We start from the raw sequence: 65416 nt of genomic DNA on the forward strand, positions 1-65416 counted from the left end.
ACGACGTGACGCAGTCAGCAGGATCAAAAAGATTTTCCTGATGAAAACGGAAATTGCGTTTTAAAACTTTTTCGGGAGTTGAAATAACAAAAAGCTATAGAAGCTGGAATCTTCTGTCATGGTCGACCTTGCGATAACTGCAACCCGAAATTTGTCTCCCTTGTACAATTATGCGTCGGCACTGAGGATAGGCGTATTCTAAAAGAAAAAACCCTTGCTGAAACTAATGAATTGACAACAATTGAATTGTTGAATTGTGGATAATATTATTGCAGTCCTTCATAAGACCGCACAAAATAACCTTCGACAGATACTTCTTAAATTCCAGAAGACAAAAAAAAGAAACGATCGGGCAAAACTATATCACATCAAATGAATTAGCGGAAAACTGTAATTTTAAAGATTGTGAAGAGACAGTATTAGTGACGTAATCATAACCAATATGGCGGATACATAATTTCAACTTCATCTGTTCCACGAAACAACCAACCTCAACGCAGTCCTTCAAACAGCCTTAATCATGGAAAGGGAACATTAAAACCAAATGAAGATGAACAGCGGGGCACATCTCACAATCTACAGCGTTCAAAGTAAGTGGTTTTGACACCGGAATGCGGCAAAATCAAAGCATTCAAATCTTTAACAGACGAACTCAGACTAATCACTTCAGATACTGGCCAGAGTTGCAACAAAACCAAACAAAACTGCATTACATTAGAAAAAAATGCACTAATTCTGAAACAACGGACCGTTTTGCAACAATGTGCCAAAAACAGCAAGGACAAATATCAAAACAGCAGAAATTATCGAAGCTAAAACTAAATCCGAAAAAATTCAATGAACAATGCTGAAAACTACAATAAACTTACAATTCCCATTAGAGTTCACAAGACTACAGATGCCTGGACATACTTAACGGTAAAGAGTATCACAAAATCACATCACAAAAAGGAAAGATAAAACTGAAAACAATCCAATACCGCTTCTACTCAATTCAGGAAGTGTTTTTTCCATTCAAACAAAAGATATACCTAAAACATTCCTAGAAAATTGTGCCGAAGCAAAATGGCTACCTGATGAACTGAGTAATATAAAAAGGTTCTCAAATGAACCGGTGAACATTTTGGATACACAACAATTAAGTGTAATAATAGGTCTCTGAAAAAAGCGCTCTTCATGATCGTCGAGAATTGACAACCACTAATCAAAAGAGACCTCTTCGAAACCTTAGGCATCTGCATCAGGCAAAAACAAACAACAAATAAGTTAGTGAACTTCATCAACACACGCAATCCCATCAAATAGCAGAGTTTAAAAATGTTTCCCGCATCAACAACACTAATTGGTAAGTCCAAAAATCATTTTTGCAAGATCTCAGTTTCAAAGAAATTACCAAGTACGACATCAGAAAAGCAGAAAATTTTAATGAAAATACAAGAAAAAGTCTAAACATAATTAGAGTAAACATTGAAACAAGGCCACACCAAAAACTTTAATTCAAGCTCCGACAAAAACTTCGTTTCACCAATACCAATAACAGTCCAGAAAGATGGTTTCATTAAATTAGATCTTGTTTGAAAACTCCGAACAAATCAGTACACAAAAAAACCAGATGCCTAACATACATAGCGTAACACAACTCATTCATCAAATAGAGTTTTCCCACTAACTCTGTCTATAATTCTCGAAACACAATTTGATCATAAGTTGGCCAATCATGATGCAACTTCATAAGTTACTTCAATCTTTGCAATTTTCATTTAAAATTTCTGTCGAAGCTATGTTTTCGTTATGCGTAACTACTTATAATAATAGATGGAACAAAAGTTCGCCTCGCAAATCGGACTATTAATTTTTATCAAACCTGATTTGCCCCGGCGAATCGATCGAATTTAATCGTTAAACACGAACTGTGTACAACGTGACGCAGTCAGCAGGATCAAAAAGAATTCCCTGACGAAAAACCCTTTTTGGGAAAGAGCGTCCACATAACCTCCAGTTTTTTGGGAAAGGTCTGCATCCACCAACAGAACCAAAATATGAGCACAACATTGACGACCCAACGGAAATTGCGTTTTAAAACTTTTTCGGGAGTTAAAATAACAAAAACCTGTAGAAGCTGGAATCTTCTGTCATGGTCGACCTTGCGATAACTGCAACCCGAAATTTGTCTACCTTCTATATTTATGCATGGTCACTGAGGATAGGCGCATTCTAAAAGAAAGAAACCCTTGCTGAAACTAACGAATTGACAACAATTGAATTGTTGAATTGTGGAAAATATTATAGCAGTCATTCATAGGACCGCACAAAATAACCTTCGACAGATAGTTCTTAAATTCCAGAAGTCAAAAAAGAAGAAACGATCGAGCAAAACTATATCACACCAAATGAATTAGCTGAAAACTGTATTTTTGAAGATTGTGAAGAGACAGTATTAGTGACGTAATCATAACCAATATGGCGGATACAAAAACTCAACATCATCTGTTCCACGAAACAACCAACCTCAACGCAGTCCTTCAAACAGCCTTAATCATGGAAAGGGAACATTAAAACCAAATGAAGATGAACAGCGGGGCACAACTCACAGTCTACAGCGTTCAAAGTAAGTGGTTTTGACACCGAAATGCGGCAAAATCAAAGCATTCAAATCTTTAACAGACGAACTCAGACTAATCACTTCAGATACTGGCCAGAGTTGCAACAAAACCAAACAAAACTGCATTACATTAGAAAAAAATGCAATAATTCTGAAACAACGGACCGTTTTGCAACAATGTGCCAAAAACGGCGAAGACAAATAAAAAAACAGCAGGAATTATCGAAACTAAAACTAAATCCGAAAAAAATCAACGAACAATGCTGAAAACTACAATAAACATACAATTCCAATTAGAGTTCACAAGACTATAGATGCTTGGAAATACTTAACGTTGAAGAGTATCACAAAATCACATCACAAAAAGGAAAGATAAAACAGAAAACAATCCAATACCGCTTCTACTCAATTCAGGAAGTGTTTGTTCCATTATAACAAAAGATATACCTGAAACATTCCTAAAAAATTGTGCCGAAGCAAAATGGCTACCTGATGAACTGAGTAATATAAAAAGGTTCTCAAATGGACCGGTGAACACATTGGATACACAACACTTAAGTGTCATAATAGGTCTCTGAAAAAAGCGCTCTTCACGATCGTCGAGAATTGACAACCACTAATCGAAAGAGACCTCTTCGAAATCTTAGGCATTTGCATCAGGCAAAAACAAACAACAAATAAGATAGTGAACTGCATCAACACACGCAATCCCATCAAATAGCAGAGTTTAAAAAAGTTTCCCGCATCAACAACACTAATTGGTAAGTCCAAAAATCATTTTTGTAAGATCTCAATTTCATAGAAATTACCAAGTACGACATCAGAAAGGCAGAAAATTTTAATAAAAATACAAGAAAAGGTCTAAACATAATTAGAGTAAACATTGGAACACATTGGAACAAGGCCACACCGAAAAAATTAATTCAAGCTCCGATAAAAACTTCGTTTTACCAATTCCAATAACAGTCCAGAAAGATGGTTCCAATAAATTAGCTCTTGTTCAAAAATTCCGAACAAATCAGTACACAAAAAACCAGATGCCTAACATACATAACTTAATACAACTCCTTTTTACAAAATATTAGCTCAACACGGCATTGTAATTCTAACGAACTTAATGGCGATATGACCAGCTCACACCGTTTTAAAACAGGCTTTTGTGGTCTAACTGATATGCCGGCCGAGTTCCAAAAAACTATTGACACAAAAAAAGTTATACGATATAAATCTCAGAATCAACTTATCGAGTTGCCATTTTGCTAAAAATTAAATCGAATGACTTGCATACTTTTAAACGATATGGACACAGAGTGACGCTTCAAACTCCTTCTGGACTTCAAGGACATATATGGATCGCCATTGACTTGTATGCTAAATTTTCTGACGACGCAGAAATCTCAGTAGGGAGGGCTATGAACGGGGCAAAACTTTCTAGGTTTCAACTTGCGGAAAAAAACAGTTCTCTCTCTCTCTCTCTCTCTTCTCTCTTTTGATAAATGCCAGAAGTTCTAGGTGACTGCAAGCAGAGTCGCCTAACTAATAATTAAAACACGCACGTACAAATTTAAGTTAATGAATATCTGCAGTGTCAAAACCTAAAATCCCATTGGTTCGTATATACAGCCAAAAAATAACTTGAATGAAATTTCAACTTGCAAATAGCAGCATATTCTAAGTGAGGTTACCTCTGACACTGTAGAAACTACTTTAAAAATTCGGCTGAACTTCTCGGAGAGCTCGGCTGTTCGCGATAAAATTCCAGTCCCGTAACCTGTACGATACAGAACAGAGTGCATTTATAAACATAGTTATGCAGAAAAAGTTGAAGGGAAATACGGAAAAAAACACACAATTCCCATGCAGTTGTGCTGCAAACATTTTATTTCTAGTCCAAATAAATTTGTTGAAAGGGAAAAAAGAAAACTATGATCACCAGAAAACCAAACAAGACTGAGCTGCTTATCTAAACAAAACCTTGGATACAACATTTCCCAAAATTTGAAGACCAAAACATCTGGACCAAAAAAAACAGACTGCTAAAAATGTATCGGTGAAAAACTTCGATACTTTTCTGTTCATTCTTGGGAAGATATTACTATTTGTCGGTATTGTAAAACAAATTATTTGAGCACTCCACTCCACCTATTACCAACTTTTGCGTTGCAACAATTTCCATCAAATTATTTTATTAGGATCTCCATGGGTGGGGTAGGGCGTGCCATATTAATCTCTGTAAGTTAAACTAGAAGCAAAAAATCATGTTACTGGCCAGTTATCAGTTCCTCTTAAACTAGATAAATAGCTTAAATAGCTGAAACTTTTCTCAAAAGTAATTAGGATTATGACTAAAATTAGTTTCTGAAACTTTCAAGTTTAATTAACATTAGTTTTTAAGTAAAATTTGTACTGTAATTTTTTAAGATCAAGCCAGCTAAATAAGATAATAAGTTTTTGTTTCTGTGCAGTTTCGTTCGAAAGAGTTTATTTTGATGAAATCCCAGTCTATACTTATGGCAACAACGTTCTAACACTTTTTATGACCCTTATTTCATTGGAGTAATACTCACATTTTAACCATGGGTCTGAAAGGTCAGCAAATATTAAACCGAGACATTTTTAATGCTTTTGAAAATAAATCATATCTACTTTCCATTCCTTCTTTCAATTAGTGAGGCAAAATAGTGACTTTATTTGGTAATTTGCTGAAACAAAATACAACCGACCTCTGTCCTCAAAATGGTCTCAAATTAATGTCGAGGGTTTGTCATCAGCAGTAGCTAAATTTAGTGCCTCAGATCACCCCGGGTTGCTCATCATACACAACTCTTAGTAGTCATACTAAGTCATATATGATTCCTATTATTCATACAAGGTCATATATGAGTTGTATGATTTCTTATTAGTCATACAAGGATCATATATTAATTCCTAGAAATCATACAGGGATCATACAAAAAAAATTCAAAGCCTAAAAACTGTATATCTTTCATTTTCTTTTGATGTCGCAAAAAATTTCCTGGAAATCATACAAGGTCATATATGACACATAAAACATTGATTTGTTTCACAAATTCCCTTATAATGTAGTCACAGGACATAATAAATTATTATATCGCATTTGCATTCCACATTTGATTTGGGTGGGCGAAAGAAATAATTTTCCAACTTAAACACATTCAGAAAACGAATTTGAGGTTATCTGCAATACTAGGATCATATATGATTTCTTTGTAGTCATACAAGATTCATATATGATTTCCTAGTAGTCATGTATGATTTCTTAGTAGTCATACAAGGATCGTACTAGGAAATACGTTAAGATTTATGATAGGAAATACGTTATGATTTATGAAATACGTGGCCGATTAGGTTCAGCTGCATAAAATTGCCAGTCAGAGAAGCTTTCAGATCGGTAACAGCCAATAAATCAGTCAAAATTGAGAAAATTTGTTTGAGAGCAATAAAGTAGCAGCCACACAAAAACGAAAGTGGGAAGCCACAAACAATTCAAAGACCTCCAGCAAAAATTTTGCAGACATATCCGTGAAAACAAAATTGGGGCCCTTAATGGAACCAAGAAACTGATAATCAGACAAATCGAAGTTCTGTTTTTAAATCATATTTAATTCCGCTTATCAACAATCTCCGCTTATCAACAATAAAAGTCACTAAAAAAGTCTTTGCCTTCTTGCCGCGTAATAAACCGACAGTAACAAAAACAGGAAAGACTGAATAACAACACCGTTTTAAAACAGGCTTTAGTGGTCTAACTGATATGCCGGCCGAGTTCCAAAAAACTATTGACACAAAGAAGTTATACGATATAAATCTCAGAATCAACTTATCGAGTTGCCATTTTGCTAAAAATTAAATCGAATGACTTGCATACTTTTAAACGATATGGACACAGAGTGACGCTTCGGCCTCCTTCTGGACTTCAAGGACATATGGATCGCCATTGACTTGTGTGCTAAATTTTCTGACGACGCAGAAATCTCAGTAGGGAGGGCTATGAACGGGGAAAAACTCTCTAGGTTTCAACTTGCGGAAAAAAACAGTTCTCTCTCTCTCTCTCTCTCTCTCTCTCTCTTTTGATAAATGCCAGAAGTTCTAGGTGACTGCAAGCAGAGTCGCCTAACAAATAATTAAAACACGCACGTACAGATTTAAGTTAATGAATGTCTGCAGTGTCAAAACCTAAAATCCCATTGGTTCGTATATACAGCCAAAAAGAACTTGAATGAAATTTCAACTTGCAAATAGCAGCATATTCTAAGTGAGGTTACCTCTGACACTGTAGAAACTACTTTAAAATTTCGGCTGAACTTCTTGGAGAGCTAGGCTGTTCGCGATAAAATTCCAGTCCCGTAACCTGTACGATACAGAACAGAGTGCATTTATAAATATAGTTATGCAGAAAAAGTTGAAGGGAAATACGGAAAAAACACACAATTCCCATGCAGTTGTGCTGCAAACATTTTTCTTCTAGTCCAAATAAATTTGTTGAAAGGGAAAAAAGAAAACTATGATCACCAGAATACCGATCAAGACTGAGCTGCTTATCTAAACGAAACCTTGGATACAACATTTCCCAAAGTTTAAAGACCAAAATATCTGGACCAAAAAAAACAGACTGCTAAAAATTTATCGGTGAAAAACTTCGATACTTTTCTGTTCATTCTTGGGAATATATTACTATTTGTCGGTATTGTAAAACAAATTTGAGCACTCCACTCCAACTATTACCAACTTTTGCGTTGCAACAATTTCAATCAAATTATTTTCATAGGATCTCCAAGAATCAAAAAATCATGTTACTGGCCAGTTATCAGTTCCTCTTAATCTAGATAAATAGCTTAAATAGCTGAATTTTTTCTCAAAAGTAATAAGGACCCGGATCTGAGTGTCATAATAATTCAGTACTGAATCATGAAAGTTCCATTCTGATTTTTTCGATTTCAAGAATTCTTGACAGGGCATTTTATAGCCTGATAATTGTAAATTTCAGAAACCGTTTCTGATTTTTTTCTTCTCAGACTGAAAAATAGACTGGGTTTGGTCTGCGCAGAATAAAATTTTAATGAGTCTTGCACTGAGTTTTTCTGGACAGCCTAAAATTCAGACTGATTTTTTTTCTGCACATTAAGATGTTCAACCTATTTCTTGTTAAAAGAAAAAAGTTGTCTGAACTCAAAAAGGTTCAATTTAATAGAACACATTAACTGGAATATTCACTCAAAATTGCAGTTTTTAATAAAATATCAATAAAAAGTTTGAGTTTTTGCCTGTCTTTAACATATTCGAAGCTGCAGACTGAAACCGAAGTCCAGACTCATCACTACAATTCCAGACACTCATCTTCCAGCTCATCTTCCCCAATTCATCTTCGATCTACAGTGAAGCTGTGAATACCGCGAACTACGGCGAACTACTCCGAAGCTTTGAATACCCGGATCGGCTGTGAATTCCGGATCACATCTGTGCTAACCCGAGTTGTGAACAATCGTATGTGCTCACTCACGGAGTTCTGAATCGGCTGTTGCACCTTTTACCTGCGCCAACAGTCGCCAGATCGACCATTACCTGCCGTCACATTCCTCACAGAGATGCGTCTGAAGTTTCAAGTGTCACGAATTTGAACGAATAGTACACAATATGCCCCAATTTGCATCAGATACATTTGAAATAAATGAAACCAGCCAAGAAAGGTACCGATTACGGAAACCATGAAAATACATTGCTGCTTTAATGATTGAAAAACAAATGTGACAAAGTTACAAGTTGATGTGACAAGTTGCAAGTGGTAAACTGTTTACACAGAACATTTATTTGGACCCCCCACCTCATTTCGATATTATTTGGACATATTTTGAACTATTCGTTCAATTTCGTGCCACCTGAAACTTCTGACGCATCTCTGTGAGGAATTTGACGGCAGGCGATGATCGATCTGGTGGCTGTTGGTGCAGATACAAGGTGCAACAGCCGCTTCAGAACCCCGTGAATGAACACATACGATTGTTCACAACTCGGGTAACAAAGTGGGGTGTTCAAGGAGGTGGTGGTGGGGGGTTGTTGTTTGGTGGGGGGCGGGGGAATGTGTTGGGTGGGGGGGGGGGTTGGGTTGGGTTGGGTGGGGGGTTCACTTAAATCTTCATCTATTCCAACCCCCCCCCCCCCCCCCCACCACCACCACATTCACAAATCTGTGTACAGCATCTGTATTTATAATTACTTTTACAACTATGATGTCCGTATTTAAAATATAGGGTCTACTCTGTTCCTCCGCACAACTCTGTCTGCATATAAAACTAAACAACCCCCACCCCCCCCCCCCACCACCACCACCACCACCACCACTATTGCATTACATCTCATTACATCTTCCTTCGTTCTTTCCTACGATTTTACTGTAATTTATGGCCTGATCGTGCGACACGTTTGCCAAAATTTTCAATTTTCGAAAATTTTATTTTTACTATGATTTTACTCTGATCAGAAAAAAACAACAAACTCAGAATGTCCAGTGACGATTCATGAAAAAAATGTTTCTGGGATTTCTCTGCACATAATGCGAGGTAAATTTACCCTTAGGTCACTCTGATTCAGGACTGATTTAACGTTTTACTATTGGATTGTAATGAATCAGTACTGAAATGCTCTGACACGAGGCTCCGGGGATTATGACTAAAATTAGGTTCTAAAATTTTCAAGTTTAATTAACATTAGTTTTTAAGTAAAATTTGTACTGCAATTTTTTAAGATCAAGCCAGCCAAATAAGATAATAAGTTTTTGTTTCTGTGCAGTTTTGTTTGAAAGAGTTTATTTTGATGAAAGCCCAGCCTACACTTGTGGCAAAAACTTTCTAACACTTTTTATGACCCTTATTTCATTGGAGTAATACTCACATTTTAACCATGGGTCTGAAAGGTCAGCAAATATTAAACCGAGACATTTTTAATGCCTTTGAAAATAAATCAAGTCTACTTTCCATTCTTTCTTTCATTTAGTGAGGCAAAATAGTGAGTGACTTTATTTGGCAATTTGCTGAAACAAAATACAACCGACCTCTGTCCTCAAAATGGTCTCAAAATAATGTCGATGGTATGGCATCAACAGTAGGTAGTTTTAGTGCATCAGATCACGTCACCCATCAACTGAAATGAGAGGGGGTTACAAAGCCAAACGGACAAGAAACATACGACTCTTTTAAGTTGAAAAAATTTATCTTCACAAATTGAATTTAATTCTCCTCTGCAGATTCAATGAATTATATATTTCGAACTTTTATTTGCAAATCGGGGCCGATTAAGTTCAGCTACATAAAATTGTCAGTCAGAGAAACTTTCAGATCGGTAACAGCCAATAAATCAGAAAAAAGTGAAAAAAATTGTTTGAGAGCAATAAAGTAGCAGCCACACAAAAACGAAAGTGGGAAGCCACAAACAATTCGAAGACCTCCAGCAAAAATTTTGCAGACATATCCGTAAAAAGAAAATAATTTTGTTCAATCAATGGAGCTTTTTAACAACCTATGTTAGGTGGCCTCACATGAATTTAACTCAGAATTAACAATATAAATGTACACTTTGGGTGATGTCATATTCAGGAGTGAGGTAAGTCAAATACGACCAAAAGTTTATAGCACGATAGACATGAAAACTCATAGATTAATGAAGAAAGTCACGTAAACGATCTCTGCTTATCAACAAAAAAGTCACCAAAAAAGTCTTTGACTTCTTGCCGCGTAATAAACCGACCGTAAAGAAAATAGGGAAGACTGAATTGTAATCAATAGAACTGAATAAACTAAGACCTCGGTATCAACCTCATTACAAGAACAGTGTGCAAAGCACAAACAAAAACATGGGAAAATGAACACTAAATATGCCGACAGATTGGTGAAAAAATAGCCGCCGTTGACACGCTTGATGTAAATCGGGATTGAAACAGAGAACGACAAAAAGAGATAAAAATTGACAGAGTTTGTTTCTAAGTTTGAAAAAGTTTTCTAATTCGGTGTGCAGTTTCAGTCAGATTTTAAGACTATTTCGCTTCTATATTGAAAGCTATTAAGCCCAATACTAATGTCACAATCGCACTAACGATCTTTGATATCCTAATGCACTATGACTTAATGACAGAGTTTTCTCAAATTATCCCGTTTCAATTGCTTTTGCTCTTTTGACATTGACTGCATTCACTACATTGCGTAATCCACTATGTGAAAAAAATTAAAACCTTTTCAGTTGAAACAGTTAGTGTAGTAAGTCAGATGTCAAGCGTGTAAATCGTGACATATGTAAAACGAAAAAGGTGATCGAAAAGTAAAGCGAAATAAAACAATAGCAGGAGAAGTACTGAAATGCAACCCAAAGAATTGAATTAACTCATGACCTCCTAATTAAATCCCCACATTAGAAAACCAAAAACAACTGTTAGTTTTGATATTATTCGGGCGAAGCATGAAGACCTCAAGAACAAAAAAAACAGTCGATGAAAAACCAACTTTTTTGAAATTTTGGTCATAATAAAAAAAAGCTTCTTTGGACTTAAGCAACCAATTATGTTCCATTATTTTTGGTTATCAACCTATCATTAGTTTTCAATAATAATAAAAATCAATGATACGAAAACAAAAAATAACCAACTTTCGCAAATAAACTGGCTCAGAATTTTGAAATCATCTAGTGTAAAAGTCAGAGAAGGCGACAGCTACCGAATTGCTTCCAGTAACTAAAAAAATTAGCAAAGCTCAAAATTCGGTAATAATTCTTGTAATAAAACAAATAGTATCAAAATCAAAGAAAACTTAAACATTCGGCAGAAACGATTAAACCGATGATTAAATTAACTCCTCTAAGCAATTGATGAGACCTGTCCCTAATGACTTTCAACGACGAGACAACAAAAAACAATAAAAACTGGCAAAACTGAAAAACTCCATCAAAACTTTGAAGAAAAATTAATGGCTAAATAATGAAAACTGCTAGCTAAGTAGTATATAGAGGGACCGAGGTACCCGGGGAGGGGGGGGGGGTGAAGACCCACAAGTGCCGAAGCAAAATGGCTACCTGATGAACTGAGTAATATAAAAAGGTTCTCAAATGAACCGGTGAACACATTGGATACACCTCTAGCAACAATGAAGTGTAATAATAGGTCTGTGAAAAAAACGTTCTTCATGATAGTCGAGAATTGACAACAACTAATCGAAAGAGACCTCTTCGAAACCTTAGACATCTGTATCAAGCGATAACAAACAACAAATAAGATAGTGAACTGCATCAACAAACACAATCCCATCAAATAGCAGAGTTTAAAAAAGTTTCCCGCATCAAAAACACGAATTGGTAAGTCCAAAAATCATTTTTGGAAGATCTCAATTTAATAGAAATTACCAATTACGACACCAGAAAGGCAGAAAGTTCTAATAAAAATACAAGAAAAAGTCTAAACATAATTAGAATAAATATTGGAACAAGGTCACACCGAAAAATTTAATTCAAGCTCCGATAAAAACTTTGTTTTACCAATTCCAATAACAGTCCAGAAAGATGCTTCCATTAAATTAGCTCTTGTTCGAAATTTCCGAACAAATCAGTACACAAAAAGACCAGATGCCTAACATACATAGCTTAATACAACTCATTTTACAAAATATTAGCTCAACACGGCATTGTAATTCTAACGAACTTATTGGCGATATGACCAGCTCACACCGTTTTAAAAAAGGCTTTTGTGGTCTAACTGATATGCCGGCCGAGTTCCAAAGCTGTTGACACAAAAAAAAAATTATACGATAAATATCTCAGAGTCAACTTATCGAATTGCCATTTTGCCTAAAATTAAATCTTATGACTTGAATACTTTTAAACGATATGGACTCAGAGTGACGCTTAGACCTCCTTCGGGACTTCAAGGACATATGTGGATCGCCATTGACTTGTATGCTAAATTTTCTGACGTCGCGGAAATCTCAGTAGGAAAGGCTATGAACGGGGCAAAACTTTCTAGGTTTCAACTTGCGGAAAAAACAGTTCTCTAAAAATTAACGTGAGCTTAAGTTAACTTGATTTGGAAGGTGCTTCTTTTCTGTCTGTGCCCCCAGCGTAGTTGGTGCATATTAGTTCCCCCCCCCCCCGAAACACGTGTCACATTTTTACAAAATGATTTACAATGTAAAGACACGTGCTCTGTAACTGGGGGAGCATTGCGTACTGGGGACAGAAAAGGAAAATTCGAATAGTTGTTGAAGTGTAGTTGAGGACTTGTACCACTATGTATGAACCAGCAAAGTGTGCGCGGATTTTGGGGTCTTTCCCATTATATCCCCCATCTTTGGGTCAGATAACTTTTAGCCCCCAAGCAAGGTATTTATACTTTAATGGGGGGGGGGGGCTATAATGAGAAAAAAATCTCACGTGTCCTAGTTTCTCTATCCTTTTCGAAAAACACCATTTAATTTAACCTGATACAACTCTTTCGACTCTCTCACAAGTTTGCCTATCCTACTGTTGAAAAAACTCAATTTTGATATACGACTTCAAGTTCAAGTCGCTACTATTTCAAGTTCTCTTCTTTCTCTCTCTCTCTCTCTCTCTCTCTCTCTCTCTCTCTCTTTCTCTCTCTCTCTCTCTCTTTCTCTCTCTCTCTCTCTCTCTCTCTCTCTCTTCCTCTCCCTCTCCCTCTCCCTCTCCATCTCCCTCTCCCTCTCTCTCTCCCTCTCTCTCTCTCTCTCTCTCTCTCTCTCTAGCGCGGTTTTTGATAAATGCCAGAAGTTCTAGGTGACTGCAAGCAGAGTCGCCTAACTAATAATTAAAACACGCACGTACAAATTTAAGTTAATGAAAGTCTGCAGTGTCAAAACCTAAAATCCCATTGGTTCGTATATACAGCCAAAAAATAACTTGAATGAAATTTCAACTTGCAAATAGCAGCATATTCTAAGTGAGGTTACCTCTGACACTGTAGAAACTACTTTAAAATTTCGGCTGAAATTCTCGGAGAGCTAGGCTGTTCGCGATAAAATTCCAGTCCCGTAACCTGTACGATACAGAACAGAGTGCATTTATAAATATAGTTTATGCAGAAAAAGTTGAAGTGAAATACGGAAAAAAACACACAATTCCCATGCAGTTGTGTTGCAAACATTTTTCTTCTAGTCCAAATAAATTTGTTGAAAGGGAAAAATGAAAACTATGATCACCAGAATACCAAAAAAGACTGTGCTGCTTATCTAAACGAAACCTTGGATACAACATTTCCCAAAATTTAAAGACCAAAATATCTGGACCAAAAAAAAAACAGGCTGTTAAAAATTTATCGGTGAAAAACTTCAATACTTTTCTGTTCATTCTTGGGAAGATATTACTATTTGTCGGTATTGTAAAACAAATTTGAGCGCTCCACTCCACCTAATACCAACTTTTGCGTTGCAACAATTTCAATCAAATTATTTTATTAGGATCTCCATGGATGGGGGTAGGGCGTGCCATATTAATCTCTGTAAGATAAACTAGAAGCAAAAAATCATGTTACTAGCCAGCTATCAGTTCCTCTTAAACTAGATAAATAGCTTGAATAGCTAAAACTTTCCTCAAATGTAATTAGGATTATAACTAAAATTTGTTTCTGAAACTTTGAAGTTTGATTAACATTAGTTTTTAAGTAAAATTTGTACAGCAATGTTTTAAGGTCAAGCCAGCCAAATAAGATAATAAGTTTTTGTTTCTGTGCAGTTTTGTTCGAAAGAGTTTATTTTGATGAAAGCCCAGTCTATACTTGTGGCAAAAACTTTCTAACACTTTTTATGACCCTTATTTCATTGGAGTAAGACTCACATTTTAACCATGGGTCTGAAAGGTCAGCAAATATTAAACCGAGACATTTTTAATGCTTTTGAAAATAAATCAACTCTACTTTCCATTCTTTCTTTCATTTAGTGAGGCAAAATAGTGAGTGACTTTATTTGGTAATTTGCTGAAACAAAATACAACCGACCTCTGTCCTCAAAATGGTCTCAAATTAATGTCGAGGGTTTGTCATCAGCAGTAGCTAAATTTAGTGCATCAGATCACCCCGGGTTGCGTTGCTCATCATACACAATTCTTAGTAGTCATACTAAGTCATATATGATTCCTAGTATTCATACAAGGTCATATATGAGTTGTATGATTTCTTATTAGTCATACAAGGATCATATATTAAATCCTAGAAATCATACAGGGATCATACAAAAAAAAAATTCAAAGCCAAAAAACTATATCTTTCATTTTCTTTTGATGTCAAAAAAATTTCCTGGAAATCATACAAGGTCATATATGACACATAAAACATTGATTGGTTTCACAAATTCCCGTATAATGTAGTCAGAGGACATAATAAATTATTATATCGCATTTGCATTCAACATTTGATTTTTTGTGTGGGCGAAAAAAATAACATTTGAAAATGAGCATTTATAGGTATAAGCTGGCTTCAAAGAATATCAGAACTTTATTTATCTATTTCGACTTACTCATTAATTGCGTGCCAAACTTTGCAAATGATATTGTAAGTTTGGGTATTTTGGCGGATCTCACAGTGATGCCGGGGAATCACATAAGTGAGTGCTTGCCGAATGAAATTTTTAAAAGACATTAATGGTTTAATAATTTATGAAAAGTAGATGTATGATTCTTGGTATTCATACTAGGATCATATATGATTTCTTTGTCATACAAGGTTCATATATGATTTCCTAGTAGTCATGTATGATTTCGTAGTAGTCATACAAGGATCGTACTAGGAAATACGTTATAATTTATGATAGGAAATACGTTATGATTTATGAAATACGTGGCCGATTAGGTTCAGGTGCATAAAATTGCCCGTCAGAGAAGCTTTCAGATCGGTAACAGCCAATAAATCAGTCAAAATTGAGAAAATTTGTTTGAGAGCAATAAAGTAGCAGCCACACAAAAAAGAAAGTGGGAAACCAGAAACAATTCAAAGACCTCCAGCAAAAATTTTGCAGACATATCCGTAAAAACAAAATTGAGGCCCTTACTGGAACCAAGAAACTGATAATCAGACAAATCGAAGTTCTGTTTTTAAATCATATTTAATTCCGCTTATCAACAATCTCCGCTTATCAACAATAAAAGTCACTAAAAAAGTCTTTGACGTCTTGCCGCGTAATAAACCGACAGTAACGAAAACAGGAAAGACTGAATAACAATCAATAGAACTGAATAAACAAAGACCTCGGTATCAACCTCTTTACAAGAAAAGTGTGCAAAGCACAAACAAAAACATGGGAAGATAAACAAAAAACATAGCCGAAAGATTGCTGGAAAAATAGCAGCCGTTGACGCGCTTCATGCACATCGGGTTTGAAACAGAAAACAAAAAAAGAGAAAAAGAGAAAAAAAAATTCTTGTTTCTGTGTTTGAAAAAATTTTCTAATTCGGTGTGCAGTTTCAGTCAGATTTTAAGACTATTTCGCCTCTAAATTGAAAGCTATTAAGCTCGATACTAATGTCACAATCGCCCTAAAATTCTTTGATATCCTAATGCACTATGACTTAATGACAGGGCTTTCTCAGTTTATCCCGTTTCATTTGTTTTTGCTCTTTTGACTTTGACACTGATTTCACTACATTGCGTAGTCCAGTATGTGAAAAAAATTAAAACCTTTTCACTTGAAACAGTTGATGAAGTAAGTCAGATATCAAGCGTGTAAATCGTGACATATGTAAAACAAAAAAGGTGATCAAAATGTAAAGCGAAATAAAACAATAGCAGGGGAAGTACTGAATTACAACCCACAGAAATAAATTAACTCATGACCTCATAATTAAATCCCCACATTAGAAAACCAATAAGAACTGTTAGTTTTGATATTATTCAGGCTAAGCATCAAGACCTCAAGACAAGAAAAACAGTCGACTAAAGCTCAACTTTTTTGAAATTTTGTTCAAAATAAAAAAGGATTCTTTGGACTCAAGCAACCAATTATGTTCCATTATTTTTGATTATCAACCTGTCATTAGTTTTCAGTGAAGCCGTCACTAATAGCAAAAATCAATGATACGAAAATAAAAATAACCAACTTTCTTAAATAAACTTGCTCGAAATTTTGAAATCAACTAGTGTAAAAGTCAGAGAAGGCGATAGCTACCGAATTGCCTCCAGTACTTGAAAAAAAAATCAAAGCTCAAAATTCATAAAAATTCTTGAGAACAAATAGTATCAAAATCAAGGAAAGCTTAAACTTTCAACAGAAACGATAAAACCGATTAAATTAACTCCTCTAAGCAACTGATGAGACCCGTCCTTAATGAGATTCAACGACGAGACAACAAAAAATCAATAAAAACTGGCAAAACTGAAAAACTGCATCAAAACTTTGGAGAAAAAGTAATGGCAAAGTTATGAAAACTGCTAGCTACTAACCCAAACGCGTAGAAAGGTTCTTTTTCTGCTTGATTAACAACCAATCATACCTGTCATTGTCGTTAAGACAACAGAATTCGTTTAAAAAAAGTGGGCACCGGCAAAAATTCACTAATATTTAATGACCACAATTGGTGTTTAAGATAAAAAAATTCAGCTTCTAATTGATGACGTCAAACACTAGCAAATAGGCACAATTAAAACAATAATGTAATATGTTAAAAGCACTCAAGGAGAACATACATTAAAAAAACACGGCAGTCAAATTGACGCACGTGAAAAAAATACCCCATCAAAAGTGAAAAATTTGTTGAAACAAAAATTTCTCACTTCACTGGGGAAAAAATTAAACATAGAACCTGCTCGATTATTTGCTCTCGTTAATGACTAAAATCACTACTCTAAATTGAATTCTCACTGAACTGAAGTAAAAAAAAACCGATAAAAGCGTGAACAGATCTCAAAAAAAAGAACATAGCAAGACAAGTCCTGGAAAACAATCCAAAGAATTGAATGCATAAACTAAAACTACTGTATCAGACCAGCGGGTCAATTGAACAATGCTGGCCAAAAAAAAACAATTTCAAAAATGAGAAACTAAAACAGCAGGCAGCCTAATCAAAAATATAATCATTGCTAAAACTGTAGAAGCTTTTACACTCAAGAATAAATTTTGTGAATTTGAAAATTTAAAAGCTGAGAATAATTTTCTTTTCTTTGGAATCTGTCCAGTTACCCATCTGAAAAACCTAAAGGATTTTTGTTGGCCCGAAAAGATCAATAAACTTAGAAAAAGACACAAAATTTCAATTAATTTCTTTTGCAAATTTGAATAAAATTTTGCTGTTATTTGCTATAATAATCTAGGATTGATAATCTACGAATATACGAAAAAATATCAGGAAATTTGTAAAAAAAATTTATTGAGAATTTGCTAAATTTCTTTATGCCGTAACCTATTTTAAGACGGTAGAGGAGGTTTTCGTTGCCTGAGAATGCTGACAAAAACTTCCAAAAAACATGAAACATTTCAAAAATTACCACTTTGCGTGTTTTCGTTTGCAGTTGGAAAACATAGCTCATCAAATCATTATAAAAAATAAATATATCATGCAAATGACCTTAAACGGCTTTGACAATTGTGAATTTATGACTGACCAGACGAAAAACTAAAAAATGACGAAAAAAGAGAAAAACTAGTCTTTAAAATATCGCATCAAATAGTCATAAAAAGTAATCATATACTGAAAAAAACCTCTATAAACTTTAAAAAACGTCAATTTAAGACTAATAAAACAAAAAACACAACAAAAGGCAAAAAACCCAAAAAGTTTCAACATTTTTACCTTTTAACTTCGAATTAAGGACTTCACAGCAGCTGCACCACTCAAAAAACTACTAAAAAACAGCTTGGGGCCTCTAATGAAACAACGCCCGCCGGTCCTTAACTGTTTACCCCGTTTTAAAAATCAAAGTCATGAAAAACGAGTGAAAACATCTTACAAAAAAGACAGTGCACCAATACAATCCAATTCTTGGCCTCTAATGAAAAGACATAGCCTCAATAAAAACCAATTCTTCAATTGTAAAAAGCAGAGCGCCTACAAAATAGCTGGCTGTTGTGAGGCTGACGGCGAAATCATAGAAACTTTTTCTTTTTTGAATGAGGTTAGCGCTGCATGAGTCAATAAACTTTGAACAAGTTCAACCAGGAGAATCTGCAATGTGCGGCGCACAAAATCTTCCGACCCAGCTCATCTATATTCTAGAATTAATTGGCTAACAATTGAGGACGAGATAGAAAAGCTACAAAAACATACATACCGTTCACAAATCACTAATGGAACAAAAAAATGCCACCTTAGAGAGCCGATGAACCTTGCTGACAGGACTAATAGAAAAAGCTAAAACAAAAATCCAATAGAAACATCAATTACGACCAAAACTCAATGTTTCTTTTTAAAAAAAGTAAACAAACTCGCATAAACCTAAGCAACACAAACCATCCTATGCTTCAATAAAAAAGATATGCGACCTGTCGTCAATGCGACGGCGTAACATGTCGACAAAACAGTGCGACAAAGTTGAGAAATACGTTTCTACTTTTGAAAAATTAAAATGAAAGTGATTAAAATCATTATACTTTAATTGAAATCACTAAAATGTTCTTTTATGTCTCCATACAAAGCAAATGAGACATATCTTTATCCGTTTTACGTCATAAGACCAGCAAAAAGGACAAAAACCGCAAAATTGAATAATTCAAACATTAAGCGCAAAAGGCAAAGCAGCCGTTAAAACCATGAATTCGTCAAAAAGAAAATTAAGCAATTTTTTAAAGCCAATGGGACTTATAATTAATGTTATGTTTTAAAAAGAAGACAACAATCAAACAAAAAATATGAATATGTAGAAATCACAAAATTTTGAGGAAATTTGGTAGTAACGAAACCAAGAAACATTGGTTGGAAATAAAACCGTTATAAATCTTAATTTATAGCTCACTGGAAATGGTTTGTCACCTGCCTTTACAAAGAAAAAGCTAAAAATCGACCAAAAAATGATTTAAAAGAATGGCGAAAATTTCAGTAGTCATAAGAGACAAAAGATTTCAACTAATAGGGAGGAATCGATTAGCTTCCAACATCTCAGGAACCCAATTTCACCTGTTAATATTGAGAATAATTAGCAGGACTACAAAATAACAACAAACACAGGCAGAAGCCAAAACCTATAAAGAGAAACAATTCTAAGACATCACAGTGTTGAAGGCACTATGAGTAGGTACAGGATCCACGAAATATCTGCAGAAATTGTAAAACAACTATTGTTTCTCATCTGAATATCCAAGTGTCTTCCTTATAAGGACTACGTAGAAAAGACGACAAAAAACCCCAAAAAAGAACAGTTTCGAAAATTTCTTATAAAATCATAAAATTGAAGCCATCAGTCAAAGCATATAAGCAACAGAGAAACAAAAGTTTGAGTCAACAAAAGTAGTGCAGATGTCTTATTAATGAGGATGAGTTACACGAGGACAAAAATGAAAGCAAAAGGGGATAACTTTTTTAATAATTATTTGTATAAAATTTATTTTGAAATTTATAACAAATAGCTATTTTATTTTGAAACAAATAGCTAAAAACTAAAATTTTAAAATAGGTTGAAATTATACGCCTTAGAGAAGCAATTGACGCCTATCAATATTAAGTATAATTCGTACAATATCAAAAAGAGAGCCAGCTACCAAATAGCTGGCTGTTGAGCGCTTGACGGCGAAATTTAAAAAAATTAGGATATCCTTTGTAAGTTCAATCAGACAAATTTTAAAAATCTACTAAAAATTGAGAGAGAACTGTGTCTCAGCTCATTAAACAAAAACTATTCCACAAAAACTGTTAACAGTTTGAGTTGCACCTTCTTCAACGCTGAGCATTCTTCCAACACTGCTTTGTGTTATTTGGACTGGTCAACAAAGTGACTTTTCAACAGAGAAACATGATGAACCTATAAAGTGTGCCCAGGTAATTAGAAATCATTTTTTGCTAAAAACTCGTTGTATCAAAACCAAAAATATTATATAGATACAAAACCATTAATTACAACAATTAACTTTCAACTCTCAGGAAATGCGTTCTAAAAAGTAGAGTAAAGTAACTCTATCTGTCAATAATTGAGCTCTGAAATGAAATTTTTGTCAGCAATTAACATGAAAAATTAGAAAGGCCGAAATAATTTGAAAAATGACCTTGCCCAAAGACAACCTAAATTTTTTTTCTGTAAGGATCTATGGTGAGATCAAGATTAGCACTGATATTGATGCCCGTCTGACCAAAAAATTAATTGTTCTAAAAGATTCGAAATACATCAGTTTTTACTGAAAATTTTTCAAATCATCGAAAATACAAAATGCTATTTGTATAATTATCGAGTTTAAAATTGCAAAAAATAAGGCAACAAACATAACTCTAGAAGCTTTTAAAGCCAGCGAGAGTATAATTACCTCTTTTTATTAAACTTAGAAAGGATATGTACGCAGTTTTTATGTGTCTACGTTCAGCAAGTTTAAAGAAATTGTATTAAAAATTGCTTACTTGATGCTTTTTTAGACGAAAAAAGTATTGCTGACTAAAACGAAAGAAATCTTTTTAGTTCCATATTTTACGCTGGACAGGCTTTCTAACGTTATGACAAACTACAATCAACAATCTAGAATGACTATATCGATCGGCAATTTTTTGACTAAACAAAAAAAACCATTTGAGTATATAGTTCCTACCCCAATAATGTAGGTTGTAACAATAAATCTTCTTGGCTAGTTGTATAGGCGACAAATGAACTGATTTTTGCCTTATTGAATTGTTGTGGAGACATGTCACTACAGAGACTCACTAATACACAAAAAGAGCTAAACATGGGCAAATCTCAAAAATCCACTGTATTGAAAAAAACTAAACCGTCAAGTTGTGAAACTAGCTAAACTAGAAATGAAACAAACACAACAATACAAAACCACTTTGTTGGAAGAACTTGTAAACAAGAAAAACAAAACCATCATTAATATTCTTTTGAAAACGAATCGTGGTAAAGTAGTCAAAACATAACCGACTAACGTCGAGCGAAATGCTCTCCAACGACCGGCGAGTGGTTGACTTCGTCAGTAGCGCGCCACAGTTTAGTGAGGCTAGCTCTACCTTAGTTGAAGAGCCTTGAGGTGAGCGCAGCAGAATGGTGTGCACCGGGGGGGCATTGTTGGTAGGCGGATCTTTGGCTGCACAGGCGTTACGGCCTCAATGATGTACAGGGGAGCGGATTGGGGGGATTTCTAGAAACTGCTTTTCACACGATAAGCATAAGTCTCCAAAAGTTTCTGTGAATCGCATACCTGGAGACTAGTGAGATGAAAGGCTCTAACAGCATTTAATGCCCACTGAGCGCTACGTCTAAAAACTACGCAGTAACCTATTATCAAACCCTAGAGGAGGTTCGGAGGCTCTTTGAGAAATCTAACAATGAACAAAAGTTTTCAAAAAACTTGAAAAAAGCAAGTTTTATCAAAAAAATCCTAAAATTTGTGACATTGAAAGGATGAAAACTGTTCCATGGTCTTTAAAATTTTTCCAAAAAACTTATTATCAAACCCTAAAGGAGGTTTTCTCGCCATTGGGGCTAAAAAACTCGAATAATTTCAAAAAATGTCAAGAATAGAAAAGTTCCAAAGAAACCACTCCATTACCATTAGAAACTATGCAGTAAACCATTATCAAATTCTAGAAGAGGTTCCTTCAAACCTGGGCCTGAAAAAACTGAGAGAGAACTGTGTCTCAGCTCATTAAACATAAACTTTTCCACAAAAACTTTGAACAATTTGAGTTACACCTTCTTCAACGCTGAGCATTCTTCAAACACTGCTTTTTGTTATTTGGACTGGTCAATAAAGTGACTTTTCAACAGAGAAACAAGTTGAACCTATAAAGTGTGCCAAGGTAATTAAAAATCATTTTTTGCTGAAAACTCGTTGTATCAAAACCAAAAAATATTATATAGATATAAAACCAATAATTACAACAATTAACTTTCAACTCTCAGAAAATATGTTCTAAAGTTTTGTTTATCGGGACTGATTTTTAAAAAAATATATTTGTCAATAATTGAGCTTCGAAATGAAATTCTTGTCAGCAATTAACATGAAAAACTAAAAAGGCCGAAATAATTTGAAAAATGACCTTGCCCAAAGACAACCTAAATTTTTTTTTCTGTAAGGATCTATTGTGAGATCAAGATTAGCACTGATATTGATGCGCGTCTGACCAAACAATTAATTGTTCTAAAAGATTCGAAATACATCAGTTTTTACTGAAAATTTTTCAGTTCATCGAAATAAAAAATGCTATTTGTATAATTATCGAGTTTATAATTGCAAAAATTTAGGCAACAAACATAACTCTAAAAGCTTTTAAAGCCAGCGAGAGTATAATTACCTCTTTTTTTAAGATTAGAAAGGATATGTACGCAGTTTTTATGTGTCTACGTTCAGCAAGTTTAAAGAAATTGTTTTAAAATTGCATACTTGATGCTATTTTAGACGAAAAAAGTATTGCTAACTAAAACGTAAGAAATATTTATAGTTCCATATTTTACGCTGGACAGGCTTTTTAACGTTATGACTAATTACAATCAACAATCTAGAATGACTACATCGATCGGTAATTTTTTGACTAAACAAAAAAAAACCATTTGAGTATATAGTTCCTACCCCATTAATATAGGTTGTAACAATAAATCCTCTTGGCTAGTTGTATAGGCGACAAATGAAATGATTTTTGCCTTATTAAATTGTTGTGGAGACATGTCATTACAGAGACTCACTAATACACAAAAAGAGCTAAACATGGGCAAATCTCAAAAAATCCATTGTATTGAAAAAAACTAAACCGTCATGTTGTGAAACTAGCTAAACATGAAATGAAACAAACACAACAATACAAAACCACTTTGTTGGAAGAACTTGTAGACAAGAACAACAAAACCATCATTAATATTCTTTTGAAAACGAATCGTGCTAAAGTAGTCAAAACATAACCAACTAACGTCGAGCGAATTGCTCACCAACGACCGGCGAGTGGTTGACTTCGTCAGTAGCGCGCCACAGTTTAGTGAGGCTAGCTCTACCTTAGTTGAAGAGCCTTGAGGTGAGCGCAGCAGGATGGTCAGCACCGGTGGTAACAATGGGGGGCATTGTTGGTAGGCGGATCTTTGGCTGCACATGCGTTACGGCCTCAATGATGTACAGGGGAGCGGATTGGGGGGGGGGGATTTCTAGAAACTGCCTTTCACACGATAAACATAAGTTTCCAAAAGTTTCTGTGAATCTCATACCTGGAGACTAGTGAGATGAAAGGCTCTAACAGAACTTAATGCCCACTGAGCGCTACATCTAAAAACTACGCAGTAACCTATTATCAAACCCTAGAGGAGGTTCGGTGGCTCTTAGGCTAGAGAAATCTAACAATGAACCAAAGTTTTCAAAAAAAGTTGAAAAAAACTAGTTTTATCGAAAAAATTCTAAAATTTGTGATATTGAAAGGATAAAAACTGTTCCATGGCCATAAAAAATTTTCCAAAAACTTTTATCAAACCCTAAAGGAGGTTTTCTGGCCATTGGGGCTAGAAAACTCGAATAATTTCAAAAAATGTCAAGAATAGAAAAGTTCCAAAGAAACCATTCCATTACCATTAGAAACTATGCAGTAACCCATTATCAAACCCTAGAGGAGGTTCCTTCAAACCTGGGCCTGAAAAAACTCAAAAAATAACAAAAGTTTCAGAAAACTTAAAAAAAATATGAAAATTAGATTAAATTTTTGTGCTCTTGTTTAGAGTAGCAAAACACATATCTTTTAAAATGGTCTAAAAATTACTTATATCTTGCAGAAGAACTTTATCAACTTTAGCCAATTTTAGATTGGTCCAGCAAAAAATTCAAAAAGTGACGAAAAAACAAAATTTCAACATTTTGGGCTCAAAAACTCCTGAAAATGACCTTTTAACCTTAAACTATGGCCTTCCCAGTAACTTCACCCAACTAAGCGCTGGAATGACTACTAAACGCGGCTAAGGGCCTCGAATGAAACTTAATGCCCTAAGGGCGGTACCTGTTTATCCAGTTTTTCGGGGCAAAAAGTCAAATGGGTCAGACGAAAAATCGGTCACGAGAAAAATCGCATAAAAAAGACAAGCAGGACTAATAATAATTGCTACAAACATCGTTTGAGAGCAATTAATCAAGACGAAATAAATGAAGCCATTGAATAAACTCTAATCTCTTTTACAAAAGACCTGCCAGTAACGAGAGTTAATGATAGGACAAGAAAAAGAACCCTCACTCAAGAAATTACTGATCTTCTCAAAATTAGTGCCAAGATCTTTAAAACCGTCAGATATGATTGAAATCCAATAAAAACTCCAATTTTACCTCATTAAAGAGGCAGTGAGACCTGTTGTTTTTGATATTAAAGGAGAAGAATACAGGTAGTATATCGTCCTGACTAAATTTAAAAATTCACAATAATTAATGAGACCACTTAGTGGTGAAGTCAAACATAGCCTACTAACGTCGTGCTTTCAAACTACTTGCAAATTATCATGATATTAAAATTATTGACGATGCGCGGGGGTTGAGAGAGAAGGGTTACGTGTGAAATGGGACGGAGGAGGTTGGACGACTGGTGGAGGGGTGAGCGACTGTGAGCGGAAGGGAGTCATGCTCTTAAGAACCAGTGTTCACAATAAACTTATGGCTCCTCAACAATTCTGTCGAATGGCACACAGAAAGACTACAGTGTAAGGCCCCAAGAGAACTACTCCGTGACCTATTGCTCGCAGGCGTAACCAATTATTACGTTTTTGACAGAAAATAAATGGAGCAAGCTGCGGTTTCGTGAGTCTAGGTTAAGAATAACTAGATTGAGGGCAGCAACTGGTTTGATGAGCGCCAGGTGCCAACGGAGGAAATGGTTGTAGATTAGTTGTACGTGTGAGTGAAGTTATGCATTAATGTCACCTGAAGGTCCAGTGAATCGCGTGATTAGTGAGCCGTAAGACTCTCCAAGAATTTAATGCTTTTCCGGCTTTACCGATTTATCCCTGTTTTTCATCCCGAGACGTCAAATATTTGGACGAAATTTTAACAGACAATGTCCCCAGTACGAAAAATCCCATGAAAGACCAGCAGGACAAATATAATTGCCAGACGGAGTTTCAGTGCAATTAATAAGACTAAAAGTCGGTCGTGGGTTTAATAGGTTTGTTACCCACCAATAGTCAGACTAAGCAATACAAAAAAAGATTATCAAACATGAGAAAGCTCAAAAAAGCCGAAAACAATCAACTTGGCGTATCCATTGGGTTTGTTTCGCCTTATTAGAAAACCAATGCTAAAAAGTATACCAAAATTATCAATAGATATATGGTCAAATTTCAAAAAGGTTTGTAACTGAGATAAATATTGTCTTTGGGTGCAAAAACATCCTTCCAAGGCTGTCTTCGAATCCGAGAACACCGGAGCCCAAGATCGCTTCTTTCACCACTCGGCTATCAATCACTTGTGATTTCCTCTGTTAAAATTGGTTTTACTTCAGCAAGAAACCATTTCGAGTGAGTGCAATTGAGACCACCAAAAAATAACGAGTAAAAAATCGACTTGAGAAGTCAAAAAATTTTCTAGAACAAAAGCGCAAAAGTAGCCCAGCAAAAGATTTGCATAAAAAGACACACATTTACAATAATTGCTCCAATTTTCAATCGACAGCTGTTAGACAGGCCTTTAAAAATCAGCGTCCCAATGCAATCAAAGTTTCGATTGTAAAAAAAACCACGAAGGGATCGATAGTAGACTGGCTGTTGCTGTGCGGCTATTTCAAAAGACAATTACAATATTTATTTCCCTGACACTTCCTTCTTGAGAAGGTAGTTATACTTTAGAAACACGTCTGCAGTAAAACCACTTAATTCTAGCCTTTCGTATTTACTGGTACTAAAATTGATTAGATTTCTAATGAAAAAAAGTTTTTGAAAATTCCACCTCGGTATGTATAGTTCTGACTGTTTTATTGTTCCGACCCACTTTAGTGGGGGAGGAACTATATACTCACATGGATTTTTTGTTAAGACAATTTTGGCCGTTCGATATAAACATCGCAGAGAGTTGCGAGCGGTATCATTAAAAAGCCAGTCCAGCGTAGAATATGGAGTTAAAAAGATTTTTTTTCAATTTTCATTTTTATAGGGAGTTACGGAAGTTTAAAGTTTTGTGAATATTAGAAGTATTTTAGCCGTGTTTATTCCCTTTTTCGGTATTTTTGACCTAACTTTCGACCAGTTTGCTAAAATGTGTTAAAAATGTTAACTGTAATGTTATTGATTTTATCTCTAAAAATAGAATACGGTTACTGAATTGTTCGGCCTGAGTTTGTTGGCTAGAATTTATGCTAAATTTTTCGATTTTCCTTCTTTTGGGACCAAATTTGCTGTTTCAGCCGACTTGCTTCAAATTTGCTGGATCTAGAAACCTTAAAACTGCGGCCATATTCTTTTTAAGCTGACAATCGAGCTAGTTGTACACCCACTGGCTTTGAGACTCTTCTGGAGTTATAATTTTGCCAGTTTTTTTGCAAATTTAAACTCAATTTTAAACTCAATTGAACTCATTCAAATTAAATATACAAAATGCCTTTTTTTTAACAAACTGAAAGACTTTGTTTAAAAAAATATCTATTTTGCAGCCATTTGAACAAATGAGTATTTTTTTAGACGGGCAGCAACATCTCTATGTAAAAGATTTTTTTGTATATTTTTTACTTACAAGAATTTCAAATCAGGGCTCAATTAATGACAGATACTATTTACAAAAAACAAGGCCCAGCCCAGCGACATTACATTACGGTTTCAAAGTTAAGCGCGGGGTTTCTATGGCTATGGCCAATTGTTTTCGTAAAAAATTTTTTAAGTACCTCTTGAATTTTGCTTTCAATTGCTATCTTTTTTGCCCAATTTGTAAGCCCAATAAATTATCGTCCCCAGTCAAAGATCCAGTTATTTTTCAGGAGGTATAAATGAGCCCCGACACGTCTTTCAGTTGTTATCTAATGTCTGTTATGACTTTGAATATATTTGTTTTAAGAAAACATCAGTTAATTTTTGAACTTTGCCACTATTTATCTTATTTCTCCCAACTTCGTACGCAGTCTCAGTAAAGACAGACAGAAACCAATTTCCTATGGTTTGTAAATTAAAGTCCATAACACTTTGTTTAAATAATGGTCTCCTTGTTTTGATACCATGCCTTTTCAATTTTTTGATTATAACTGCATATTTCATGAGCTCAGTTTGTTTCGTTGCCGTATTATCGCATTATTGACAAGTGCAATTGAAGGAAAACATAGTAAGGAAAAAGCAAAGCGATGGAAAAACGCGTATCTGAATATTAAATTGTTTCTGTTATATAGTTTATGCTATTTCGGCTGAGACACAGTTATGGATTTAATGGATTTTTTTTGTTTTTGCCTAGGGATTTTATGGATTTTTTCAGCCAATTTTTGTCTTTTTTTGTTCTAGTACGCAATATATCTATTAACGATAGGTCTTATTTGCTTCCCCAGGACGTATAACAACCTAGTTAAACAATTCAGTTCACAGCCGTTTGTTTAATCACATTGAAATTGAAAGAATTTTTTTTCAGCTGTATCATTTTTGCTTCCATTTTCGTAACCATGTAACTCAATCTCACTAATTAGAGGTCTCAATTAGTTTTGTCGATTCAAGCTTTTTTTAAATACGTTTCGAGCTTGGCTATACTTTGTGACTTCTTGCTTCGACCATTAATTTCATAAAAAACTTTCAAGATTTCTTTACTGTTTAATTTCTGGCTTTCTTTTTGTTGTCAAGTCTACGTAATCCTTTTAGGAAGACTTTTTGATGTAAAAATGAGAAGATAGTGACGATATACAGTTCTTGCAGGTAATATCTTATAATTATAGAGCCTTGAACAGTGTGATCTCGTAAAATTGTTTGAAGTTTAGGCTTATATGTTTGCTGTTATTTTGAGGGGCCCTGACTTAATCTCATTATTAACAGGCCCAATTGGCTTCCCGAAGTTAACCGATCGCTGTTTTTTGGAATCTTTTTGAAGTCTGTTATGACTCTTGAAAATATCTGTTTTCAAAAACAATTGGGTTTTTGAGCTTCATTTTTCATTAATTTTTGGGTCGATTTGTAGTTCAGTCTCTGTAAACACAGGTCACAACCCGTTTCCAGTGAACTAGAGTTTAACCTCCATTACGGTTTTAGCTTCAAACATGTTTCTCGGCTTTGTTACTGCTGTTACTACGCGATTTTATAAAATATTTGAGATTTTGTCTTTGTAGTTTTTAGGATTTTTGTTTTCTGTTTAATTTATAACAATAATCGCAGGTCCCATTGGCTTTGAAATTTTGCGCATTAATGAGAGGTTCCATATTTTTTCTAATGATGTATAGGTTAAATTGTTTCGTTTAGATTTTATCTGATGCGAGTTTGATTTTGTAATGATTTTTTTTTATAGAAATCGACTTTTGGTAGTTTATAATGTTGGTTGTTTGATATTTATTATTGTCCTTTCTAGTAGTCATATTATCAACAACGTCCATCGGGCTTCTAGGATGACATTATTGTGTATTCAATTTGGTTTATGGAACGATATTTATGTTTTTGAAAGTTTTCTGTCTCTTCATCATTTGGTAGCCAGTTAAGTCAAGAATGTGGATGAGCGGGGTCTGAACCTTATGTGCGTACGCACATTACCGAGCCTCCTTGTCTACCAATTAGGTAAGTAATTTTGCTGCATGCATACCAACTGTATCACAATTTGTTAATTAAAAACGTTATAATGCCTAACTTGTAAAGAAATTTTTTAAAAAAATGATATCAGATTTTGCTTCTCATTTTATATTTGTTCTTTTTCCAATTTGAATAGCATATTGAGGTGAAAAGTTAATTTTGAAAATTTAATTTGAGTCAAACTTTTAGGATTTTTAGCAGTCAATAAATTGCGAGCCGAAAATGCGCCAATGCTCTCAAAATTCTGCCACTTGAATAGTCTTACATTGAAAAAAATAGGAAATAAAACATTTTATTGTTTTAATTGACGTTAGATCATAATAATTACTATCGACACCCAATTTTTCCCACTCAAGTTTGGATTTACTGAATAGTCTAAATCAAATAGTTTATCGCATTGATAACAGCAATACATAAAGAAATTAACATACAACTCAAAGTAAGAATTCTTTCATGATCGAAATGTACAGCAATGCTTCGGTTCAAAAAATAGCTGAAATTTATCACGAGCACTGCTGTTCACGTCGTTAAATTAGCCCTCTAAAACACAATAACTCGTCGATTAAATTTCAACGCCCACTTTCATTTCATTCTCTAAAATTGTAAATAGTTGGGAACATCAAATTTAATCAGACGATTATCCTCTATGGTATGGTACAGCCATAGGACAGGAGCTCGATTTGATAGATTGGAAATAAACAACGAACGTCTCTCCTGTAAACTTCATGTTAGTTAATTTAAACCAATACTACACACGCCACCAATCGAAAAGCTTCCAGGCATAAAAATGCTATTCGAAATAGATTTGAAGCGTCAAAAAGGAAGATTTTCATTGCATAAATTGATAAAGAGCCGTTGCTTTTTAACACGAAGGCACACCACCGCCTTTCTAAAAAATGAGTGACAAAAACTGATAATCGGTTGAGATCATAGTTCGCGGTGTCTTCAAAAGATGCATAGTTAAATATTGGAAACTTGAAATTAGCATCACCGAAATAGATGAAATTTGCAACAATTATAATGAACTATGCTATCAAAACAATATCCTTTCTAGCTATGAACAAAAACAACATATGAGATGATCAGGGTTACTCAATGGGACGCAGAATGACCCGCAATATCTTGGTCTCGGCGAAAAAGAAACCGGGACGGCGTAGTGGAAGGTAGGGGCGGGCGGGGGGGGGGGGGTGTTAGTCGGAGGTATAATTGTTTGTAATAGCAACAAAATTATAGGCTATATCTAAAAGCAACACTGAGAAAAGAATATGGTACTGAACAGATTAGTACTGAACAGTATGGTTCGTTTGCTATAACACATAATTGATACGCGCGTATGTATGGAAGGGGGTGGTGATTAATTAGGATGGCGAAAGAGATGTTTTTCCAGTTTGTGTTCTTCCGTTGTCCAGGTAATTTTGGGTGGCGATTTGAGGCGTAATTCTTTTTTATACTGAACATTCTTCGATTGAGAGCACCATTCAGTCTGTGAATCTAAACAGAATATTATCTTAGATCAGATCTCGAAAGATAAGATCTCGACCGATCAGACCCCTTAAGATTAGATATCGAAAAAAAACTTTTTATTAAGGGCTGAGATGTTAAGTTTTGACTAAGAATCTCAGAACTTATTGCTGCTTCTATTAGCAGCTCTTAAATAACCTTCAATTAGAGTGACATACTCTATTTGAGTGTATATACTCTATACTACTCGATTAGAGTGCGGAAGTCATTTTTGAGAGTGGGTTAAGTCACAAGAAGGCAAGTGTAACCAAAAACTTAATCACGCGAATGAAAAAACTCGCTCCGCTAAGAGTGAAAAATGACGTCACACACGCAATTCAGTTGAAATTGCATGAAGGGATGAACAAAAAGCAGATTTGAAGCAATTGTGACGTCATATGGTCGTAAAAATCTTGTGCCGACGAAATAAAAAACATAGCCGCAAGAATTTCAGAAACGACACGGGGAGTCGTCTTCGTGAAAGAATTACCTTTTAAATCAGCTGGTTTTTACTTAAGTGACTACAAAAAAACAAAAAAAATTCTGTCAAAAAATTAAGATAGCCCGTAATACCAACTGAACTTAAAATTTCGTTATACTTATATATGAAACCAGCCAAATTTTTAATACGCAATTGAAAACATCAAAGCATGCGAGCAGCAAAAATCAAGCCATGTTAGGCTCCCAAAACTTTATTTTGGAAGAAAAATTTGAACACTGCAAGAAATGGCAAACATTTTTTTTACCATATTCAACAATTTGTTTAGGTTCTCTCAATCGAAACACTATTATACAACATAAAAAAAGAAATCAATTGTTAACTAAATACACTTTGCTTCAAATCACAATGAACGCGATAAAACTAAAACCAAGTATGTAACCAAAACCAAGCCCTATTGACAGAAAAAGTGTTACTCAAAATTTGTAAAAGTGTAGCTAGCAAAACCTCAGTGACCTATTATGTTGAAAAAATCAGTTATAAACAAAAAACTTCAAAAATTCTAAGGAAAAAGACAAAAACTATTAGATCAAATCGATAATTTTCCATTTTATTAAGTCAAGGCGATTAGAACTATAGGTCTCAGGCGAATGTTAGAAAGAAAAAAGCCAGAATGTTGAAAATACATACATTGTGAATAAGATTAAAAAAACTAAATAGCAATTTTTGAAAATCAAAAAAAAACTATTTGGATTAGTAATTGTACAATTTTATAAAACAAAAACACTTCACGGCAAAAAGAGACATCCAATTCAAAATTTATCAAAAAGACGTTGACATGTACTAATTTGGTAATACTAAAAAGACCGGTCAAAGAGCCAAAAACGAAGAAGTTGATGAAAAAAGCCAAAAATGACAACAAAATTGAGAAATATGGGTCAATTTTGCGATTGAAACGCACATATGCATGCGGCATCTATACAAATTTACTTCTACAAAAAACAAGTTACAATAAAAAACTTGGCCCAAATTGACGAAAACACGGCTAAAATCTGTCATCTATATGCGCCAATCTCTCAAAACTCTTTTCAAAGTCAAAAACTCTTGTCCTTCCCTGAACGCAGCGCATGAACAAAAACTACTATTGCTCAGAAAAAGTTAGTTCGCACGGAAATTTTGCTCACTTTCACCATTAGGTCAAAATGCAGCCTGAACAAAAAGTACTTCCGGTAAAACCTCAGCTATGTCTTCGCGGCTATTAAACATAACCGACTAACGTCGAGCGAATTGCTCTCAAACGACCGGCGAGCGGTTGGCTTCGTCAGTAGCTAGCCACGGGGGGGGGGGGGTGCACCGGGCGCTGATGGGGGGGCAACACTGGGTTGGAGGGGGGGGGCAACAGCGCGGTGAGGGGTGGAGGCAATAGTGGGGGTGGGGGGTCAACAGGGGGGGGGGGGGATGTCTCAACCTCTAAGAACCGCCCTTCACACCATAAGTATAAGTTTAAGTCTCCAAAACAGTTTGAGCTGAAACAGAGCTGAAAGGCTCTAAGAGCACTTAATGCACGCTGGGCGCTACCTGTTATCCCGTTTTTGAGGACGAAAAATCGGTCAAGCGAAAAATCGCATAAAAAAAGACAGGACTAATATAATTACTACAAAGTCACAACATATATGTCTTGACATGAATACTGGGAATTTAACATAAGCAACGCGAATTCCCACAAATAACAATTACGTAATATTTTTACATTTATCACTTGAAAATTCGCATTTCAAAATTACATTTTATGAATTCACACCACATTAACAAATTAAAAATAGCTACGGGCTTAAAAACGGTTCAATGGGAAAAAACAAAGCCTGTATAGTTGACATTTTAAGAGGGTTAAATTGGAATACGACAGAACAAAAACGTCAGACAGAAAATAATCACGAACAGTAATCACGAATGGAAAGAGCATTTTAATTACAATTGATAAAATGTACGAAGAGAAAATGCTTAATGGTAATAACATCGAATAGCAACAACGTCACAGCCAAAATTAGAATGACGTTAACCCATCAACAATATAGTCGAAACCGTTTCAGTTTACTCGGTACAATCAACTAAATGGGATATAAAGCGAAGCAAATAAACGCAACAAATAATCAAATCTTGATTAGATAAGCTCCCAAATATAGCTACGCATCATAGTCTTGAAATTATTGAAAGATAAATTGACTGATTGAAAATGACAGGAAATTGACTGATTGAAAATGACAGCATCGACTCACTTGAAACTGCTTCGAGGATAAATTGGCACCTCAATTCAGTGCAAATACCGTCTGAATTAGTGAAAGAGATAATTAAATCATTCATTAAAAAGAGAAACGACACAAAATTGCTGCACACGCCCAATGCAATAACTACGAAAACCAAATAGAAAAACAAAGCGCGAAGATCAACGCGACAACCGACTCAAAGAGAAATATCTCTTAATTTCTAACAAGAGGACAATTCGGCCGCTACGGTGAATTAACAAAATTTAATTAAACATTGTTAGACAAGCCTACAGCGCTTTCTCGATTTCTTTACCGTTGTTCCACTTGAAAGGCAGCAAAAAAAAATTAAAACTACGTGCAGACAAATTGCAGAAAACTGAATGAAGAAGCAAATTTTCACAATAAGGACAGGATTAAAATCAACTAGGAAACGATCAATAACAGTCAAAGCTAATCCGGTTACTCGGTGATGTGCTCAGACACATTTCCAATCCCTCTCATCTGCATTATTCCCAATTTACTCCCAATAAAACACGTTACGTCGGTGACTGACTAACGTCGGGCAAACTGCTCAAACGACTGGCGAGCGTCAGCAGCTAGCTGAAAACCCCCACCAACACCAATATAATTGCTGCAAACATTGTTTGAGAGCAAATGAAAAAATCGGAATTTTCTTTAATGGCCAGCGCTGTTCATTCGTTGATAAATGGAAAACCAGTTTATGAAGTTTCAAAGTTAGCATAAAGAAGGTCGCCAAAATTAGTGGCTGTTGATTAAACTTACCGAAGTTCAAATTGAAACAAAAAACAACTTGATAATCTAAGAACGGGCCACTGCAAGGTTTGTATATGTTGACTTTTATTTTGACAAAAATATTAGCTCTAAAAGTACACTGAAAACCAAACATTCGGATAACTGCTCAGCTACCCACATTTTGTTGCTTATTGGATTCAATTAAGTTGCAATTTTTACCTCACAGACAATTCTAACCAATTGTTGATCAGCGAGCTGCACAATATCCAAAGGCAAGCAGACCGAATTTAAGTTCATCAAAGTTTAATTGATATAAACGCAAAAAAGGTTAAAAATTTCGGCAAAGACCTTTTAAGTATTTAGTTCCTGGGTTTCTGCAGTAAAAAGTGCTGTATATTTTAACAGATTAACCATAAAGATAACCTAAAAATCAAGTTTTGATAAATTGCGCGAAACTTTCGAAATCCATAATAAGTTGGTACGTCTTTCAAAAAAAAATGTAGCCTTTCATTTTTTAAACCTCGGAAATGCTTCAAATCGATTCTTAATTAGTGAACATTCAGTATCTGGCTAGCTAAAGTTTCCCTCACAGGGGGACACATCACAAACATAACCGACTAAACGTCGGAAGAATTGCTCTTGAACGACTAGTGGGAGCTCTAATCAATTGCAGCCTGCTTCAGTCGGGGGGGGGGGGGGGGGGTAGCCTAAATGGGACTAAGAAGTTCTATAGTGGGCTTCAAATAACCACATTATTATATATACCACTATTAACATATACCACTATTAAGATTTAAAGTAAAAAATGACACCAGTTTCGGCGCACTTTTTAGTTGACTTTTAGTATTAAATTGCTGCCAATTGAGTTCAGCTGCTTGAAATTGTGATTGAGAGAGAATTTTAGATCACGCGAAATGCAAAAAGTCAAGAGCGTAAAAGTCACTCGAAAAGTCAAAACCGTCAAGCGAAAATTTTGCATAAAAAAAAAGACACACACGTTTACAATAATTGCTATGAACTGCGTTCAAGAGCAATTAAAAAGGGGGGGTGCATTAATGAGATGATTTGTACAGTTAGAGACTAGTAAACCTCCAGAGAGCAGCTAACCGACCAATTGCCCTTAGGACTTCACCTGTTCATCCCGTTTTTGAGGACAAAAAGTCAGATGCTCAGAAGACCAATAAAATGCTCAGATACTCGACGCTATTAGAGTAGCGTTTCATGAATCAGTTTGAGATCAAATGCATCAGCAAATACAGACCACACCAAAATTCAACCATGTCACAAAATTTAATAACGCTGATCATTCTTGAAATTTAGTCCATTTATCAACTTATGAACTGCATACATTTTTCCCTGCGTTTTTTATTCGCATAACTTAAAATATCAACTGCCTTTTGACTAAAAAAAATTAAACTTCAACTAAAAAATAGTACGAGTTGAATTAATTCCAGCCCTTTTCAGTTCAACGGAAAATTCGAAAACATTTCCTTCACCAAACTAGCATTGAGACACACTGCTGATTTTAAAATGCATTATTGTTGAGCTGACCTTTATTTTCTTGACAACATTTACCGGAGGAAATTTAATTTCCATGCCTCAAGATTTAAACAATCGGCTGTCTTCAGTCAAATTATAGCGCAGTGAAATCAATAAGAGCAGTGAAATTATATTTTTCAATCATTTTTAAGATTATAATCTTATAATTAAAACAACAACAGACAAAGATACTTGTGGCAAAATTCTCAACTAAACATAGCCAGCAAATTGCCGGAAAACAGCCGCCGTTGACGCACATCGGGATTGAAACAGAAATTGGTAGGAAGAGATAAAAATTGACTAATTTTCTCCTAAGTTCAAAAAAGTGTCCTAATTCGCTGTACAGTTTCAGTTATATTCTAAAACTGTACTTAATTCAGCTTCTAAACTGAAAGCTAGTCAGCTTAATAATGTCATTAGTAATAATGTCATTAATAATAATGTCATTAGTAATAAAGTCATTAGCGCGAGAAATTGCTCTAATGAACTTTGATAACCTAATGCACTAAGAGTTAATGACTGGGCTTTATCGGTTTATACCGTTTCTTTTGATTTTGTTCTTTTGCCGTTTATCGTATTCATTACATTTCGCAATACTATGCGTGAAAAAAAATAGAATCCATTCAATTGAAACAGTGAGTGAGATAAGTCAGAAGTCAAGCGTGAAAATCGTGACTGATAAAAAACAGAAAAACGAGATCAAAAGGTAAAGCGAATATTAACAAACAGCAGAAAAGTCCTGAACTACAATCCAAGGCATTGAATGAAAATTTCAGAACTAAAGCATCTGACCAGCAGGTCAATTGAACAATGCCAGCCAAAAAGAAAAACAATCTCAAAAGTTGAGAAACTAAAATCAAACAAACTGAACAAAAATACAATCATTGCTAAAACTCTTAAGTTTTAACCCTAACCTCTTGAAACTTTTATTCATTCAAATAGTACTATTAACCCACCGGCGAACCTCGGAAGAGGTTAAAGAGCCAATAGTGATAAAAAATTAAAATTTCAATGAAAATTCTTTTTGCAATATTTTAATGTTCAAAACCAACTTTTTGTCTCTCGAATCTGTCCAATGACCCATCTACAAGTCTTAACAAAGTTTCATTGGCCCGTAATTATCAATAAACTGAGAAAGTTATCCATTTAAATAAACTATTAACCCACCGGCAAACCTTGAAAGAGATTTAAGGGCCAATAGGGATTGAAAAAATTTGAAAAGCAAATTTTAACCAAATGTTACAATAACCCAATTTCATGCTCTTAAAAGTTCCACTGGCTAAAAAGATCGATAAACTAGGAACTCGAGAATAATTTTGAAAAAACTTGAAATTTTAGAAATTAACCAAAAATTGCAGTAATTTTTTAATATTCAAAAATTGAAAACCATTTCATTGCCCCTAGCAACTATGCAGTAGGTACTAGCAAACCCTAGAGGAGGTTACCTGGCCACTTAATCAAGATAAACTGAACAAAAGACAATTACTTTAAAAAACTTGAAAAAAATTACAAATTTCAAAAAATTGCAAATATTTGTGATAATAAAATGTCGAAAGTAATTCAGTTGCCCAAAAGAACTTAGCAAACTATTACCAATAATCAACCTCTTGAGGAGGTTTTATGGCTGAAAACAGCAAAAATGAAAAAACTTTAAAAAAACTTGCAAAAAATAGCAAAATTAGTATCACTTTGCGTGTTTATGTTTACAGTACAAAGCATATAGCTCATAAAAAGGTCATAAAAAAGTAATCATATCCGGTTAGAGCTATTTATCAACTTTGTAACTTATCAAACAAAAACATGAGAAACGACAAAAAACTTCAAAAAAGTTGCACTATTTTGCTCTAAACCTTTTAACCGTGTATTAAGGACTTTTCAGCAGCTGCACGGCTCTAGGCACCAGAAGGACTACTAAAGTCAGCTGTGGGCTTCTATTGAAACTTAATGCCCACTGTGCATAACACGTTTATCCCGTTTTGAGAGATCAAAGTAATTGAAAAATGTGTGAAAACATCTTACAAAAAATAAACAAAGCAGGACAAGTCCTGAAATACAATCCAAAGAATTGAATAAGAAAGCTCAGCGTATCAATTAACGTTGGGGCCAAAAAAGCAAACTGTCCCAAAATTGGAGAAACTAAAACAACCAAACAAACTAAGCAAAAATAAAATCATGGCTTTTACTCATGAAGTCATGGGCTTTTATCTTGAAGGTCAAAATTTATCCACTTAAAAATACCCATTAAGCAACGAACAAGTCTTCAAAGGGGTTAATTGGCCACACAAAAACGAAGAACTGAAGATAGAAAATTAAGGGAAAAATTAAAAAAAAAAAACATTTCAAAAATTATAAATTTTGCAAAAATAATATGTTCGAAATCATTTTTGTTTCCTGCCTTTCAAATCTAGTTAGTGACCCATCAGCAAGACTTTCAAAAATTTTATTTGCCCTTGAAGATCGATACACTCGATAAAATTTCAAAAAATCAAATTTTATTAATATAATTGCTAAAATTGGTAATATTAATATCGTCAGAGCCTTCCTTTGTCTTCAGAAATTACCCAATAACCCAATTTCAAGCCTAGGAAAACTTTCACTGGCCCATAAAGATCAATAAATTAGGAACATGATAAATTTCAGAGCTGCCAAAAAGAAAAAATTCTATCTCACAAAAATAGCAAAAAATGCTTAATAAAATGTTGAATACACTTCCATTGGCTCTACAAACATGCAGTAATCTACTGTCGAACCCATCGAACAGGGGCTAGATGAAAAGATATTGCAAAAAATTGCAAGTTTCATCAAAACATTAAAATGTTGAAAACCATTCTGTTACCACTAGAAACTATGCGGTACCATATTACCAAAATCAAGAGGAGGTTCCTTGTCCAAAGGCGCACCAAAACAAAAAATAACAAAAAAATTTTCATAAAAATTGCAAGTTTTTTTTCAAAAAATTGCTACTATGCAGTAACCTAATATCAAACCCTTGCGGAGGTTCCTTGGCACCTAGGGCTTAAATAACACAAAATGACAAAAACTTTCAAAAAACTTCAATAATGAGAAGAAAAAAATTGCATGTTTATGTTTTGCGTACTTAAACGTATAAGCTCACAAAATTGTCGAAAAAAGTAATTATGTCTGGCAAAAGACCTCCATCAACTTCTACAAACCTCAATTTCAGACTGGTCCAGCAAAAAATTCGAAAGACGTTTCATCAAAAATTTGAAAACCATTATATTGCAAATAAAAAGTTTTAGTAAACAGTTAACAAAACCTAGATGAGTTTTCCTGGAACCTCCGGCTGTTATAAAAAAAAATTTTAGTAAACAGTTAACAAAATCTAGATCGAGTTTTCCTGGACCCTCCGGCTGTTATAAAAAAACTGCCGAAATTAGTGATGTTAAAATGTTCACAAAACCATTCCATTACCGCTAGAAACTAAGGGGTAACCTATTATCCTACCCTAGAAGAGGTTCCTTGGCACCTAGGGCTGAAAAACAAAACATTTGAGAAAACTGTAAAAATTAGTATAAATTTGCGTTTATGTTTGGAATACCAAAAGATATACCTCACAAAATGGTCATAAAAGGTAATTATGTCTTGCAAAAGATCTTTATCAACTTTCACAAATCTCAATTTCCGACTGGTAGAACAAATAATTCAAAAAACAACAGCAAAAGACCTACCCTAGAAACGATTTAGAAATGGTAATAAACTCTTAAAACCGTCACAAAAAGTACGTGTCTTGCAGAAGACCTTTATCAAACTTAAACCAGCTTCAGTTGTGGACTCATCTGTCAAAAAAATTCAAAAAATGGCAAACATGAAAATTGCAACATTTTGGGCTCAAAAACTCCTAAAAAATGATCTTTTAACCTTAAACTACTGCCTTCCTGGTAGCTTCAGCAAACTAATCACTTGAAGTACTACTCAACGCGGCTGAGGGCATTTAACGAAACTTATACCCACTGGGCGCTACCAGTTTATCCCGTTTTTAAGGACGAAAAGTCAAATAGGTCAGACAAAAAATCGATCAAGCGAAAAAGCGCATAAAAAAGACCAACAAGACTAATATAATTGAAAACAATTGCAGGTTCTATTAAAAAAAAACTGCTGAAATTTGTGATATTAAAAAGTTGAAAACTTCCATGGCAAATAAAGATTTTTCAGTAACTTATTATCAAGGAAAAACTTTAATGACAATAAATGTCAAAAAGTTAAAAATTGCAAGTTTTATAAAGAAAAATGCTAAAAATCGTGATGGTAAAAAGTTGATAACCATTCCATTACCACTAGAAACTGCAGAAATCTATTACCAAACCCTAGAGGAGGTTCCTTGACACCTAGGGCTGAAAAAAACTCAAAAAAATGACAAAAATTTTCAAAGCTTGAAAAAAATTGTGAAAATTAGTGTGAAAATTTGGGTTTGTTTGGATTTCCAAAACATACGGCTCTTAAAACAGTAATCGAAAACATTGTGTACAGATATAGACGCTACCTGTTTATCTCGTTTTTAAGGACGAACAGTCAAATGGGTCCGACGAAAAATCGGTCAAGCGAAAAATGGTATAGAAAAGACCAACAGGAATAATATAATTGCTTTCAATTTCGTTTGAGAACAATTAAACATCTTACAAAAAAAGACAGCACCAATACAATCTAACTCTTGGATTGTAAAAAGACAGGGCACCAATACAATCCAATTCTTAGATTGTGAAAAGACAGAGAGCCCCAATAGAGTCCAATTCAGGGATTGTAAAAAGGAGAGCGCCTAAATAATAGCCGTTGAGAGGCTGACGGCGGCTATTAAATAGACGAATTTCTTCCCATTTTCATGTACATCGGGGTAATTTATAGAACGCCACAAATATTTCGCCACGGAATATGTACTCAATTTAATTTTTGATCAACCCTTATTTCCTTAGTCAGCGACGAATAGATTGTTCGGAGAACCAATAATCTGAGCCTAGACCAAAAACATCCATCGGAGTAGATTGCCATGACCAGCGTTCAAGCCTTTAACTCCTCCAAATTTTCATGTTTGACTATCCCCCGATTAAAATGAGGAGCTGTTTGCGTATTCCCCAAGATCAAAGGGGGAGGGGGTGGGTGTTAAGGTGGGGGTGAGGTTGGGGGGTTGTCATAGTCTAAAATTGACCATGATAACTAAATTGATAACAGAAATTGTACTTACTGGTTAAAAAACGTTAACTAATCAATTAAGGAGGGTTCGCCCGCCAAGTTAGTCTGAAACAAAAAGAGCAAAATTAAACAAACATTGACCTTTCGGAAAGAGCATGAATACTGCAAGATTACAAATTTTACAATTGACATTGTCCATAGATATTTCGAATTTGAACCTCAAAAGTTTCAAATTCTTTCGATAATAAAAAGACCTTCATGTCATAACATCGAAGTTGTGAAAAGATCAAAACTCACATGAAACGTGAATAACATGTACGACTTTTGGTACATGCAAATTGTAACGAACGCTTCTTTACGTATATTCATGACTAAGGGGTAACCTATTATCCTACCCTAGAAGAGGTTCCTTGGCACCTAGGGCTGAAAAAAAAAACAAAACATTTGAGAAAATTGTAAAAATTAGTATAAATTTGCGTTTATGTTTGGAAGATATACCTCACAAAATGGTCATAAAAGGTAATTATGTCTTGCAAAAGATCTTTATCAACTTTCACAAATCTCAATTTCCGACTGGTAGAACAAATAATTCAAAAAACAACAGCAAAAGACCTACCCTAGAAACGATTTAGAAATGGTAATAAACTCTTAAAACCGTCACAAAAAGTACGTGTCTTGCAGAAGACCTTTATCAAACTTAAACCAGCTTCAGTTGTGGACTCATCTGTCAAAAAAATTCAAAAAATGGCAAACATGAAAATTGCAACATTTTGGGCTCAAAAACTCCTAAAAAATGATCTTTTAACCTTAAACTACTGCCTTCCTGGTAGCTTCAGCAAACTAATCACTTGAAGTACTACTCAACGCGGCTGAGGGCATTTAACGAAACTTATACCCACTGGGCGCTACCAGTTTATCCCGTTTTTAAGGACGAAAAGTCAAATAGGTCAGACAAAAAATCGATCAAGCGAGAAAGCGCATAAAAAAGACCAAGAAGACTAATATAATTGAAAACAATTGCAGGTTCTATTAAAAAAAAACTGCTGAAAATTGTGATATTAAAAAGTTGAAAACTTCCATGGCAAATAAAGATTTTTCAGTAACTTATTATCAAGGAAAAACTTTAATGACAATAAATGTCAAAAAGTTAAAAATTGCAAGTTTTATAAAGAAAAATGCTAAAAATCGTGATGGTAAAAAGTTGATAACCATTCCATTACCACTAGAAACTGCAGAAATCTATTACCAAACCCTAGAGGAGGTTCCTTGACACCTAGGGCTGAAAAAAACTCAAAAAAATGACAAAAATTTTCAAAGCTTGAAAAAAATTGAAAATTAGTGTGAAAATTTGGGTTTGTTTGGATTTCCAAAACATATGGCTCTTAAAACAGTCATCGAAAACATTGTGTACAGATATAGACGCTACCTGTTTATCTCGTTTTTAAGGACGAACAGTCAAATGGGTCCGACGAAAAATCGGTCAAGCGAAAAATGGTATAGAAAAGACCAACAGGAATAATATAATTGCTTTCAATTTCGTTTGAGAACAATTAAACATCTTACAAAAAAAGACAGCACCAATACAATCTAACTCTTGGATTGTAAAAAGACAGGGCACCAATACAATCCAATTCTTAGATTGTGAAAAGACAGAGAGCCCCAATAGAGTCCAATTCAGGGATTGTAAAAAGGAGAGCGCCTAAATAATAGCCGTTGAGAGGCTGACGGCGGCTATTAAATAGACGAATTTCTTCCCATTTTCATGTACATCGGGGTAATTTATAGAACGCCACAAATATTTCGCCACGGAATATGTACTCAATTTAATTTTTGATCAACCCTTATTTCCTTAGTCAGCGACGAATAGATTGTTCGGAGAACCAATAATCTGAGCCTAGACCAAAAACATCCATCGGAGTAGATTGCCATGACCAGCGTTCAAGCCTTTAACTCCTCCAAATTTTCATGTTTGACTATCCCCCGATTAAAATGAGGAGCTGTTTGCGTATTCCCCAAGATCAAAGGGGGAGGGGGTGGGTGTTAAGGTGGGGGTGAGGTTGGGGGGTTGTCATAGTCTAAAATTGACCATGATAACTAAATTGATAACAGAAATTGTACTTACTGGTTAAAAAACGTTAACTAATCAATTAAGGAGGGTTCGCCCGCCAAGTTAGTCTGAAACAAAAAGAGCAAAATTAAACAAACATTGACCTTTCGGAAAGAGCATGAATACTGCAAGATTACAAATTTTACAATTGACATTGTCCATAGATATTTCGAATTTGAACCTCAAAAGTTTCAAATTCTTTCGATAATAAAAAGACCTTCATGTCATAACATCGAAGTTGTGAAAAGATCAAAACTCACATGAAACGTGAATAACATGTACGACTTTTGGTACATGCAAATTGTAACGAACGCTTCTTTACGTATATTCATGACTAAGGGGTAACCTATTATCCTACCCTAGAAGAGGTTCCTTGGCACCTAGGGCTGAAAAAAAAAAACAAAACATTTGAGAAAATTGTAAAAATTAGTATAAATTTGCGTTTATGTTTGGAAGATATACCTCACAAAATGGTCATAAAAGGTAATTATGTCTTGCAAAAGATCTTTATCAACTTTCACAAATCTCAATTTCCGACTGGTAGAACAAATAATTCAAAAAACAACAGCAAAAGACCTACCCTAGAAACGATTTAGAAATGTTAATAAACTCTTAAAACCGTCACAAAAAGTACGTGTCTTGCAGAAGACCTTTATCAAACTTAAACCAGCTTCAGTTGTGGACTCATCTGTCAAAAAAATTCAAAAAATGGCAAACATGAAAATTGCAACATTTTGGGCTCAAAAACTCCTAAAAAATGATCTTTTAACCTTAAACTACTGCCTTCCTGGTAGCTTCAGCAAACTAATCACTTGAAGTACTACTCAACGCGGCTGAGGGCATTTAACGAAACTTATACCCACTGGGCGCTACCAGTTTATCCCGTTTTTAAGGACGAAAAGTCAAATAGGTCAGACAAAAAATCGATCAAGCGAGAAAGCGCGTAAAAAAGACCAAGAAGACTAATATAATTGAAAACAATTGCAGGTTCTATTAAAAAAAAACTGCTGAAAATTGTGATATTAAAAAGTTGAAAACTTCCATGGCAAATAAAGATTTTTCAGTAACTTATTATCAAGGAAAAACTTTAATGACAATAAATGTCAAAAAGTTAAAAATTGCAAGTTTTATAAAGAAAAATGCTAAAAATCGTGATGGTAAAAAGTTGATAACCATTCCATTACCACTAGAAACTGCAGAAATCTATTACCAAACCCTAGAGGAGGTTCCTTGACACCTAGGGCTGAAAAAAACTCAAAAAAATGACAAAAATTTTCAAAGCTTGAAAAAAATTGTGAAAATTAGTGTGAAAATTTGGGTTTGTTTGGATTTCCAAAACATATGGCTCTTAAAACAGTCATCGAAAACATTGTGTACAGATATAGACGCTACCTGTTTATCTCGTTTTTAAGGACGAACAGTCAAATGGGTCCGACGAAAAATCGGTCAAGCGAAAAATGGTATAGAAAAGACCAACAGGAATAATATAATTGCTTTCAATTTCGTTTGAGAACAATTAAACATCTTACAAAAAAAGACAGCACCAATACAATCTAACTCTTGGATTGTAAAAAGACAGGGCACCAATACAATCCAATTCTTAGATTGTGAAAAGACAGAGAGCCCCAATAGAGTCCAATTCAGGGATTGTAAAAAGGAGAGCGCCTAAATAATAGCCGTTGAGAGGCTGACGGCGGCTATTAAATAGACGAATTTCTTCCCATTTTCATGTACATCGGGGTAATTTATAGAACGCCACAAATATTTCGCCACGGAATATGTACTCAATTTAATTTTTGATCAACCCTTATTTCCTCAGTCAGCGACGAATAGATTGTTCGGAGAACCAATAATCTGAGCCTAGACCAAAAACATCCATCGGAGTAGATTGCCATGACCAGCGTTCAAGCCTTTAACTCCTCCAAATTTTCATGTTTGACTATCCCCCGATTAAAATGAGGAGCTGTTTGCGTATTCCCCAAGATCAAAGGGGGAGGGGGTGGGTGTTAAGGTGGGGGTGGGGTTGGGGGGTTGTCATAGTCTAAAATTGACCATGATAACTAAATTGATAACAGAAATTGTACTTACTGGTTAAAAAACGTTAACTAATCAATTAAGGAGGGTTCGCCCGCCAAGTTAGTCTGAAACAAAAAGAGCAAAATTAAACAAACATTGACCTTTCGGAAAGAGCATGAATACTGCAAGATTACAAATTTTACAATTGACATTGTCCATAGATATTTCGAATTTGAACCTCAAAAGTTTCAAATTCTTTCGATAATAAAAAGACCTTCATGTCATAACATCGAAGTTGCGAAAAGATCAAAACTCACATGAAACGTGAATAACATGTACGACTTTTGGTACATGCAAATTGTAACGAACGCTTCTTTACGTATATTCATGACTATTAATACAATTTTGTTAGCTTCTAAAATTAACAAGTTTGATTTTGTAAACGAACATCGATTGATTCAAAATAATGTGGTTCCGGAGCTTTCTCGGCTAATCTATAAAAATAAAAGTAAATAATCAAGTCGCATCAAAATTAGAATCTGATCAAAGTGAGTTTTCAATGTTAGTGAATGCTGACTATTTATCTGGTACAGTGATTTCTTAAGTCTAGCAAAGGTTGCTGATAAAATTTATACTCACTTCTTTGATCGGAGTGTGCGGCTTTCGCTCCGTTGTTTGAACTGGCGATGGCCTAAAACAACAAACATAATCGACTAACGTCGGGTGAATTGCTCTCAAACGACCGGCGAGCGGTTGGCTTCGTCAGTAGCTAGCGACGAGGGTGGGGTGCACCGGGGGCTGATGGGGGGCACCACTGGGTTGGGGGGGGAGGGGGGTGTCTAAACCTCTAAGAACCGCCCTTCACACCATAAGTATAAGTAGAAGTCTCCAAAGCAGTTTGAGCTGAAACAGCTGAAAGGCTCTAAGAGCACTTAATGCCCGCTGGGCGCTACATGTTTATCCCGTTTTTGAGGACGAAAAGTCAAAAGTGTCAGACAAAAAATCGGTCAAGTGAAAAATCGCATAAAAAATGACCGACAGCACTAATATAATTTCTACAAACTTCGTTTGAGAGCAATTAACAAAAAACTAACTAACATAAAATTCTACAGATGGACATATTTCATCTTCTTGGAGCTGAGCTCGCTAAGCTTGCGTAGGCGGGAAAATAGAAACAAAACATTTTCTGTTGTCCTAGTCATTTAATAGTTATAGTTCTAGTTCTAGTTACAGTTTGTCACGTGAGAAAAAAGAGAAAAGGGGGAAATAACAAAAGCAACACACAGAACTCAACGTAGTAGCCGCAGAAAACGGCTGAAAGTATAACTCAGCAAAAGATTGCAAAACAAATTGTCTTGAGCAGTAAATAAAGTGTTACTGTGTCTTGAACTAGAAATATTCCTGAGCAGTAAATTGTTACTGTGTCTTGTATTCAAAATATTATTCTTGAGCAGTTAAATTTTGTTACTGCGTCTTGCATCAACGGATTATTGGAGCTGAAATTCAACTGCTACAACCCCAGCTTCTGGTATTCTCAACTTGTGAGTACAAACAGCAAAAGCCAACTTAGGTTTAAATTTAAATATTTTTGCACAAACCGGTCTTAGACATATATCTTTGTCTTCGATTTGTTTTTTCTATCGGATTGAACTGGTATACATAAAGAGATTCCGTATTGTGTGATCTGTAGCAACCCAGTTCAAATTGATAGTTGAAAAAACTAAGATCAGCGAATAGTTACGAACTAAAATAGTTAATGCAACTGTAAGTGCAGCAGAGCGGATATACAGTTACAAAAGCGAACTGCATAAACGAATTATCCGGACAGATTTTGTAACCACTCAGAACGAACTGGGCGGTGTAAAACTTTCTTTGTGAAACACAAGGAGAGCAGCCGTTACATTCGGTCCGCCGACCCGGACAGTGGAATAAACTGCTGTCCAACCCAACAGTCGAAGTGACGAAGTCATCGACGAACGAGAACAAAACTCAACAGGCAATCCAACGACGCAAAGCCAATTAGGCAAAGTGCTTTAGAAGTTGAATAGCAAGGCTTAATTATAGCAAATAAACAAAAGCACTGTAGAGATTCAAGCTGCAGTCCCGAAGTACACAAGAAGTGACTCCGTCACAGAGTCAAAGCGTTTTGGATCGTCAGATCAACAATTTGCGAAACAACTGGATTGAGAAACAGGAAGAAGGTTTTGAGCTCATTAAGAATCTAGATCGACCAAGCAAGCTCAAGACTCTTTATCAGCAGATACTGCAATTGGACGACAGCGTTCAAAAACTCGTGAATAAGAAATCTGAGACTCTCCGAGACCAAGATATTTCTTTAAAACGCAAACTTGACACAGAAAAATACTTTCAATATTTGAACGCAGAGTGGTTACCGTATATCCACGGAGAGACAAACATGTCAAGCCAGCAAAGCCAGTCAACTCTTCATGCCAATGGAGAGCAACCGCCTGCGAATAATGTGCATCAGATAGAACAAAACGTTGGAATTCCAGAGTTTAACCAAAACCATGATAGCACAAGCTATGCAACGACGAATACGGTTACACGAATCGTGCAGACAATCAATCAGGATACAGAGAACGTTTCGGAAACATCTTCAGTGAAACGTCGGGTTGAAGAACGAATGAAGGAATTCGAAATTGAATTCGAAAGAAAGTTGCAAATCGAACGAGCACAATTTGATCGAAAGAGGTTGGAGCTAGAAATGCAAATGAAAGAACTGGAGATGCAACATCAGCTTCGGCAAAAGGAGCGAGACCTAGAGCGCCAATTGCAAAGAACAGCATTGGAGAAAGATGACTTACGTTCTCAATCGACTAAGGCGCGTGGCAAGTCACCTTTCAATTGGACCCCAAAAGGGAGAGATGTCTCGGAGTGGGCGAATTCGATGAACGACACGCAAACACCAATTCGACCAAGAGCTCGCTTCGACGTCAGCCCTGAACGGAATAAGCATAGGCATTACCCATGGTACCCAAACTCTCGTGAACGCTCAGTAAGTGCTGAAGAGCGGGATATATCGCCGATAGCTGGAAGGCACTACAACACTGGACATTCAAGCAGTAGTTTACCAAAATTGAGGTTGAAAAATTTTGACGGAAACCCGCTGGAGTGGTCTAGCATGTTCATAGCAACAGTAGATAAACGCATGATTCCCGACTCAGAGAAAATGAGCCATTTGAAGACTCTGCTAACAGGCAAAGCAAAATCTGCAATCTCGGGAATGAGCTATTCTGGACAGTTTTATAGTGCTGCCTGGAACATTTTAGAAAGAAAATTTGGAAGACCGCATGTAATTATAGATGCGCAGCTCGAGAGCCTACGAAAAGCTAATCAAGTAAAACCTCATGATTCAACCAGCCTGATTAATTTTTCTGTTATTGTATCTAACTTTGTGAACGTGCTCAAAGAGTACAAACATATTGGTGATTTGCAATCAAGTTCGACATTGTACATGGCAGTTGATAAGCTACCTCAAGTTCTTAAAGAAAAATGGTGGTTCTACGTCGATGACAAAGACGAGGACTGGCCTGATCTAATCATGTTTGAAAAATGGCTATCACGAATAGCATTCGTGCATGAAGGGTTTTCATCATTTAAAGGGGAACAGAAAGAAGAAGATCGACGCAACACAAATAGAGAAAAACGATTCTCGAAGACATCGAACTTCAGTGCAAGTTAAAACCTGCAAGAAACCAAGCAGACGCAAAACAACCACTGTCCACTAGCGGATGGCACTCATAAAATATGGAACTGTCCAATATTTAAGAATATGAATGTCACCGATCGCTATGCAGCAGTGAGAAAAGAACGCTTATGTTATGGATGTCTGGGGAAAGCGCATGCAATCAAAGATTGTAAAGTCCACCCGTGCGGTATAAATGGATGTACCAAAAAGCACAACAGACTGCTACACTCAGAAAACCAAATGGACGAGGGTAGTCACGCAGTTAACGTAAGCGCAGCAACAATCAACCAGAGTAACCAAGTTACTAGTTTTCTTCAAATAGTTCCGGTATCGGTTCAGAGTGGGGGTAACAGGTTGACTACCTACGCTTTCCTCGATAGTGGTTCAACAGTATCATTCATCGATCAAAGTGTTAAGGATCAACTACAAGCCAAAGGCACGGACGTTACCTTAAACATAGCTGGCATACATGGGACGCAAGATTTGAGGACAGAGAAGGTTCCTATCACAATAAAGGGACTACATTCAAAGGTGCATTCGATGGAAGCGTTTGCACACCCATCAATCTCGTTGGGAAACACAACCTATGATTACAAGGAACTGAAGAACAAATTCAGACACCTGAATGTTCTCACTAACAGATCATTCAACCTGATGGAAGTAGGCATCATACTTGGACAGGATGCCTACGAAATCCAAGGTCCATTGGACTATAAGATTGGAACACGAAGTGAGCCTTTTGCCGTCTTAACAGAATTAGGATGGGTAGTCAGTGGTCCCATGACAGGCAAGAAAAGTCAAAATGTTTGTCATTTTGCCTTCACAGAAGATGTGAAAGTGGCAGAAAATATCCAATCATGGTGGGACATAGAAACTTATGCTTCAAAAATAAATGTTGTAAGTCAATCAAAGAAAGAGCAGCAAGCTCAGAAGTTTCTAGAGAACACGACAAAGTTTACAGGCGAGCGGTACGAGGTGGGCATGCTCTGGAGTCAACCAGAACCCAATCTTCCAAACAACTACGGCTCAGCCCTTGGTCAGCTCTACTCACTGGAGCGAAGATTCCAACGAGACCCAAATTTAAAAGAATTGTATCAACAGTCAATTGATACAGATGTTGAAAAGGGATTTGTGAAGATCCTTGGTAAATCGAAAGTCAAAGGCACTTTCGGAAAGGAATGGTATTTGCCACACCATCCAGTACTAAACCCCAACAAACCGGGTAAACTTTGCCGTGTTTGCAACGCTGCAGCAAAATACAAGGATGTATGCCTAAATGACAAGTTGTTAGCCGGACCCGATTTGCTACACGGGTTGATCGGAACAATATTCAGATTTCGAGAAGGACCAATTGCCTTAACCGCAGATATTGAATCAATGTTTCTTCAAGTGCAAGTTCCTGATCGGGATAAAAGCTGCTTGAGATTCCTGTGGCGACCAAAAATGAACGAACCTGTGCAAATTTACGAGTATCAGCGTCATGTTTTCGGAGCAAAGAGTTCACCAACATGTGCCAACTACGCTCTGAAGCGAGTAGCGATCGATAACGAAGACGAGTTCCCAATTGCAGCAAAAACAATCCAAAACAACTTCTACATGCACGATTTCATCAAGTCAGTCGAAACACCTGAAGAAGCAATCAAGGTTTTCAAACAACTGCAACCTCTTCTCTCAAAACATGGATTTGAACTGAAGAAGTGGATCACCAACAACGACGTGGTAACCAACGCAACCCCAGAGGACTTAAGATCAATCAGCAAAACAAAGCAGGTTGAGGTAGAACCCAGCCAGGAAGGGTCATCGGTGCTTGGGCTTCAGTGGACGATAACCGATGATAGTCTACAGGTTTGTAGAGGTACAAGCAACGAAGTTGAGAACCCAATCACCCAAAGGAAGATCTTATCTCTAGTTTCTTCAGTGTTTGATCCTCTTGGACTGTTTGCACAATTCAGTGTCCATATGAGACGACTCCTGAAGAGCATCTGGACCAAAAATGGACAACATTCGGACAACTCAGTAGAACCTAACGAAGAAGAAGAGTTTCTGAAGTGGAAAGCGCAGCTTCCAGAAGTAGCGGAAACCAGCATTGATAGAAGATACTTCAGCACAGCCAAGGACAAATGGGAACTTCAAGTGTTCGCCGACGCATCTGAAGACAATGTGCGCAGTGGCATACCTACGTTCAAAGCCCAAAGAATACTCAGCAGACTTAGCATTTGTAATTGGAAAGTGCAGAGTCGCACCGATGCGACACCTTTCCATACCACGCTTGGAACTACAAGCAGCAGTGATGGCGGTGAGACTTAAAGAACAGATAGTGAAGGAACACGAATCAAAGATTCACAGTTGTAACTTTTGGACAGACTCCACTACTGTTCTGCAATGGATTCATAGCTCCCACCGTAAGCAACAGGTGTTTGTTGCAAACAGAGTGGCTGAGATTTTGGATACAACTAATGTTTCACAGTGGAATCATGTGAGTGGTATTAACAATCCAGCTGACATCGGGACACAAGCGATCAATGTTGACAAACTTAAGAAAAGCGAATGGCTCACTGGGCCGGCCTGGTTGGAGCAACGAGAGAACGAATGGCCTGAACAGTTGAATTTAACATTTGCTTCAGACGAACAAAACGACGAAATGGTCTTCTCAGCAAAGGTTGAAGAGAAGAAGCCGATGATTCAGTGGGAACGATTTAGCAGTTTCAATCGACTAGTAAATACAATGGCATACGTACAGCGCGTATTCATAAAACACAAACCGGCAACAAAAACACTAAGTGTTGAAGAAAGAGAGGGTGCACAAGCAAGCATCTTCAGACTACTGCAGCGAGAACAGTTTGCTGAAGAGATGAAATCTCTCAAGGCTGAAAAGGAAATTCCAAACAGCAAAATCCTCCAGTTTTCGCCATTCATTGACCAGCCAGGACTTATTCGTGCCCAGGGCAGAACAGGTAAAAGTCAATTGAACTTCGAAACCAAGCATCCAATACTATTACATTGGAAGCACCATGTAGTTGAATTATTCTTGCAAAATGAACATAAGAATAATCATCACGAAGGTACTGAACATGTCAGAAACATAGTTCAGCAGAAATTCTGGATCCTAGGCATACGAAATGCTTTGAGATCGATCAAAAACAAATGCATTAGATGTCGAAAGGGAACAGCCCAAACAAAGGCACCAGTAATGGCAGATCTACCTGAAGAACGATTAGTCGCATCAACAGTATTTTCGAATGTGGGCGTAGACTATTTCGGACCATTCACAGTAAAGATTGGTCGAAGAAACGAAAAGCGTTGGTGCTGTCTATTCACATGCCTTACTGTACGTGCGGTACATATAGAGATTGTACCAAAACTAAACACTGATAGTTGTCTAAACGCAATTATGAGATTCATTGCACGAAGAGGCAAACCGGTCAAAATGATTAGCGATAACGGGACAAACTTCGTTGGAGCTGAAAAAGAACTGGCAGACTATATAGCAGCATGGAACAAGGTGCGAATTGAAGAACATCTGATTCAACAAGGTATCAGATGGAAGTTCAACCCACCTGCAGCACCACACTTTGGAGGAGTGTGGGAAAGACTGGTTAGGAGTTGCAAGAAGGCAATGTACGCAGTGCTGGGCAATCGATCAGTCACGGAGGATGTTCTGTCAACCACGATGTGTCTTGTTGAACAGATGCTGAATGCTAGACCGCTGACACAAGTCAGTTCTGATGCTACCGATTTAGAAGCTATTACTCCAAACCATTTCCTACTTGGCAACAAGAACCTTTGTTTACCGTATCTATCAGGTGCAGAGCAATTTGTTGATCATAGAAAGCTCTTCCGACAAACACAAGCTTACGCAGACCTCATCTGGGACAGATTCCGTAAAGAGTACTTGCCAACGTTGAACAGTCGTAAGAAATGCAGACCACAACGGACAGAAGTCTTCAGCAGGGTGATCTTGTGTGGTTAGTGGAAGACAGTGACAAACGTGGATATTACAATATGGGTCGAATAACCGAAACCTTTGAAGGTTTCGACGGAGTGATTCGATCGGCTAAAATTCGAACGAAAGATGGATACTACAAGAGACCAGTAGTGAAGCTCGCTCCAGTGCTATCAATGGACGAAGATGTTTTCACGAAGGAAAACAGGGCCGACGATGTTGGAGCTGAGCTCGCTAAGCTTGCGTAGGCGGGAAAACAGAAACAAAACACTTTCTGTTGTCCTAGTCATTTAATAGTTATAGTTCTAGTTCTAGTTACAGTTTGTCACGTGAGAAAAAAGAGAAAAGGGGGAAATAACAAAAGCAACACACAGATCTCAACGCAGTAGCCGCAGAAAACGGCTGAAAGTATAACTCAGCAAAATATTGCAAAACAAATTGTCTTGAGCAGTAAATAACGTGTTACTGTGTCTTGAACTAGAAATATTCCTGAGCAGTAAATTGTTACTGTGTCTTGTATTCAAAATATTATTCTTGAGCAGTTAAATTCTGTTACTGTGTCTTGCATCAACGGATTATTGGAGCTGAAATTCAACTGCTATAACCCCAACTTCTGGTATTCTCAACTTGTGAGTACAAACAGCAAAAGCCAACTTAGGTTTAAATTTAAATATTTTTGCACAAACAGGTCTTAGACATATATCTTTGTCTTCGATTTGTTTTTTCTATCGTATTGAACTGGTATACCTAAAGAGATCCCGTATTGTGTGATCTGTAGCAATCCAGTTCAAATTGATAGTTGAAAAAACTAAGATCAGCGAATAGTTACGAGCTAAAATAGTTAATGCAACGGTAAGTACAGCAGAGCGGATATACAGTTACAAAAGCGAACTGCATAAACGAAGTATCCGGACAGATTTTGTAACCACTCAGAACGAACTGGGCGGTGTAAAACTTTCTTTGTGAAACACAAGGAGAGCAGCCGTTACACATCTCGAACATTTTCTTTTCTATTCATTGATCGCAGGTCTTAGTTTTAAGTACAAGGTTTTGCCATAAAAACATTACCCACTAATTTCGGACGAATCGCTCTCGAACGACTCGCAGGCTGGGGATCAACTAAAATGTGCTTCAGTTGAGGGGGAGGCTAACTTTGCAACGCCTTTCACTGAAAACTAAGTCTAACTTTAAATTTAACCTTTCACTGAAACCTTACATTTTAAACTGAAAAATGAAACCAATTTTGTTCTAGTTTTTATTTGACTTCTAGCAGTAACTTTTGTCCAATGCAGTTCACTAGCTTAATTTTGGGAATTAGAGAGCCATTTAAATCATACAGAATGCAATTCAAACTATATATAACATAAACCGACTAATGTCGGAAGAATTGCTCTTGAACGACAGGCGGGTGGAACATTTCCCCCCACCGGGATTTGAACCATTGCCCTGCAGCTTCATAATCATATGCACTACCGACTGTACCATTTATCCCTCTTTATTGCCATACTGCAACCGACTTTATATTAGCAACAAGCTTTACTTCGGAGTGAAAGCAATAGAGATCACTCAAAAATGCAGCACGAAAGCGTGGAAAAAGTCACTTGAGAAGTCAAAGAATGTTTTAGAAGAAAAGCGCAAAACGGTCAAGCGAAAAATTTGCATTAAAAAAGACCAACACGTTTACAATATTTGCTATGAACTTCGTCCAAGAGTAATTAAAGAGATCATTTGAAGAAGCGGCCTGACAAAAAATCCGAAGTGGCCAGACACTCGTACCTGCAGACAAAAACAACCCATTATAAGTGCTAACAAACGAGTGGGTTGGGCCTGGTTTTGGTTACTGCAGCTATTTCAATTATAAACCGGAGAGTCTGACAGGCCGGGTGAGGAAAAAAGTGGGGGCAAAATGGGACAGGGGGTCCAAGCCACCTAAAATTGTCCTTTACACTATGAATTAACGACTATACGGCAGAATTCGGATAAAGCGTGGGGATGGAGAGGGGGGGGGGGGGGGGGGGGTGCGCACGTTTGTCTGTCTGTGTGTGCCGGGGGGGGGGGGTTGTAGGGGTCTAAAATTCCAAAAATTCCATTTCACGCAATGAACTGAGTGTATATTTGGGGTCAGACGGACAAAACAGTCAGAAGAAAAAACATGATTAACATAATTGCTACAAACTTCAATTGAGAGCAATAATAAAAACAAGTTATCAAAAGTGTAAATTCAGCACCAAGCAAACAAGGGGGATCAGAATTGTGCGTTCGCACAAATTTCCAACCCTCATCATGCCATACAGATTATCGAAAATTGAAAAGATACAATAGGTTGAAACAAGACGCAAGCTCACAGCATACAGATAAATTTTTAACGATAAACTTGATTGTGCTACAAGAGCGTATATAATAAATATACAAGCATTTCAACTTCAAGATTTAGGGCCGTTCACGCCTCCAAGTTTCACCATTAGCATCATAGCCTTAAGCTGTGAAACAGATTAAGAGTTGTGTTTCGAAAGCACGATATTTTTCAATGAGAATTTTCAAGGCAATTGCATTCAAAAGCAGAAAAAATAAGGTAAAATATTACTAACTACAGTCAGAAGAATTAAACTCAAACGAATTGCGTGAGGTTCTTTTTAGTTAAGATAGTTTAAGCAATGGAAGATCAAACTCACGGAGAAGGGGAAGAGAATTCGGCCTTATCGATCTCATACCGGGATAAAGTAAGTTTGACCCAAACTCAAAATAAAAATCTAAAGAGAAAAGAGACAAGTAATAACAGTAATAACGACCTCAAAAAGTTTTCAGATTCTGTCTTAAATAAGTCGGTTTTGAAAGTGAAGGGAGAAGTGTACACTTTTTCCGTCAATTGAAATCAAACTGATCAAAAAGGTATATCCTTACGCACGAAAAAATTCTCATTTTCCCCTCGAGAAATCCCTACTTCCATTAATTTATTCTACAAAACTTTTGCTACAAAACAGCTGATTATTTTATCTTCAACGAGTCATGGAATAGAAACTGAAATAGATATCGTAGCAGATTTCTTTGCCGTTACATAAAAAGTTCAATCTAAAGTTCAATTTAAATCAAATATTCATATTGATTTAGCCTATAGATAAATTTATCTCAACAACGAACGTGTAGTAATTACTATCACATCATTAGCTCATTAACATTTTAAAAAGATCAACAGATTAGGGACAAAAATTTAATATTGTCTCAAAAAATCTTTGCCGATAAAAAAAACTACAGCCTACAAAACTTCCTTCTTAATACAAATAAATCTTCGGTTCCATCAGAATAAAAAGGATTTGTAATCAGCGTAGACGATTTAATCAGGTTACTTTACAGAAAAGTCAACACGATTTGTAAGTGCTCTCAAGGCTGCTCTGGGTGAAAAAGATTTTCAAATTATTTGACATTTTGTCATAAGCTGAAATCTGCCTCTAATAAGTTCTATAAACAAAAGTGTATCAAGATGAAAGAGATTATTGAAAAAACTGTAACTTCAAAATTTGGTTAAAAAAACATTTTTAGTGCTAATTTTTTGCAGAAACCAAAAATCACAGATTTTTTGCAGAAAACTGCGGATCACAGATTACAGAGATAAAGAAACAAGTTGAAACTTTCACCTATATATTAATATAGCTTGATCAAATTAACTCCGCAGAAACATTATTTTAGTTACCTTGATTATATACGAGTTTCTATGACCTTAAACTAATCCAAACTAAACTTAAGTATTAAAGTGCAGAAGTCACTTTATTGAGTGAGTTAAGTCACGTAACAGCAAAATCTAATCATGCGAATGACCTAAAATCTTTTGTAGATAGATGGAGTCATGACGTCATGCGCGCAAAAGCCGTAATTGAGAGGAAGAAGTCATTCAGAAAAGTTGCTATTGTCAGCTTTGCCGTGTGAACAAATGTAAAACAAAAAAATGTCAGACGACGAAAAAGGAAAAAAAGCATGAACATCGATATACAGCAACGCTCAGCTTGCAAGCCATAAAATGAGGATTCTTTTTCTTTTTTATGATACTTACTGATACTGAATCTGATTCAAGCTATTAGGGCCTACTTATTTTTCGACACGTAATGAATCATGCTATATCAAAAAACGTTTCCAAAAAAGATTTTTATTTACAGTATTTATTAGCGTATTTGAAAATTTCATGAGGCGTGAAAATCACGCCATAAAAACTTTGGAAAATTTTTGTCGATGTTTGTTAAAATTCCATGCAGATATCAAAAAACTGAAAATGTTTCTCCAACGGTCGATTCAGTTTTTAATAGCTTTTGATTTGCAGAAGTATTACTTTTGAATCTTTCCGCAAAAGAAATTGATTTGCCTCACGAATTAAAGTAGGCCTGCTATAAAGTTCCTCGTCCCTATTTCATTGAGAGTTGGAACAGAAACTCGAAGCCAAACTTGACCTCCTTTGTTCCAGCCAATCACAAGGATATATAGGACATTGAAAACCTTAAAATAAACATTGGTTTCAGATTAAGTTCAAATTAACTTTTCTGACAAGTTTTTCTAGTAAGGGGGATTTTTTCTGCTGATAGTATTAACTGACGTTAAACCATAGAAAGGAGAGGATTTGTTGTACCTGTGTGCTCTGCATGGGCACTGGCTCCTGGCCTCCGGACCTCTGCTGTCTGAGCATGGTCCAGTCGAACATGTAGTCGTACTGGTGGTTGAGGGTTCGGAACAAGATGCGGAACAGCTGTCGCAGGTACATGTAGTCGGGAGCCTCTTCAAATCGCAGGTGTTTGCAGTAGTTCAGGTACATCCCAAATTCTGCCGGAAATCCCTAAAACCACATCCATAATTTTTATATTTTTCTCACTGTATTTATCCAACTGCATGAAATATTTTTTTGATCTCATATTTCTCATAGAAGATCACCAGGATCTCGTTATTTGTTCACGTTGTCTGTATGTGAATCTTTGCACAGGAACGAAATCAATTCTTTCGTTTTTTTCTTTTCTCACCGTGTTTTCCATATTTCATTTAATTAAGGATACAACAACTTTATTTTGGAGTTCTGTGTGGACGTACTCTTAATAAGGGCCGTAGAGCAATATTGGCGAAGCCCACATTGGCGTAATTTTTCATCGAAAATCTCCTACCAAGTAAAGGGGACCATTTGGCCCAGATCTTACTGCTTTAATTCAAGAAAACTTATCTCAATACATGTAAAAATGGGCCTTACAGTGTGGTGAGATATGTCGACAAGGACAAGTTTGTACTAATTTCTAATTATACTATATATTTATCCTTTCTTGCCACATTATTTCAAGGTTGAAGCGCTAGCTTTTACTGCCATAAGGTGTTCCGACTTTTTGTATTTTTCTGTCGAATCGCTTTCGAACAATTCTGTCAAATCACCACGGTCGAGGGATCGAAATTCTAACGGAAAATATTTTTGAAAACAGGCACTTTGGAGCAAAAAATTTCGGGGTTGCTGTAATTTTCTAATAGAAAAATACAACAGGAGAATACAAACAAAATGGCCATCATTATTGCTATTTCTAGCTGATTTTAATGAATATCTCAAAACTCAACTTTCAGGGAATCCAAGTTATTTCCAATTTAAGGTATTTCAAAAATACACTTTTAACCACTAGTTTCTGGTAAAACACTAGTTTCTGGAGCTCAAGATTTCATAACACGCAATTTCACCGGTCCGTTTTAGATTCAGCTATATTTTAATCATCTTGAGTTATAGAAAATTTATTCGATGGAGAGTCGAAGTAAATATATGCATATAAAATCGAAAGTTCTGTTTAATAAACTTCTGTCTTGCACGGCTGTAAAGAAACACCAGTTCTGATTTCCTTTTCAGCCCCTGCACCATCCTAACTTTCAACTCACTTCAAGCAACACTCAATGCTTCATTTTTCAAAATGAGGGAGGAAAATGATTTCCAGCAGTCTTGAAGTAATGAGTTTCGAATAGCTATGGGGCACAATAGGTCAGCCGCTATTTTCGATGTCATAGTGTCCCCTCATGTGATGAATACACAATAATAGGGGCTAGAAAGACATGGCCGACATACCTTGCATAAAGACTCGACTGATGTGTTGGTCTTTTTCTCTGAGATCTTCTCGTACTTCTGCTTCTTTGTGTTTGCTTTCAATCCCTGCCAGGGTAAGGCTGACCGGTTGAAGTACATGAGCACGTATCCCAATGACTCCATATCGTCTCGTCTGCTCTGCTCTACTCCCAAGTGAGCGTTGCAGCTGGCATACCGCGCGGTTCCAGTCAGGTTCTTGTCTTCCCTGTACGCGATGTGCTGCTTGCTCTTTGGGTCTCTGAACTTCTTCGCCAGACCAAAGTCAATCAGGTAAAGCTAGAATCAATATAAAAATAAGCTGACACTGCTGTCGACATAAAAATACGAATTAACCATTACCTTTAAAACTAAACTAGCACGCGCGTAAGAGCGCCAGGAAGTGAACTGAAAAAGCGCAAAACTTTCAACAAATGCAAGGAAACATAATTCCTCCGATTTCTGTAACGGCAGAAAAACAAATACAAATATATAATTTTGTGCGGAAATTGAGAAAAACAGGAAAAATTAAAAACCAAACTTAGAGTTTCCAGAATAACGGAGACATTAAGAAACCCCAAATCAAGAACTTGTCCTTGAACGAACCAAATGTTCCGTTCTTTGGTCCTAATTGTTTCGATTCAACATTTTGTTCAACTTAAATTGCGCAATTTTTCGGAAAAAAAGCGTTAAATTGCAGTGGCGAGCAGCAGCAACCAGTGGCGAGCAGCGGGGCAAAATTTTTTGACGACCGCATTTACCTATTTTAAGATTTCAAAACAGTGTAGTTTGAATACAAAAAGAACCGGACATAAATATTGGTTGCTAAAAAAATCAAATTAAGCGTTTGCTTTTTCGCATATTGACTGGCAAAAGAGCAAAACATAACCCTACCTAGAATTCAATAAATTTTCATTTACTAAACAAAAACTATGGACTATAAATGGGATTGGAAATCACAGTCAAATTGCCGCATTAGATAAAATCAAAGAAAGCGATTTACTGTTCAAACATTTTCTCGCCCCACTTCAAATTTAGAGTGAACAAAATTCACGTCGAAAAACAACTCGCGTTTTTGCTTCACTTCCTGCTTCGGCGTGACCAAAATCATATATTCAATTTGACTTCAAAAATCGGGAAAAACTGGGAACAGATCTTAAAAACATAACCGACTAAAATCGGGCGAATTGCTCTCAAACGACCGGCTGGCTTCGTCAGTACCTAGCCACTGTTTAGTGTGGTTAGCTCTAGGTTGATTGAAAGGACCTGAGATTATGGTAATAGACGATGACACCACGCCACATAACAGCCACTGAAGTGCGACATCAACAAAAGAGTTAAGGAGAGCGATAATGCGAGATTAAACGTGAGCGAGAAAGAGAAGTGCTACGCACTGACTTTTAGTGTCTTTCTCTGGTGTTATTGAGGTTATTATTAGAAGTAATTAACTTGAAAAATTGGCATCTTAAAAGGACTTTAGATGTTTCACAGTGCGATTTTTACAGATATATTTTGAAAAATTAGCTAGTAATAGCCTTTTATTGAGCGGTTCGAATGCGTGATATATCCACCAATTTGCCTTGTACTTTCAAAGATTTAATCTGTCGCGATTAACTCTAATTAGGCCTGATTTAACTTGGTATTTTATAAAGACTTTCCAGTTCAATCTTATATTACTTCGCAAAGAATTAATCAATAATTATTAATAAGAATTTTCCAAGTTCTATCAAGTTTTAAGAGGTCTTGATTAACTGATTGTCAGGCTGGTTCTCCGGTGTTCTGATGATCGTGGGTTCCGCAGGGCTGTACCTTGAGTTGTATTGGTCCTTCGTAAATATTTACTGATCTACAATTTGGGCAATTTCCGGCTTTTGTACGTCTCTTGGTGTTTGTTGAGTACATATACAAGTTCCCTATTAGCACCTTATCAGAATAATTACTTCAGCAAGTACATAATCTCTCATGAAGTTATTTACCAATTATGCGAATTCATCCTCAGCGAACTCAAAAAGGTAAATATTGAGGCTTTTAGGCACTTGATATGTTTATCAGTAAACTGTCAGTCTGCGGTTGTTTTTAATCAACATGAACAAATTAGGGGCTACAGACCTAGATGGAAAAACTGGCTATATATGGCCTTGAGAACTATCTGAATATGAACTAAATTATAGCACTTATTATGGATATTTATAGGAAAAACATCACGTAACTAAGGGCACGAAATAGGGGCGTGACAAGGAAAGAAACGCCAGCCAACACACACACACACATACAGAGAGAGAGAGTTAGGGTTTTTTTCCACGATGAGATTCGACTCTACAGCTTCAAGTTTTCTAGCCCTGGTAGTAACTAAATCATGTAGAAAAAAACTGAAAGTGCAAATTTCAAAAGAAAAGTTTCCACAATTCGCGTATAGATAATGATCAAAAACACTTTTTGTTTTTGAATTTTTGTCATGTAACCGATGTGCAAGACTTGAAAAGCAGTAAAGGACGAAATTGTTCGCCAATTTTAAAAACAATTGCAAACTTTAAACAAAATGTTTCAAAAATTCATGATATTAAGATTTTCAAACACCATTCCATTGTCTCAAGAGACTATCCACTATCCCTATTTCAAGCCTTAAACAGCTTCACTGGCTCAAAGATCCATACACTTGGAACAAGACAATAATTTTTTAAATTGAAATTTATCAAAAAATTGCTCAAAACTCGAGTCAATAAAATAATCATAACCATTCCATTAACACTAGAAACTAAGCAGCAGCTTACTATCAAACCTCGAAAAGGGTTTCTTGGCTCTTGTAGCTCGAAAACCTAGAAAAATGACAAACAAGTTCAAAAAATATGAAGATTGCCGAAAATCTTTAAAAAAATTCTAAATCTAGTTAAATGTTAAAATCGTTAAAAACACTCCATTGCATCCAGAAAACACAGAAAAAGTTATTATCAAACTCTTAGAGGAGTTTCCTTTGCCCTTGAGGCTAGATAAACCTATAAACTGAAAAAAATGTAATAACTTGAAAAAACTGCAAGTTTTATTACAAAAATCGATAAAATTCGAGATATTAAAGGTTGAAAAATATTTTATAGCCAAAAAAATTTTCAGTATCATCTGGTTTCCGGGTTCCTGAGGCTGGAAAAATTTAGATAATGACAATAAATTTTGAAAAAGTTGAAAAAAATCAAGTTTTATCAAACAAGTGCTAAAATTGGTGATGCTAAAATGTTGAAAACCATTTTTACCACTAGAAACTATGCAGCCACCTATTATCAAATCCCTAAGGAGATTTTCCGAACCCTGAGGCTGAAGAAGTTTAAATGGCAGTAAATGTTGAAAAATTTAAAAAATTGCAACATTTGTCAAAAAAATTCGTGATGTTTAAGTCTTGAAAAAAATACATTACATCTAGAAACTATCAGTAACCTATTATCAAAACCTAGAGGAGAGTCCTTGGCTCTTGAGGCTAGACAAACCTAAAAAAACGTTAAAACCTAGATTTTCAAAAACCTTGAAAAAATTTTCAAGTTTTGTAAAAAAAATGCAAAATTTTGCTATGTTGACATTTTGAAACCATTCTATTACCACTAGAGACTATGCAGTAGCCTACTATCAAACCATAAAGTGGGTTCCTTGGCATCTGGTCCAAATAAAACTCAAAAAAAAATTTCATGAAGCTTGTAAAAAATTGTGAAAATTAGTATAAATTTGCGTATGTAGCGAGCGGTCGTTCGTCAGTAGATAGCGAGTGGTTGGGGGGTGCTTATGGGGGTGGCAACAGTCGGGTGGGGAGGGCAACGGCGCAATAGAGGGTGGGGGCAATAGTGGGGGGGTGAACATTTGGGGGGTGTATTCAACCTCTAAGAACCACTCTTCACATCATATAAGTCTCCAAAACGGTTTGAGCTGAAACAGAGTTGAAAAGCTCTAAGAGCACTTAATGCCCGCTGTGCGCTACCTTTTCAACCTAATTTTGAGGACGGAAAGTCAAAAGCGTCAGACGAAAAATCGGTCAAGCGAAAAATCGCATAAAAAGACCGACAGGACTCATTTAATTGCTACAAACTTCGTTTGTGAGCAATTAATAAAAACAGCGCTACAATACAACTCAAAATCTTTGAATTGGAAAAAATCTTATGTATTAGAGTAAAAAATTAGGTCACGTACGCAATTTAATCAATATAGCAAGATAATTGAAGTTAGTGTTGCGTCATATGGTAAAAAAAATCTTGGCAATGAAATAAACCAAGAGAACCGACATTAACTCGCCATTGCAGTTATTAAAAACGTAGGTCTTTAAAATCCTAGAATACAATCAAAAGAATGGTACTTAAAATTCTCGATCTCGTCCAGTAAGCTGGGGGGGACACAAACGGAAAAGATTCGAAGGATAATAGCAATTACATTGTTGATAGTTCTTTTCTTAAGGTACAGAAAAGCAAGGTATACTATCAAAAACCTAAACTCTACCCATAAACCCCACTCGCAAGCTTAAAAAATCTCATTTGCCTTTTAATGTTCAAAAAGACAATTTTACAAGAACATTGAAAAATGACAAAAAGTACGATATTTTTTAAAATTGTCAATAATCTAATAAAAGCAACAGGGAGACTAACGCTATCTATTAGCCCTAGGCTTGTGAAGATTCTAATTCATCGGAAAAATGTGTGAACAAATCTAACAAAACACAGAACACCAATAAAAGCCAAATTCTTCAGAGTGCAAAAAAAGATGAGTTCAATAATAGCCTCTTTCACCTTGCGTTTATCAAAATTGTAATTTTTGCATGGAACAACGAAAAAGCTTGAAGAACAAAAATTTGCCAAAACATCAATCCCTCACTTTAATTGAAAAGCTTACATATGATGCGAGTACATATGAAAAATATCAAAAAAAGGTTGAAAACTGCTTCACAAAATTGCTTCAAGTGAAGAAAAGTCTTAATCCAATGAAATTAACCAAATTCCGAAAACTTCTATCGAGAAAAATTTATCAACGATGAAACTTGATTCAAAGTCCAAAGAAGTCCCATCTTTGTAACGAAGTAACAATTAAGTCATTGAAACAATAAACTAGCTCGCGCGCCATATGTTAAACAAATAAAACGCTACAAATAAGCAAAAAAACACATGTAAAATTTGCATGCGTAGATATTAGTCTAAAACAAAAACTCGATCACTTAAAAAAAATTTAATCTAAATTTTTTGCTCCTCAAACAGAAGTTCTCTTAAAGGGGCATAAAAGTCACTATGATAACTCTCTTCTTAGGTCGCTTATACCTTTTCTATCTTTTTAGAGGCGGCTATGTAGGTTCTAGTGCCAAGTGCTATATTGTATGAAGACAGAGTTATCGTTGCAATATCCTTTCTAATAAAGGCTTTTATTGCAAGTTTTTGCTAAGTGCTATTCGGAGCGCGGGTTCGGTGAAAACGCTCTTTTTCTGCTACAAGTTTTCATTCAAGTATTTTTGTAAGCAACTGAACTGTACTGAGCAGAATCGTTCGTCTGAATTTCAAGATAATAAATGCGTGCTGTATAAATTTACATAAGTCTTTTTCAACCAATCAAAATTCAGCATCCTCATAGTCACCCTTCCAACTCAATAATTTCAGTGGTTTAACATCTTCGAGCTTTTCACGCGCTTTCATGTTGCAAATTTAATCGACCAGAATTATTGATAAAACATCCCAGTAGTTCTGTTCTAGTTGTACAAAATCAAGGCGAAAATAATAGGGGGAAAACTCGTTCAACTCAGTTTAAATAGGACGACAGACACGCAATTCAGTCAAAAATGGCATGAATGAATGACAAAAGCTGATTCGGATTGAGCGCGAGCCCATACGTTCGTAGCAAAAATCTTGACGATGGAAAAACCAATAGCAGGCCAATTGCTAGCGCAGCCATTTAAAATTAGAAACATAAACGGACAAATGTCGGAAGAATTGCTCTTGAACGACAGGCGAGGCAATTTAATTCATCAGGGGCTCTAGCCTAGATCAATTTTTCTTTATGGGTGCAAAAAACTATGCCCCCACCGGGATTCGAACCACTGACCTCTCTCTCCATGGCCACCTTCACTATCCACTGCGCTACAAGTCAATTAATTCTGCTACGCCGCAACCGATTTTATATTAGCAACTTCGGAGATCACTCAAAAATGCAGAGCGAAAGCGTGAAAAAGTCACTTGAGAAGTCAAAGAATGTTCTAGAAGAAAGGCGCAAAATTGTCAAGCGAAAGATTTGCATAAAAAAACAGCCGGTAGAATACCGGAAACGACTCGAATCGTCGTGCTAAATAATCTCTACCCTAAATTGAACAAAATGAGAATATCGAAAAAACACTAGAAATAACAAAAATAGTAGACCAATATAACATAAAAAGCGTTAAAATTTTTTCAGTTCAGGGGTGTGGGTAGGTGCTGGTTGGGGGGGGGGGGGGGCTGGGGCGGGGGGTGGTAGGCTGGGGCAGGTAGGTACGTTAAGGGGGGTAGCTAGGTACGTGGGGTAGGTACGTTACGAGGGCGGG

At 35.9% G+C, this 65416-nt stretch overlaps 1 protein-coding gene across 1 annotated transcript; it reads right to left on the bottom strand.

Annotated features, from left to right (window-relative positions):
* Positions 1–29693: 29693 nt before the first annotated feature.
* Positions 29694–59217, bottom strand: LOC142334954 (casein kinase I-like). Its single transcript, XM_075383286.1, has 5 exons — positions 58897–59217; positions 57445–57648; positions 45820–45871; positions 45253–45305; positions 29694–30908 (listed from the first exon to the last, which is right to left on the bottom strand). Exons 1-4 carry the CDS (start codon positions 59035–59037, stop codon positions 45301–45303), a joined length of 402 nt encoding a protein of 133 aa, XP_075239401.1. The 5' UTR covers positions 59038–59217; the 3' UTR covers positions 29694–30908; positions 45253–45300.
* Between the last annotated feature and the right edge of the window lie 6199 nt (positions 59218–65416).

Source organism: Convolutriloba macropyga, chromosome 1 (genome assembly GCF_964194025.1).
Source record: "Convolutriloba macropyga chromosome 1, txConMacr16.3, whole genome shotgun sequence".
NCBI lineage: Eukaryota > Metazoa > Xenacoelomorpha > Acoela > Convolutidae > Convolutriloba > Convolutriloba macropyga.

Bases quoted from the DNA above. Each gene is read 5' to 3' on its own strand.
- LOC142334954 (XM_075383286.1), bottom strand. From the start codon at position 59,037: ATGGAGTCATTGGGATACGTGCTCATGTACTTCAACCGGTCAGCCTTA. The intron at 57,649-58,896 runs GTATGTCGGCCA...ATGTGGTTTTAG, and splicing joins CAGTCGAGTCTTTATGCAAG to GGATTTCCGGCAGAATTTGG. The intron at 45,872-57,444 runs GTACAACAAATC...TTGTTGTTTTAG, and splicing joins TGCCCATGCAGAGCACACAG to GCCATCGCCAGTTCAAACAA.